The 72,089-nt window shown below is 38.2% G+C and overlaps 1 pseudogene; it reads left to right on the top strand.

Annotated features, from left to right (window-relative positions):
* Window positions 1-24,021: 24,021 nt before the first annotated feature.
* On the top strand, window positions 24,022-24,154 carry LOC138985057 (U4 spliceosomal RNA; annotated as a pseudogene).
* The last annotated feature ends 47,935 nt before the right edge of the window (window positions 24,155-72,089 follow it).

Genomic DNA, 72,089 nt, shown 5'->3' on the forward strand with positions numbered 1-72,089 from the left:
GTAAGTAAAGTTTATTTTCTGTATCTTATCATAGCCTTCAAAAACCACTGCTAGATTCATATCAGATTTGGAGACTAATCTCATGTACACGATAAGCCAGGTGTCACATTCAAAACTCATGCTGACTTCAGTGTCTGAAAGAAGAGAGTAGAAATACTTTTCCCTATTCCTCCCACTAGGTGCAACTGAAAATCCTAGACATTATATATTAAACCGACATAGGAAGATTTTCAAAGATAAAGAAGGCAGGCAATCCAGGGAACTAGAGCCCCAGGATCTACATGGTGGTGAATTCCCTTCATTTTCTTCTCACCTCATACGTCCCAGGCTGGGTACTGAAGAAGCCAGCAACCCAAAAATGCTAATGACAAAGACAAAAAAAAGAACCTCCCAGAAAAGCTTGCCCTCCTTTCCAATAGCCCCAGCAAAGGGACAGCTTAGCAAGACAGCCAACATTGAGACAATAACCACAGAAAAGCCTGCTGCCCCGCAAACAAAGGCCCAGTGGAGAGTCTAGGCTTCCCCACGCCACACCCCCTCACTCCAACCCCCATCCTCACCCGGTGCCAGGATGCAAGGAGGCGCCACCCTCCCCTCGAGGATGGCATCAGAGGAGGCCTAGTGCAGTCAGGACTTTTACCACAGCTCAGTAATAACCAGGCCACCCCAACAGTGCTGGTGGAAGCCTTGTAGGAAGCAGTTAGGAACTGTCCCTCCTCCCAGCCAAGGTGGTATCCACAGAGGCCAAGAGAGGAGATGATTTTTTATCAAAGTACAAAAGGAATGGAGGTAGAGGATAGGCTTTTTAACATATAGCACTGAAGCAACTGGACATATTTAAGCAAAAAAAATATAAACCTCAACCTAAGCCTGAAACCACTTCCAAAAAAAAAAAAGTCAAATCATATATTTAAAAATAAAATATATAAAATGATATATTTAAAAATAAATCATATATTTAGAAAATAACAGGAGAAAACCAGGGGGGACATAAACTTGGTGAAGAGTTCGTAAATATGACACCAAGAGTATAATTCATAAAAGTGAAAAGTCAGTAAATTCAACCACATCAAAATGAAAACTTCTGCTCTGTGAAAGATCTTGTTAAGAGGATGAAAGGACAAGCTACAGGGTATGAGAAACTATCTGATAAAGCACTCATCTAGAACTCTTAAAACCAAACAGTAAAAACAAACAGTCCAATTAGAAAATGGGCAAAAACATAGGGAAACCTTTCACTGAAGATGATATACAAATGGCAAGTATGCTTGGGAAAAAAGTTCAGTGTCATGAGCTAAAAGGTAAATGCAAATTAAAGCCATGATGAGATACCATTATATATGTCTCAGTGTGATTTAAAAAAAAATGGTGACACCACCAAATACCAGCCAGAATGCTGATACTTGATATACTGTACATTGCTGGTAGGGATATAACACGGCACAGCTACTTGGGAAAACAGTTTGGCATTTTCTTAATTAAACATATATTTACCAAACAACCCAGCAATTGTACTCCTGAGCATTTATCTGGGAGATATGCAACATTACTGTAGCAGCATCATTGTAAGAGACAAAAAATGGAAACAACCAAATGTGATACTGCTGAGCAGTAAAAAGAAATGAACTGTTGATAACACACAACTTGGATCTCAAGGACATTATGCTAAGAGAAAACAAACAAAAAATCTCAAAAGGGTACATACAGTCCATTTCTATAACATTCTGGAAATGATAAAATTTTAGAGACAAGAAATAGATTAATAGTTGCCAGAGGTTAGCCAGGATGGAGGAAGGGAGGGAATTCGATGTAGCTGTAAAAGGCACTGGGGGGAGTGGGAGATCTTTGTGGTGATGGAATAGTTCTGTGTCTTGATTGCACTGATGGTTACACGAGTCTACACATGAGATAAAGTAACATAGAATTCTATACACACATCATGTCAATGTCTAATTCCTGTCTTTGATATTATGCTATGATTATGTAAGATGGGCCATTGGGAGAAATTGAATGAAAGGTACACAGATCTTCCATGTACTACCTTTACGACTTCCTATGCATCTATAATTATTTCAAAATGAAAAGCTTTTGCTTTTGTTTCATTTGAGGGGCATTCCTAGAAAACAATAGAGACTTAAATGACTTCCAGTCAGAAGAACCATGCTCTGTCAAGGGCAGTTGAAAGCAAACGGCAATGAACAGGAGGATTAGCTACCAACCACAGGGAAATGCCTTATATAGAGACCAAGAAAACAGTCATTCCTTTCCCATATGAGTTCCCAGTAGGTTTAATGGTTTTTAACCCCTGACGGCAGATTAAAAACTAAGCCAGGAATTTTAGAATGTTCAATTTTCAGCCCTATCCCCAGTGATTCTGACTTTTTTGAGTTAGGATGATCACAATTATCCTAGAAGATTCTAGAGTGCAGCATGCACTGAGAATACTGTATTACAATAAAGAATGTAAAAGCAGTTCAGCGTCTGAAATGTGACACTCTTTTGAGCCCCATGAAGCCAAAATAAACACGAAGATTTATGTTATTCTAATGGTAAGGTTATTTTAAGGCCAGTTTCTGAGCCCCCAGAACCTCCTAAATCTTAATTAATGGAGCAATATTCGGAACCCAAGCAGTTTAAAAATATCATAGGTAGTTTTCAACATGCTATGTTTAAAAAGAAATTAGTATTTTATCTTTGGATATCACTGATTCTCTCAAAATGACCCCTTTATTTTTTCATAGCTATTAATAAGATGCAGGGAAAATAAGTGCTCTAAATTTCAGGTATTAATCTGTGATGAAATGCTTGTAGAAGGGGAATTCTCTGTGGTGTAAACCATGGAAAAGAGCAGCAGGGACCCTTTCATATTGCCCAGGATAGTAGAATGACAAATGTGTTCTATAAAGAGGACTTGACACAAATTTAAAAATTAAAAATCATTAAGCTTTATATTAATTACTATAATTATAAAAGGTTCTCAAAATTCCACATTAATATTTATGGCTTCAATTAAACTGTATTTAACAACAGTTAATGATGTTCCTGAGCAAAGTTGAATATTATAGTTAATATCTAACTGTGGTATAGGGCAAAATCCTGGAAACAGTGTGAGAGCTGTAATAGAGGGCTTCTGTTCATGTCTCTATTATTCTATTTCAAGTTATTCCAAGAACCCCAGATGAGTTCTTCATCAGTTTCCTCATGTATAAATTTGAGATAATAATAGTCTGAGGAAGAAGAAAAAAAAATACTAATATGAGAAAGCACTATGCCCTACAGTGCTAAACTGTCATTGTCATCATTATTACCATTTTAAAAATTCAATTCTTATATTTTAGCTGCCCACTTATAGGTCTATGAAATTAACTTGAAAAAAACTCTTATTTATATAACTAGAAGAAGCGTCCCATGATCAAATTTACTGTATGGAGAATCAGTTAATTGAAGGGTGATGGTTTCCAAATTGTAAGTGACTTGGGCATATTTGCTGACACTGATGAATCTTGTTAATTATAACTTATGAAAGTAGCCAGCTCCCTTGGCATATAGTGCCATGTGGCACACAAATATTGGATGTCATTTACAGTTTTCCTTTTATAAATTTAAAAGTTGTATTTTGTTTCTATGTCTAACCTTTCCATTAAAGGGAACTTCAGTTGAGCTAGCATTAAAATTTTAAGTTCTAGATTTAAGAGCAGATTTCTAGTAATATACATCAAGCTGTCAATATTGCAAACCCTAAAGCACTGTGGAAGGCTGTAAGATATCTGGAAGAATTTCAAATGTCCATAGCTTGCAGTACTAATTGGAAAGTATGAACATGATATTGAATCATGTGAGAATGAATGACATGTAAATTTTTTAAACTTCACAAATATAAAATTATACAATCCTAAATAGCTTATAAATAAACATCAATGAATGATTTGTTAGAACAATTGAAAATAATAATAACTTAAGAACTAGCTGTAACTTGAATATCAAAAACACAAATAATATTTTAATTAGGCCAATTCCTTACAAATAGCTGTGAAAAGAAGAGAAGCGAAAAGCAAAGGAGCAAAGGAAAGATATAAACATCTGAATGCAGAGTTCCAAAGAATAGCAAGAAGAGATAAGAAAGCCTTCTTCAGCAATCAATGCAAAGAAATAGAGGAAAATAACAGAACGGGAAAGACTAGAGATCTCTTCAAGAAAATCAGAGATACCAAAGGAACATTTCATGCAAAGATGGACTCAATAAAGGACAGAAATGGTATGGACCTAACAGAAGCAGAAGATATTAAGAAGAGATGGCAAGAATACACAGAAGAACTGTACAAAAAAGAGCTTCACGACCCAGATAATCACGATGGTGTGATCACTGACCTAGAGCCAGACATCCTGGAATGTGAAGTCAAGTGGGCCTTAGAAAGCATCACTACGAACAAAGCTAGTGGAGGTGATGGAATTCCAGTTGAGCTATTCCAAATCCTGAAAGATGATGCTGTGAAAGTGCTGCACTCAATGTGCCAGCAAATTTGGAAAACTCAGCAGTGGCCACAGGACTGGAAAAGATCAGTTTTCATTCCAATCCCAAAGAAAGGCAATGCCAAAGAATGCTCAAACTACCGCACAATTGCACTCATCTCACACGCTAGTAAAGCAATGCTTAAAATTCTCCAAGCCAGGCTTCAGCAATATGTGAACTGTGAACTTCCTGATGGTCAAGCTGGTTTTAGAAAAGGCAGAGGAATCAGAGATCAAATTGCCAACATCTGCTGGATCATGGAAAAAACAAGAGAGTTCCAGAAAAACATCTATTTCTGCTTTATTGACTATCCCAAAGCCTTTGACTGTGTGGATCACAATAAACTGTGGAAAATTCTGAAAGAGATGGGAATACCAGACCACCTGACCTGCCTCTTGAGAAATTTGTATGCAGGTCAGGAAGCAACAGTTAGAACTGGACATGGAACAACAGACTGGTTCCAAATAGGAAAAGCAGTACGTCAAGGCTGTATATTGTGACCCTGTTTATTTAACTTATATGCAGAGTACATCATGAAAAATGCTGGACTGGAAGAAACACAAGCTGGAATCAAGATTGCCAGGAGAAATATCAATAACCTCAGATATGCAGATGACACCATCCTTATGGCAGAAAGTGAAGAGGAACTCAAAAGCCTCTTGATGAAAGTGAAAGTGGAGAGTGAAAATGTTGGCTTATAGCTCAACGTTCAGAAAACGAAGATCATGGCATCCGGTCCCATCACTTCATGGGAAATAGATGGGGAAACAATGTCAGACTTTATTTTTCTGGGCTCCAGAATCACTGTAGATGGTGACTGCAGCCATGAAATTAAAAGATGCCTCCTTGGAAGGAAAGTTATGACCAACCTAGATAGCATATTCAAAAGCAGAGACATTACTTTGCCAACAAAGGTTCATCTAGTCAAGGCTATGGTTTTTCCAGTGGTCGTGTATGGATGTGAGAGTTGGACTGTGAAGAAGGCTGAGCGCTGAAGAATTAATGCTTTTGAACTGTGGTGTTGGAGAAGACTCTTGAGAGTCCCTTGGACTGCAAGGAGATCCAACCAGTCCATTCTGAAGGAGATCAGCCCCGGGATTTCTTTGGAAGGAATGATGCTAAAGCTGAAACTCCAGTACTTTGGCCACCTCATGTGAAGAGTTGACTCATTGGAAAAGACTCTGATGCTGGGAGGGATTGAGGGCAGGAGGAGGAGGGGACGACAGAGGATGAGATGGCTGGATGGCATCACTGACTCGATGGACGTGAGTCTCAGTGAACTCCGGGAGTTGGTGATGGACAGGGAGGCCTGGCGTGCTGCGATTCATGGGGTCACAAAAAGTCGGACACGACTGAGCGACTAATCTGATCTGATCTGATAAATTATGACTTTTTAATTAACAAAAATATTTTTATTATACAAGTATGAGAACTTACCTTTTATCTATGTAGATATGTAACTAATATCATGTTTATATTTCAAACATACTAATTCTACATCTTTAAGAAAATTATTGTTAAAAATTAAAATTTAAAGTATGAAAGTAAACTTGGTGCTTCCTTAATAGCCATCATTTTCTGTACTACAGCTTTTTCTTCTTCTCCACGAAGAGATATCTACTTCAAAGTATACAAACATAAAAGCGAAAGTGTTAGTCGCTCAGTCTTTGTGACCCCATGGGCTATAAACTGCCAGGCTCCTCTGTCCATAGAATTCTCCAGGCAGGAATACTGGAATGGGTCACCATTCCCTTCTCCAGGGGATCTTCCCAACCCAGGGATTGAACCCAGGTCTCCTACATTGCAGGCGGATTCCTTAACGTCTGAGCCACTAGGGCAGCATACGTGTGTAGTTGTCCTTACATAAGAAAGCAATAATGATGTGACTGTATTGGCTCATCTGTTTGCCTTCTACCTCTCTTCCTCCCAAACAGAATTACAAAATCTTATTATAAATACATATTATAAATAACAGATTATAAATACACATTATAAATAACATAAAATAATTAGCCAAGGAAACTGAGATAGAATAATGAGTGTTTGAAAAATAAGTTGAAGCTGTAAGTAGTTTAGAATGCACATGGCTTGGAATACTTGCTGGAGAAGGGCTACAAATTTAGCTTTAAGGGAAAAATATGATGGGTTAATGATCCATCAGGTCCAGATGCTCAGGAGGTGTGATTATTTCCAGGGCTGACATATGTGAGACATCTCTCCCATGCATCCTTATACAGTAAGGCTCTCTTTGCTGGCATCATCAACACCACCTCTACACTAGTGGTAAGTGTCACAGGCATTTTCTTATAGCAGCTCTCTAAGCTGACTGATGCTATAGCATCAAAGTTTAGGAAAGTTTATTTTACAGAAGTCAAAACTGTGCAGAACAGGGACCCAGTGCCCTAATGGGCAAGAAATATGGACTTGAACCATAGCGAAAGTACAGTGGCAAAATGGCTCTATCTTAAGCCACAGACAATTTTAAAGTTAACAAGAGGAAAAACTTTTATTGAAACTTTTATTTCATATTTAACAAGACAGAATTTGGAGACCAGGGATGTTGTTAAAACATTGTTTTAGATCACAGGAGGAATACTCTGGAGCTCTTATGATAACTCCAACTGATGACTGGTTTTATTTAATCATATTTCTATGATCTAAAAATCTCAAAAGAATTTGTCAAAATAATTATCTTGACTTTGGATCAGAGAAGGAACTATTGTCCTTAAATTACAGAATTTCTTATAAAAGGAAGAACGTTAATATTTGATTCAACTTTTTTTTACTACCATACTATCAAAGTAACAGTAATTGCATATTTAGCACTCACAGTGTGAAAGGTGCTGAATTAACATTCTTTTAATAATAGCAAAATGACACTGTCCTCAGATGCAGAAATCTAGGAAAATGTTATGTAAATATTTGAGGTCACAATTTTATCTGAAGTGTTTAGAAAAAGGAGCGAGATATTGAAATGAGACAAATGGCTTAGATGCTTAATGGAAACAGATGGACAGCAATTAGAGGGGATGCTAAGCCAGAAGCACCACTGCGAATAGTTTTCGGCTGGAGAAGAGTGAATGATGACAGCCCAGGAAGGAGAGGACCGAGAGAGGATAAGTAGAAATCGCTTACTCCAGCTCCGGTTTTACCTCAACTTCTCAGTTAGTAAATAAAGAAAGAATTTTAAGGTTGAAAAATAATTTAAGCAATGCTGTACTCTTGCCTGGAAAATGGACAGAGGAGCCTGGTAGGCTGCAGTCCATGGGGTCCCTAAGAGTCCGACACGACTGAGCGACTTCACTTTCACTTTTCACTTTCATGCATTGGAGATGGAAATGGCAACCCACTCCAGTGTTCTTGCCTGGAGAATCCCAGGGACGGGGGAGCCTGGTGGGCTGCCGTCTATGGGGTCGCACAGAGTCGACTGAAGTGACTTAGCAGTAGCAGCAGAAAATGAAAGGGCTTCCCTGGTGGCTCAGACGGTAAAGAATCCTCCTGCAGTATGGGAGACCTGGGCTCGATCCTGGAGTTGGGAAGATCCCCTGGAGGAGGGTACAGCAACCCACTCCAGTGTTCTTGCCTGGAGAATCCCATGCACAGAGCAGCCTGGCGGGCTACAGTCCATAGGGTTGCAAAGAGTCAGACATGACTGAGGGACTAAGCCCAGCACAGAAGATGAAAGTTCACTTTAAATCATAGGATATCATTTATTCTTTCTCCCCACCCTCCTCTCTCTCCTCTTCTTCCTTTTCTCTTTTCACTTACCACAGCCAGGATTTGTTTTATAGCTTTGTCATTTTCTTCATTTTGTAGGAAAAGGGCACAGACACTCTCACAACTGCAATCTTGCGTTATTATTGTAAAGGAGAGGAAAAAAAAAAAACAACTGTATTTTAAAGGATGGGAGGATGAGGTGGAAAGGAACTGGCTACTAACATTCATTTTCTTCATGTTCAGTAAGTCTAGCAAATCTGAATAATGAGGAAAGAGAAGGGGGCTAAAATGGCTTAGAGATTCTTCAGGTTCACTTTCATAAAACACTAGTTGTAAATTTCTGGTTTGGCAAATCATTTCTAACTAGGATGAGACAGGCAAGTTGGGATAAGTGTATAACTGCGCTTATTACTTGGTTTGTTCTGATTATATTTAATAATGTTGCACAATGACTTTCAAAATACACCCTGCTAATGATTTTAATTTCAGTTTTCTTTTTTGAGGTTACCACTTAAATAGCCTGAGGCATTAGTGTTTTGACAGAAAATGCTGGGAGTTACTTGTAAACCACTCACCTTCAAAATCTTGAAACATGTATCATTAAAAACCTAATTGAAATCATGTTATGTCAAATAAGACAAATAGTACAAGAAACAGTGTACACGAAGAGTGGAAATATTTGGGAGAAAAATAAATCTTTCTAATTACTCACTAGTGTTTGGGGAAAGCAGGTGCTTGCTCATAAGGATAGTAACTTAGGAGATTCCTTGCTTTTTCAGTAATGGAAAAGCCATTGAAGTTTTTAAAACATGCATCAAGCTATAATAATAAATATGTATGTGTCTCGAGTAGAACAAAAAAATTCAATTTTAAATATTAAAACAACTGTAGCTTATTGAATATCAGAAAAAAATAAATATTTGAAATTACCTAGATTGGTGATTAGCACCAAATTTCTTCACAGAAGATTTAGCCATACACTTTTTTTTAAAGATTTATTTATTTATTGGCTGGACTGGGTCTTTATTGCTGCGTGCAGGCTTTCTCTAGCTGAGGTAGCAGGAGCTACTCTGTAGTTGCAGTGTGTGGGCTCCTCATTGTGATGGCTTCTCTTGCTGGAGAGACCAGCTCTAGGCACCAGGCTTCAGTAGTTGCTGTACATGGGCTCAGTAGTTGTGGCACACAACTCCATGGCACGTAGGATCTTCCCAAACCAGGGATCCAACTGGTGGATCTTCCCGGACCAGGGATCCAACCAGTCTCCCTTACATTGCAAGGTGGACTCTTAACTACCAGACCACTGGGAAGCCCTAGCCAAACACTTTTAAATTTATATCAGAGTCACAAGTATTCAAAGGAATACTGAAAAATAGGTGACCAAAATTCTTGAAGAAGCATGAATTTTCAATTTCAAAAAGCTTGGATTAAGATACTGTGTGAAAGTGAAAGTGAAGTAGCTCAGTTGTGTCTGACTCTTTGTGACCCCACGAACTATTTCTTACCACGCTCCTCCGTCCATGGGATTTTCCAGGCAAGAGTACTGGAGTGGGGTGCCATTGCCTTCTCCAGAGGATCTTCCCGACCCAGGGATCAAACCCAGGTCTCCCGCATTGTAGGCAGACACTTTACCATCTGAACCATCAGGGAAGCCTAAGATACTGTGTAGGAGTCATATTATATGGCAGAAAAAAGTCTGGCTAAAATCCAGAGGCCTGGATTTTGCAACACCCATTTTGGCCTCTTCACCACTGTAAGTTTTCCTTTGTATCTAATATGAAAGCTTTGGACTAAATACACTGAGTTCCATTCTAATTCTCATACTTTATGAATTTGCAAGATCTTATTGGAAAAAGAGAATGTATTCTCAATCCAAGATTAGTGTTCAGAATTCAATTATGTTCCAGGATTCAAATGTGCACGTTATGATCTCAGTTTTCAAAAATATTTACATGTAAAAGAATTCTAAGAGGGCATACACCAAAATGTCAGCATTTATTTTATTTAACAGCATTTATTTTATTTAACAGCATTATTTTATTTAGCGATATTATTACCACTGCCACATGCCAGGCACAGGGATCTTCACCAAGTACCGTGGTGAACAAGAAGGATCCAGGCCTGTCGCTCATGAAGCATGTCAACCAGTGGCTCTATCTTGGGAAGGCAGAATTGCAGTGTGATTTTCTTTTTTTTTTAATCTCATTTCTGAAGTTGCTACATTTAACACTTTTGTAATAAGAAAATGTTACTACTTAAAAATTTCTACTGTTTTCAAGACTCACATAGTTCTACTATATCTATGCGGTGATGGGCTAAAGAACACTCAGAACTTGAATGATGCTACAATGTTTAACAAAAGCAAGGCACCTGATTAAATCTATTTTCACAAGTGATGGGTTTTATGAGTTTTATTATTGACTTATTGGTGTATCAGACCCTTGTGGTCAGGTGATCAGATAGAAATGTGAGACTGCTTACAATTCTTAATCCTATCTAGGAACCTAGAAAACTCTTGTAAAAACTTTGGTGATAAAATATCCAGAAGAAACTATTTTTTTAAACTTTTTTTTTAAATTTATTTTTTTATTTAAGGATAATTGCTTTACAGAAATTTGTTGTTTTCTGTCAAATGAAATTTTATTTTTTAAGTAAAATCATTATGGACAAACCTCAGTAGTCATACACCAGATAGTAAAACTATACAGGGCTACCTATAAAAATAGATTTGATCCCAAACTAAAGTAGCCTCTCTGATGAGGTCTGTAATACTGTCATAATCCTTGCCATTTGGATTGCCAATGGCAATATAATCCTTGCCAATCTTGATCCATTTTTTCTAGTCATTGTTTATTGATTTCTGTTTAGTCTTGTATGATTCACATTTTCTTTTTTTTAATATGATTCACTTTTATTGTCTCATAGTACTCCTTGATTAAGGACCTGTTTGGGAGAAATGAGAAATTCCTTCTAACATTTGCAATACTTAAGCTTTTCAGCCAGATATGGCTTTCTTTCTTATAACATTTTTGCACTTTTCCTTTCTAAGTTTTCTTTTCATAATTATCGTCTTCTAAATCACCCATAAGTCTTCATTCCACATGAATTTAACCTGATAGCATTTTAGAAATTACTGTTCTTCTGCTATTGCAATTATTTTTCCCAATCTGATAATACATAGCTTTCCAGATATTTTCATTCTTCTTATTACTATCATTGACATAATTTTTAGTAGTCTATTATTGGGCTTCCCTCGTGGCTCAGTGGTAAAGAATCTGTCTGCCAATGCAGGAGCTGTGGATTCAATCCCTGGGTCAGGAAGATCCCCTGGAGAAGGAAATGGCAACTCACTCCAGTATTCTTGCCTGGGAAATCCCAGGGATAGAGGAGCCTGGCAGGCTGCAGTCCACGAGATCACAAAAAGAATTGGACACAGCTTACCAACTAAACCAACAACAACAACAAAATCTATTACTAACATTTAAAAGCAGACATATCTACATGTAATATGCTAATTATAGCCCAAAGGAATACATATTAATAAACAGGATGTTGAGAATGATCTAGATAATAATATAAGAAAAATGCTGGCATTTTTCAGTACCTAGGTAGGAGTGTTTTGTTTCTATAGACAGCCTAATCTGATATTCAATAATTTTAGAAAATTCAGGATAATATAACAGAAATAGTTATTTGTTAATTTGTGGAAATGGATTTGAACCACTCTTCCTCCAGTTTTCTATAGTCTTCTATAGTGGTATTTTATTAATTTGCTATATTCATCATGCTGTAGTTTAGGCCTGTGTCATGATATTCTCTAACCAGGAGCATTAACCTCTATTTTTACATACAGTTTAGGCTATATTAGCTTGAAACTATTCTTCCTATGTCTTATCACTAACTTTTTAATTTACATTAACAAAATTTTTTCAGATCTTATTAATACAAGGCACATTTGGAGACACAAAATCTAAACGTTATTTCTGTCCTCTGGGAAATTTCAACCTAGCTAGGGAAATTAAACAAATTATAATAATTCAAACTTAATTTCTAGTTAAATTTAATCCAAGTTCTTTTGGGTTGTACAGCATAAACTACGACATGTACAGTGTAAATTCCATAGTTATTTGAATATGAAGATAATGTGACTGCAACAGTCCAGACCTCATTAATCACCAGTATTGGTTCAGTTGATCTACAACTGATCATTGACAGCTGATCTACAGCTGGCTTGACAAATGTACGTTTCCCTTCACCTCTTAGCCCAGCATAGAGCACGTGTCATAAAATATCCAAAGTGCTTTCCTCTGAAACACTGATAAATGTTACTATATACATTTTACACATAAAGAAATTAGAACTCAGAGAAGTTAAGTTCTTTGCCCCAGTGCCACATCTAGGGACCCCTTTTAAGTCTTATCCTTTCAATAAAACATGGTTGCTATGGAACCACTAATGTCAAAATCATTGTTCCTTTAGTAAATCCCCCAACAACTGCTTAGATCTATCCCAGGAATAGTAGAATCGGATCTATGCAAAATTTATGGAAACTATTGCCTTTTCTACATTCACAAAGTATTTCTGGGAGAAATGAGAATTGAGAAGATCTGAGATCAATTAATAGTCACATCTTATAATATCATGCTGTAAAGGATCTGAAGACTTGTTTGAGATTAATTTTAAAAAGTGCCATCATTAATTATTGATGTTACCATGGGCATAGAAAGAGGAAGTTCTTGTATACCACTAAGGCATTTTTTACCCCTAATCACAGTTTATCCATTTTACCTACAATATAATTTTACTGGTTTGTGGTCACTTTATTTTTCACTACAGTGCATGCTGTAATCTACCATGACCCTCTGCTTTGACTCCCTTATCACACAACACACTAATTTTTCTATTCTAGCTCCTAGTAACTATCTACTTCAAATAGTTCTTTTTATAATCATGAGGGGGAAAGATCTTTAACCCATTTAGCTTATCTTATGGAGAGATTATAGTTTGTCACTTTGAATAGCTAGGTATCACATGGATATAAAGAATCAAAGTCAACATATAGAAATAGAAAATAATTTATAGTCACAAAGAATTGAGTTATAGTTACCATAGTAACCTTAACTATGAACATTAACCATTTCTAAGGTAGAAAACTCAACCGTAATAGTACAGAAACATGGCTTTTTCATTCTTAATAAGCCGGAGATATTATATATCATAATTGTATGCAATAAATTACTTCTGTGGAGTAAAGAAACCTCTAAGATGGTAAATCAGCAGTTTTTAAGGGCTGACTAGCTTCTGCAAGATGCCCTGTGGGCAGAAAAATAATATACCTTCTATTGCAAACTGTCTATGGATATCTATGTAATAAGAGAAGTAAAAATAAACATTTGGACATACTATAGTCTTGGAAATAAAGACAAATTTCTAATAAAATCATAGAATCTCTGAGTTGGTAACAACTTTAAGGACCAGCCCAACGCAAAAGTGTATTGTATAGATTCCCTAACAGATTACAGCCAGGCTCAGCTGAAAACTTCAGCAATAGAGATCTCCCTTTCTCACCAAATGACCCTTCTTAGTATTGTACAGATTGAGGTGTTATTATAAAGTAGTTTCTGTGAACCAACAGTCTGCCTCCTTTTTTGCTTTTTTTTTTATACCCACTGATTTCTGCTCTGCTCTGCTCTCTGCAATGGCACAGAGTGAAAATAAACCCTATAACAACACTTGACAATCCTTTAGATAACTGAAGACAGCTAGTAAGATTTTTTTGACACCCCACTCCAGTACTCTTGCCTGGAAAATCCCATGGACAGAGAAGCCTGGTAGGCTGCAGTCCATGGGGTCGCTAAGAGTCGGGCATGACTGAGCAACTTTACTTTCATTTTTCGCTTTCATGCATTGGAGAAGGAAATGGCAACCCACTCCAGTGTTCTTGCCTGGAGAATCCCAGGGATGGGGGAGCCTGATGGCCTGCCGTCTGTGGGGTCGCACAGAGTCGGACACGACTGAAGTGACTTAGCAGCAGCAGCAGTTAGATGTTTCACCCGTCTGATTCCTAAAATTAACCTTAGTTCCTTCCACTCTTCCTGTAGATCACAGTTTCCTAACACTGCCAGCCTCTACTGGTCATGTGACAGACCTTAGATATGTCTCTTGAATTAAGGGGTGTGTGTGTGTTTAGTTGCTCAGGTATGTCCAACTCCTTGCAACTCCATGGACTGTAGCCCACCAGGCTCCTCTGTCCATGGAATTTCCCAGGCAAGAATACTGGAATGAGTTTCCATTTCCTTTTCCAGAGGATCTTCCCAACTCAAGGATTGAACCCACATCTCCTGTGTCTTCTGCATTGCAGATGGATTCTTTACCTGCTGAGTCATGGGGGAAGCTTGAATTAAGGGGGAAGGGCTGCTAAATTGAGCAAAGTAACTCTCTAATGTATCTCTTAAACATCCCAGGAATTTGACCAGGGTAGTCTCTCTCAGTGGAGAAGGCAATGGCACCCCACTCCAGTACTCTTGCCTGGAAAATCCCATGGATGGAGGAGCCTGTGGGCTACAGTCCATGGGGTCACGAAGAGTCGGACACGACTAAGTGACTTCACTTTCACTTTTCACTTTCATGCACTGCAGAAGGAAATGGCAATCCACTCCAGTGTTCTTGCCTGGAGAATCCTAGGGACGGGAGAGCCTGGTGGGCTGCCATCTATGGGGTTGCACAGAGTCGGACACGATTTAGCAGCAGCAGTCTATCTCAGACTGAAGGAAACTAAACTTTTCACAGTATTCTTATTAACCATGTAGTCAATTAATCACTGCAGATTGTTTCACATGAACTGCTTTGCTTTTTCCTACAGTTTTGTGCTTGTATATTAGCATTTCTAAGTCTAAGCAACAGCCCCTTTTTCCTGCTGATTCCATCTTGTTTTGGTCTGATATTTTTTGTCAAATATAATTTGACAGAGTTGAGGAATAAAGTTCTGAGGCTACCATTGCCACATTTTGTATTTCTAATGTCTTCTGTTTCCATGGTGATTTTCCATATTTGCCTTCATTCCAGATGGAAACAGAGGTGGAGGTGATACTCTTGTCTTGTATTTTGATGCCTTGGTATTTGTATAGCTTTTTAAACCTCACAGCCACTTGTAAGATTGACTTACACCAATTGGTATACCTTTATTTTAGAGATGAGGGTACTTGCAAGGCCACACAGCTCCTAAGAGACACAATTAGGACTAGAACACAGCCTAATTTCTCCCTATATGGCCTATTGTAGCCTTCAACGGGATCCATGCTTACCCTGAGGTGGGCAACAGACTCCATTACTACCAACATAGCTGCGACTGAAATCCAGGCACTATTAGGAAGAAAGGAGCATCTTCAATTTTTGTATGCATTCTATTCATGATAAACAAGATAGCCAGTATTTAAAGTAATATAGCCGTCAATGTTGTTAGCTACAGATGTTAAATAAGCTGTGAGTATATCTGAACTATCATTGACCTACATAGCCAGCTTATCCATAAGGATATCATGAGAGGTAATACTTTTTTCTAAAATTATCATATACCAGTCTTACATTCCCTCCCTACTAGTCTAGTAACTTTGATAAAATACTTTGGAATCTTTTATCCTAAAGAAGTCAAGTAAAATCTTGTATTCTTTTATAAATATTAATTATTTATATAATATTTTGTTCTACCATCTCTCAATGAATAGATTTTTACTCTCTGAAATGGGGAAATTATTATCTTTCAAGTCTCCAGAAATCTTTGCAGGACTCTATGATTTTTTGGTATTTTGCTAATATTAATAGAAAATCTTAGATAACTGATGAAGGTTTCTTTGCCATCCTGAAATGACACTTCATCTGCTTCTGGAGACTAAAGCTGCTTTGCATTTATCAGAAGTTTCATATTACCTTCTTAAATATCTTGGTCTATGAGTCCTTCAATAATTTGATGATTTCCTATTTTTATTTGAAAAATATTGAAGCAAAACAGGCTCAGATATTGTTTGTGGCATATAGAAACCTGAAATCATTTTCCTCTAACATTGAGCCTAAATCTTTTTTATTCTTATTCCTTCTCCTCCTGCTCTTTAAGCTTTTAAAATAGTTTAAAAAGTCACATGGGTTGTTCCCTGTAACTTTTTTTAAAACAAATTTATTCCAGATCTTAGTCTTTCCTATATTATTTCTAGATATTTGTGCTACCCTTTTAAATTAGCTGTTATTTTTAAGTCTCTTTATTTTTTGCACATCTTTTTAAACAGAAGATGTTAATCAGAAAACTCCTTATACAATCATACTTATTTTTTACTAGTGTTTCCTTATATTCTTTTTCTTTGGGGTATTTAGTTTTCAATGACATTTTTACAAATCTGAAACTCTCAAAAATGTTTTCCAAAAAAATAAATAAATCTCTTACCCACTGTATGCCATGGATCATTTTATAACCCCTAATTTAGAAACGTACTTGTGTTTTCACTGAAATTTTTGAAATCTGTTTTTCTACTTTATTACTTTTTATTGTCTTTGAGTTACTGGCAAGTACAAATTAGCCAAGAATATGGCCAAGGAAACCTTCATACTGCAGACAAACAGTTGTGATAAATGAGTTTGACCAGATGTTTTCCTCTTTGGTTTAAGGAGAAAAAAAATCTGGGGAAATACTCTTCCCAGTTCATACAGATTTCCTATGGATAAAGCCTTGCCAGCACCAAATGGGATGAGAAAGATCTTTTGTAAAAGTAAACTGTTATACAGTGAAGTTTGATTACTATTATTGCTGACTTGCTAATACCTTAGAATTATTATTCCATATGGTGGAAAATTTTAAGAGGTACATGAAAATTATTAAATTCCCAATGTATACAGACTTGATATCTTTAGGACTTGGTATTTTATATGTATTAAAGCATAGCAGATTAGTCTTATCAGAAATCCAGACATGTAGAAATAAGCCCTATCACTATACGTATAAGCTACCTCAGGAGCTGATCAGTTAACAGCTATGCCAAGCAGAGACAAGGGGCTTCCTAGGCGGCGCTAAGAAGAACCCACCTGCCAATGCAGGAGACTGTAAGAAACATGGGTTTGATCCCTGGGTCAGAAAGATGCCCTGGAGGAGAGCATGGCAACCCACACCGGTATTTTTGCCTGGAGAATTCCATGGACAGAGGAGCCTGGCGGGCTACGGTCCATAGGGTCGCAAAGAGTCAAACATGACTGAGTGACTAATATGCATGTACAAGCAGAGACAAGATTGCTAGCATAAAGGCTGCTTCCACCAAGTCACTTGGGAATCTTGACTATTGGCAGACAAAAAGAATTGGAATCTTGACAAGTAGACATTCATTTTGTTATAATCCACTCTTTTGTGTCCACAGTACAGTGATGCCAGACCTGTAGGTTAGAAGATTTTTCCCATTTATTTCATCATCCTGTCTCTTTCCAAAATAGGATATTTCAGTCCCAGAAAATGTGAAGGAAAACAACACATTAGGATTGCATAAAATCTCTTTGTTATTTCCCTCATTCTGGAATTAATAGCATGCCAGAATCACAGATTCCTAACTCATCTGGGACAATAGCAACCACAACATCAACCAACATTTTCCTTCTTTAGAGTTCTTAAACCACCTTCCATATACTAATTTGAACCTCCAACTGTTCAGATAAGAAAACTGAGGTTCTTAAAGTATCAGTCACTTGCCTTAAGTGAAAAAGCTAGCCAGTGACATCACAAAAACATCAATGGACACAGATATTCATCAATTTCAAATGGCATATATATATATATATACATATAAGGCCACACACACACACACACATATATATATATATTTTTTTTTTTTACTATATCATAAGTATAAAGAAGTTTGTGGTTTCTTTTAAAATTTCATCAGAAGGATTCAAAGAAGAGAGAAAGGCAGAGGTTAGGTAGTACAGATCTGGACTAAATGATGTTAGATAAGACTAGACCTAAGTGCAAGAGCCTGAACTATTATACAGAAGGATTAGATGAGAACTATCCCATGAACAGAATGTCAATAGCCCAGGTCCTAGAATTTGCTCTTACTCTCAATAAGATGAATCCTAAGATAAATTTGAAAGGCTGATTAGGGTCTTTGGTTGCTGAGAAATATTCCATTGGATATTGTGAGTTAATGGAGAAAAGTACCAGATAACGAATCAAAAAAGAAAAGATATATTACTAGTAGTTTATAGTTATTATATTGGAGAACTGGAAAGACAGAGAATTTTCCAACTTCAACTCTTTATCCTTTATCGTAAACTATACTTCAGTTTGCCAAATATTGATTCCTCTCCCCTCAGTGTTCCTCATTTCAGGGTCCTCCCTGTGAGAGGATTATACATTTCTTTCCTGTCTCACTTAGAAGTGTTCATGAAACTTAGAGCAGAAGTGGATGTCTTTTGTGTGGAAGCTATTAAGAGCCAGCTTATGCTTTGCTGTGTCACTTTTCTCTGCCTCAAGAAGAGCAACATAAAGGTAGCTCCTTCAGCCTTTTCCTGAAGATAAGGAAATATGGAGAGCCACAGCCTGCTTGCAATGGGCATATACCATGAGTGAGAAACTTTTGTGGTTATGACCATTACAGTGCTGTGATTATTTGTTGCTGCAGTATAATGTATGCTTTGCTGACAGTTATATTCCTCCTTCTTTATACTAAAAGAACTGGATAAATAGTGAAATATACACTTTTCAGGCTCGTAGTAATGATTGTCTTGTTCATTGATTACCTTTTTAAATTAAAATGCTGCTGCTGCTGCTAAGTCACTTCAGTCGTGTCCGACTCTGTGTGACCCCATAGACGGCAGCCCACCAGGCTCCCCCATCCCTGGGATTCTCCAGGCAAGAACACTGGAGTGGGTTGCCATTTCCTTCTCCAATGCATGAAAGTGAAAAGTGAAAGGGAAGTCGCTCACTCCAACTCCTAGCGACCCCATGGACTGCAGCCTACCAGGCTCCTCCGTCCATGGGATTTTCCAGGCAAGAGTACTGGAGTGGGGTGCCATCGCCTTCTCTGAAATTAAAATGACAGGGTATTAAATATTCCTGGTAATTGAAACTGTACATGATTAAATGCATAAGAAGTATCTAGATACATATAGTATAAGTATGGATAAGATAAAAGTTATGAAATTTTACACAAAATTGGTGCCTAACAATTATAGAGCCAGCAGTGACAAAGTTCTTCAAAAGCAAAATGTCTCATTGAGTAAAGCAAAAAATACATACTTTTTTAAAAAATAGAGCTAAAAATTTTCCCACAAATTCCACTAGTTCTAAGAATCTTTTCCAATTATTCCTATCACACTTGAGTTCCCCAATAATTCCAAAAGAATTTTGAAAACCAAAAGAGCCTATTCCGCTTAAATCTGGTACGTCAAAATTGAATGTCATAAGGAGTTGGTTACTTCTAATTTTAATCTTCAGCTATATTTTTATAAGAAAAGAAATATTTATATGTTTAAACTGATAGCTTGGCCAGTGGTCATTACCTTCATTTTCATTTGTGTATTCTCTATTTAAAGCATAACCTCTGGTACTTTTAATCTCATTACTAAAATTTTAAACTTTGATTTCTTTACTTAAGATGATGGGATTATTTTACTCCAGGTGTATTTCTTTTAGAGTTAACTTCAAGCTAGAGATTGCTTTACCTTTATGTTATTTGTATGTATTCAGTCTCAAAATATTTCTTTCCACTGGACTTTCAGAGCACACCCTATAATCCTAACCTTTTGCATCCTAGACACCTAAAGTTTTGGTTAAAATACTAACAGTTTAGTTGGGAGTTGATGCTATGAATATTAGGATGATTTCATTTACATCAGCAAGGTGTGGGTACATTTTGATAAAGATAGAGAAAGAGCAAAATATATTAACATATCCAACTGCTAGCTTATCTCACATACACACACACACATACGCACATCAGATCAGATCAGATCAGTCGCTCAGTAGTGTCCTACTCTTTGTGACCCCATGAATCACAGCACGCCAGGCCTCCCTGTCCATCACCAACTCCCGAAGTTCACTGAGACTCACGTCATCGAGTCAGTGATGCCATCCAGCCATCTCATCCTCTGTCGTCCCCTTCTCCTCCTGCCCCCAATCCCTCCCAGCATCAGAGTCTTTTCCAAGGAGTCAACTCTTCACATGAGGTGGCCAAAGTACTGGAGTTTCAGCTTTAGCATCATTCCTTCCAAAGAAATCCCAGGGCTGATCTCCTTCAGAATGGACTGGTTGGATCTCCTTGCAGTCCATGGGACTCTCAAGAGTCTTCTCCAACACCACAGTTCAAAAGCATCAATTCTTCGGCGCTCAGCTTCTTCACAGTCCAACTCTCACATCCATACATGACCACAGGAAAAACCATAGCCTTGACTAGATGAACCTTTGTTGGCAAAGTAATGTCTCTGCTTTTGAATATGCTATCTAGGTTGGTCATAACTTTCCTTCCAAGGAGTAAGTGTCTTTTAATTTCATGGCTGCAGTCACCATCTGTAGTGATTTTGGAGCCCAGAAAAATAAAGTCTGACACTGTTTCCACTGTTTCCCCATCTATTTCCCATGAAGTGATGGGACCAGATGCCATGATCTTCGTTTTCTGAGTGTTGAGCTTTAAGCCAACTTTTTCACTTCTTATCTCTCCTTGCTGTTCTTTGGAACTCTGCATTCAAATGGGTATATCTTTCCTTTTCTCCTTTGCTTTTTGCTTCTCTTCTTTCCAGCTATTTGTAAGGCCTCCTCAGACAGCCATTTTACTTTTTTTTATTTCTTTTTCTTTGGGATGGTCTTGATTACTGTCTCCTGTACAATGTCACGTACCTCCATCCATAGTTCTTCAGGCACTCTATCTATCAGATCTAGTCCCTTAAATCTATTTCTCAAATCAGAACTAGATAGTCATAAGGGATTTGATTTAGGTCATACCTGAATGGTCTAATGGTTTTCTCCACTTTCTTCAGTTTCAGTAAATTCAAACCTTCTCACTGTTCAGGCAAAACCTCAAGATTATCCATGTTTTCTCCACTTTTCTCATAAGCCTTAATCAGTTGGCATGTGGGTGCTCAGTCATTCAGCCATGTCCAACACTTTGTGACCCCACAGACTGTAGCCTGCCAGGCTCCTCTGTCTATGGGATTTCTCAGGTAAGAATGCTGGGATGGGTTGCCATTTCCTTGTCCAGGATATCTTCCCAACCCAGGGATCAAACCCTTGTCTCCTGCATTGCAGATGAATTCTTTGCCCTGCGCCACCAGGGCAGCTCTAATTCAGTTGGCAAATCTTGGCAAATCTACCTTCAGATTATCCTCAGAACTTAACTACTGTACCTTCACTTTATCCTTCCCTTGGGCTTCCCTTGTGGCTCAGCTGGTACAGAATCCACCTGCAATGCAAGAGACCTGGGTTTGATCCCTGGGTTGGGAGGATCCCCTGGAGGCAGGAAAGGCTACCCACTCCAGTATTCTGGCCTAGAGAATTCCATGGACTGTATAATCCATGGGGTTGCAAAGAGTCGGACATAACTTAGTGACTTTCACTTTCATTTTTCAATGTATCCTATACCCTAAACCATCATCTCTCTTATCATATTGTTCTAATAGCTTTGTATTGAAATCCACCCCCCACCCCACCCACCGCCCACCTGGCCTCTCACCAGTGTATTCTCCACATACAGGAGCTGATGGGATCATTTTAAAATAAAATGTCTCAACTCATCTGCTTTCTCAAAGTAAAATCAATGTTTATTATCTCCTCCTCTTTCTCCTTCCTGTTGCCCCCACATTTTCTCCCTTCTCAGGTCTCAACTCTTACTCTCTTGCCCTCACTCACTAGCATCTGCTTCAAAAAGTTCATCCCTTGGCTGCTTATACACTTTAATTCAAGTTCCTGCTTAAAGAACACCCTGTCAAAAAGCCTTCCCTGAGCATACAAAATGTCATCTAACCCTCCAGCCCACTTTCCCACCTTTATTGTTACCTCATAGCCCTGATCACCCCTGACTAATCGCATATTTGTTTATCTCATTCTCCTGCTGCTTAAACACTAGTTCCTACAGAGCAGGGACTTTGTTTTGTTCACTCCTGTGCCGCCAGCACCAAGAACAGTGCCTGGAATATAGCACCTATTTTTGAATGAATGAATTTCTGATGCCATGAGGAGTTTGGGAGAATCATAAAGCAGCATGAGGGATCCTGGTATGAGAGAGGAAATAAGCAGGACCTAATTGGGAATAACTCCGGGAGTTGGTGATGGACAGGGAGGCCTGGCGTGCTGCGATTCATGGGGTCGCAAAGAGTTGGACATGACTGAGCAACTGGACTGAACTGAACTGAATTGGGAATATACAGGTACTAAAGATAAATTTTGTCTAGTATGCGTTTTCCCTAAAGTTAGCTCTGTATCATTTATTTTTCAGTGTGAAATGTCAGGGAGCCTCTAAGTCCTACACTCTTCATGGGAGATCATTTACGTAGTTCTGATAATAAAAAATAGAGTAAGATGCTACCTCCCTTCCTATTCATTATACGCTTTAGCTATGTCCTCTTTTGGAGAAGGAAATGGCAATTCAGTCCAGTATTCTTGCCTGGAGAATCCCATGGACAGAGGAGCCTGGTGGGCTACAGTCCATGGGGTCGAAAAAGAGTTGGACATGACTGAGCGTGCATGCATGTCCTCTTTGGAGGGTGAGTTATTGTCTATAGCATAACCTCCAAATTTATTTCAGTCTTTATATGAATCCATAGTCGTCAGGCAGATGCTATCTTTTCCACTTAATCACAGTTCATTCACAAAACAATTTAACTTGGAAACTTGATGTGAGATTCTTAGTTGTATGTGGTTGACTTTAGAAGCTACCACAGGAAGCAGATTCTTTACCATCTGAGCCACCAGCGAATCCCCAAAGACAGTAATAACTCAGTTGTGTCCGACTCTTTGCAACCCCATGGATTGTAGCTTGCCAATCTCCTCTATCCATGGGGACTCTCCAGGCAAGAATACTGGAGTGTGTTGCCATGCCCTCCTCCGGGAGATTTTCCCAACCCAGGGATCGAACCTAGGTCTCCCACACTGCAGGCAGACCCTGATGCTGGGAAAGATTGAAGGCAGGAGGAGAAGGGAAGGACAGAGGACAAGACTATTGGATGGTATCACTGACTCAATTGACATGAGTTTGAGCAGGCTCTGGGAGATGTTGAAGGACAAGGAAGCCTGGTGTGCTGCAGCCCATGGGGTCACAAAGAATCTGACACTACTGAGCAGCTGAACAATGACAACAATAGGAAGCATGTAGAAAAAGAAAAGGAGAAAAAGCCAATGTAAAGGGATATTATCCACATCTCTGCTGTGGGCAACTGTTCCAATACCCCTGGGACTCCTCAGAAGCCTATGTAAGGTGCCTCCCAGGATTGTCCACCTGAAGACAGGCATTTAGAGCAGGGGTAGATCAGCTATGGTCTATGGCCAACTCTGGCCAGTGCCTTTTTTAAATAAAGCCACACTTGTAAATTTTTTGTAAATAAAATCACACGACTGAGCAACTGAACAATCAATATTAATTTCTTAACTTTGATAAATGTTATGAAACTATTCTGAATTATTAGGAAATACACAATGGAATATTAAGTAGTAAAGCAGTACTTTATCTACAGTTTACTCTCATTGCAGAAAAAAATGTTGTGTGTGAGTGTCTGTGGAGAGAGAGTGGGAGAAAAAGAACGAGCAGGAGAAGAACTGTGATAAAATGTTAATATTTGAGTTTGCTCAGTGTCAGTACCATAGCCAATGAGGTTTATCCAAGGCATGATTACTGTTAATTGAAAATGTTAATATTTGAGAATTCTGAGTAAAAGCTATACTCTTTGGTTATTCGAAATTTTTTTTATAAATCTCAGAATGTGGGAACCATAAATTTAATAAACAGTACTCTAGTGAACACCAAAATATATAAATATTTTTGTTATTCTAGAAGTGTTATTGTAAGATAAATCCCAAGTGGAATTGATAAATCAAGAATATACACATCTTAGATTTTCAAAGAAACTAACAAAATTCTGTTTTACCCCTGTTTTCAATTTGACAGTCCACGAAAGATACAGAAGATAACACATTTTCTGACACTCAACATGAATGAATACAATCCTACTTTTGAATGGAGTCTGATAACTAAGAAATGAAATCTCCTTGCTGTTGGGTTTTCATTCCTTTGATTGGTAGAGAAGTTGAACGCCTTTTCGTATTTTCAATAACCATTTGAATTTCATTCTCCTTAAAGTGCCTGTTCATATACTTTGCCATTTCAGGTGTCATTTTTCTTAATTATTTGTAAGACTTATTAATATAGTAAGAATATTAACCAATGTAATATTGACTTAGTTTCACTAGTTTATCCAATCTTTAACTTTTTAATAATGCTTTATAATTTCATATAATCAAATCAGGCAAATACAAATTTGACTTCAAATTTGATTTCAAATACAAATCCATAGGGATTCTGTATTCCATATAATGGTTAGAAAAATCTTCTCTATTCCCAAAAATATAAAAACATTCTTCCATGACTTCTTTTTCTGAAACTTTTATTATTTTACTATTTAATGTTCAAACCATCAAAGATATTTTGCTTTCTAGATCATTACTAAAACCCACTTTGGTGGATGATAAACTGAGCCTATGTAAAACTTTTTAAAAACTTTTATATCGATAGGAGGGAAATCACTAACAATCTGTAAACTGAAGGCTCTGCACACGCTGTCTTTAAAATGGTTGTGTCACAGTTCAATTTCCCTAGCTTGCTAAAGATTTATGACTGATTTGGATCCCAAGGACAGGTTTGGCGGATTCTCCCCCCATCCAGTCCTGCTCTAACAGATGACAGGCTGTGTAGAAAAAAATGCCGTCATCCATCGCAAATAAGCTATCTTTTCCCAGAAATAATATCTTAGAGTAAATATCCGCCTGGAGAGAATCTAGTTGTTTTCTGCTTAGATGGGGCTGGCAGGCGGTGTCAGTCCCTTTGATCCTTTGGAAGCACATGGGCTTGTGGGCTGCCATCCCTTTGAAGGGTCCTGTCATTCCCTGTCAATCCACATTAGACAAGGATGGTGTTTTGTAACAATTTATCTCTTTCAAGGTGATTTAGTTATTTGCTGCCGAGATTATGCTAGAGGATGTCATTACTTTTGTCCCGCCTGTCTCATTATTTTTATTGCCAGAGTATGTTCTCGTTTACTTTCACTGATAATCCATCTCTCTGGGAAAAGATTGTATTAATATTTTCATGCTGGGTAAAAGCTCCAGTTTTACATGAAAGAACATAGAAATAAGATTTCTGTCCTTGTTCTTTGAGGATGCTGTCACAAATAAACAGTAAACAACCCAAAGAAAAAAGGACTTTAAAACCAGCAACATGTTATGACTAAAATACTTTAAAAAGAAAAGAACATCTATATAAGCATTCAATTACATGGAAATTGGCATCTTTGAATCTACTTTGGTTAAGAGGAAAGCTTTGGATTTAGTCATTGCTAGCTAAGTAACATTGAATATGTGTTATACACACTTGTTGTTTCACTTGCCTTCTCTGTAAAATAGAAATAATAAAAATAATGTGTCCTAGTGCTGTTGTGAGATTTACTTAGATAAATCCATGAACAATATTTGGATACTACTTGGTACGTATTAAAAATCCAAAGAGCATTAGTTATGGTCATCATCACCACCATTGTTATAAATAATCCTTATACATTGCAACAATAACTACATAAAATAATTAGATTCTAAAATAACATGACATATTTAATCCTTAATAGTATTATATATAATACACAAATGCTCTTCTACTGCAAATTGACAGATATTGATGAGACTAAAAGCTTCTCATTAATTCATGAACTATCAAAATAAAGAAATTTGTACAGCGGTTACATACTAGAATATTTCTAATAATGTAGCTTTAGTCAAGTTGAGCCTCTACAAAATACATTGTTCGTTTTTGGATAATAACATTTTTCCATAATTGCTTCTCTAACTGAAGACGCTTGTGAGGGACTTGCTGCTGATAAAGTAAGGCTTCTTTCACTCTGTGTCTTCTACTAATTTTGGACCCTTCTGGAAAAGGTGGCTGCCTGACCTCTTTGATTTACACCTTGGACAGCTCCTGGCACAAACCCTAAATTCTCATCCTATGACTCCCTAACTCCTTTCATTCTCCCTCTTATTCAATCCCTCATGAGACTATTCCTCTTCCCAGCCACTCCACCACCACCTTTCAATTTAGAAGGATTTTGTGTTCCTCCTATTCTGTCATTCTGCCTTTTTTCTGTACTGTGTATTTCACATTTTGGAACAGAAACCAAGTTGCTAGGAAATAGATGCTCTATGATATATTAAAGGAGCTAAATATCACAGTAAGTTAAATAAGTACAGAACAAGATATAATAAGCAAAGAGAAAATAAATGCAAAAATAAATAATTATGAAACCTTAAAATTGACATCTGTGTCTAATCCCATCAGTGGTTAGAATTACTGGACCTAATTATGTATTAAGGAGTATTACAAATATAACTTTAACATGATCAAGCTACTCGTGTTATCCTTAGAGACAATGGACAAATACTGACTGCATAAGATTTGTATAGATTGATTCAATGACAATTGAATGGCCCTGCCCAATGTGTGCTGATTAAAGGATTGAGGGAAGGGAGGATCTAATGGATAATAACAATTAAAATGTTACTGATATATGCTTTTTAAGAGTTATTGATAAATGATTAAGACACATACAAATGCACAGATTTCAAGGTATCTTTCACTTTCAACAAATACAACCACTGATGTAACCCACCCATCTCTCAAGGTATAGGGCACTTATCTCTTCAGGAAGTTCCCTGTGCCCCTTTTCCCAGACACTCCCTCGCACCTAGAAAATAACTCTGTTCTGATTCCTATCACCAAAAAAGTTAATTTGGGATAGTTGAGAACTTTATATAAGTGAAATCATGCAATATGTACTTTCTGGATTCTGGTCTCTTTCACTTAGCATAATATTTTTGAGATACATTCATACAGCAGGGTGTGCCACTATTTTGACCCTTTTGTTTGTTGAATAGTAATCCATTGTACAAACATACCAGTTTATCTGTTCTCCAACTGATGGACAAGCACCTTGGTGGTTTCCAGTTCTTAATATTATGAATAGAGCTGCTATAAACATTTTTCTACTAGGCTTTCTGTTAATAAATATTTTCATTTCTCTTGGATAAACATTAGGAAATACAATGCTATGTAAATATATAGATTTTAACTTTAACTCTGCAAGAAACTACAACACTATTTCCCAAAGTGATTTACCAAATTTATTCCAAGAGCAGTATGAGAATTGTGAAAGCTCCATATTCTTGATAACATTTAGTGTTACACATTGCTCTTTGTTTTAAATTTTAAACCTCTAATAAGAGGTATCTAGTGGTTTTAAATCTGCTTTCTCCTGTGCTTGATGATACTGAGCAATACGTTCTTCGTCAGATACATGTTGTGAATATTTTCTCCCAGTTTGTGAAATGACTATTCATTTCCTGGTGGTATATTTGGAAAAATAAGTTTTGATTTTGATGAACTTCAATTAACATTTTCTTTCTTTTATGCTTAACGCTGTCTGTGTCATTGCTAAGAAATTTTCATTTTGCTCTAGGTAGTTGTTCAGTCACTCAATTGTGTTTAACTCTTTGCAACCCCATGGACTGCAGCATGCCAGGCTTCCCTGTCCTTCACTCTCTCCCAGAGTTTACTCTAACTCATGTCCATTGACTAGGTGATGCCATCCAACCATCTCATCCTCTGCTGTCCTCTTCTCCTCCTGCCTTCAATCTTTCCCAGAATCAGGGTCTTTTCAAATGAATCATTTATTCACATCAGGTGGCCAAAGCACTGGAGCTTCAGCTTCAGCATCAGTCCTTCCAGTGAACACCCAGGACTGATCTCCTTTAGGAGGGACTGGTTGGATCTCCTTGCAGTCCAAGGGACTCTCAAGAGTCTTCCCCAACACCACAGCTCAAAAGCATCAATTCTTCAGTGCTCAGCTTTCTTTATGGTCCAACTCTCACATCTTTAAATGACTACTAGAAAAACCATAGCTTAAACTATAAAGACTTTTGACAGCAACTGATATCTCTGTTTTTTAATACCTTGTCTAGGTTTGTCATAGCTTTTCTTCCAAGGAGTAAGCATCTTTTAATTTCATGGCTGCAGTCACCGTCTACAGTGATTTTGAAGCTCAAGAAAATAAAGTCTCTCACTGTTTCCATGGTTTCTCCCATCTATTGGCCATGAAGTGATGGGACCAGATGCCATGATCTTAGTTTTCTGAATATTGAGTTTTAAGCCAGCTTTTCATTCTCTTCTTTCACCTTCATCAAGAGGCTTTTTAGTTCTTTGCTTTCTTCCATTAGGGTGGTGTCATCTGCATATCTGAGGTTATTGATATTTCTCCCAGCAATCTTGATTCCAGCTTGTGCTTCAACTAGCCTGGCATTCCTCATGATGCACTCTGAGTATTAGTTAAATAAGCAGGGTGACAATATACAGCTTTGATATACTGCTTTCCCTATGTTGAACCAGTCTGTTGTTTCATGTGCTGTTCTAACTGCTGCTTCTTGACGTGCTTACAGGTTTCTCAGGGGTCAGGTAAGGTGGTCTAGTATTCCTATCACTTTAAGAATTTCCCTAGATTGTTGTGATCTATACAAAGACTTTAGCATAGTCAAGGAAGCAGAAATAGATGTTTTCCTGGAATTCTCTTGCTTTTTCTATGAAAGTGAGAGCCACTCAGTTGTGTATGACTCTTTGTAACCCCATGGACTGTCCATGGAATTCTCCAGGCCAGAATTCTGGAGTGGGTAACCTGTCCCTTCTCCAGGAGATCTTCCCAACCCATGGATTGAACCCAGATCTCCTGCATTGCTGGCAGATTCTTTACCAGCTGAGCCTCAAGGGAAGGCCAAGAATGCTGGAGTGGGTAGCCTATCACATCTCCAGGGGATCTTCTCGACCCAGGAATCAAATGGGGGGGTCACATTTTCAGGCAGATTCTTTATCAACTGAGCTTTCAGGGAAGCCATTCTTTTTCTACAATCCAATGTGTATTGGCTATTTGATTTCTTCTTCCTCTGCCTTTAAAATCCAGCTTGTATATCTGGAAGTTCTCGGTTCACACTGTTGAAAACCTTCCTTTGCCGTAAAACTACTTTAGTAACTTTGTATTAAGTCATTTGGCCATTGGATAGATATATACATAGGTCTATTGGAGCACTTTTTATTCTATGCCATTGATCTATTTCTATCTATATTTGACCAATATCACGCTATTTTGATTACTAAGCCTTTATACAAGCTTTGAAATTAAGTAATGTAAGCCCTCCAACTTTTAAGATTATTTTGGTTATTAGAGATTTGACCAAACCTTCCATGTAAGTTCTAGAATCAGCTTGTCAATTTTTCAAAAACCTTGCAGTTGTTTTTAAGATTTCATTGAATATGCAGCTCAATTTGGAAAGAACTTATATCTTAAAAATATTGGGTCTTCCCATCCAAGAATGTGGTATATCTTTTTATTTATTTAAGTTTAGTTTGGTTGCTCTCAGCAGTGTTTTGTAGTTTGCAGAGTAGAAGTTCTATATATTGTTAAATGTATTTCTAAGTATAATGGGTTTTTGATTGTTGCTGGAAATGCTGATTTTTTTATTTTTTTCAATTGCTCATTGCTACTGTAAAGAAAAATAATTGAGTTTTGTATACTGACTGGATTCTCAATATACTAAATTCATTTACTATCAGTAGGTATTTGGAGATGTTTTAGGCTTTTCTGTACACAACCATATTATCTACAAATATAATAGTTTTGCATTTCTCTTAAAATCTCATCTCTTTTCTTACTGTATTGGCTAGAATGTCTATCTAGTGCAATATTTGTACAGAAGTAGGGGAAAACACATTGGTTCCAAATAGGAAAAGGAGTACACCAAGGCTGTATATTGTCACCCTGCTTATTTAACTTCTATGCAGAGTACATCTTGAGAAATGCTGGGCTGGAGGAAGCACAAGCTGGAATCAAGATTTCTGGGATAAATATCAATAACCTCAGATATGCAGATGACACCACCCTTATGGCAGAAAGTGAAGAGAAACTAAAAAGCATCTTGGTGAAAGTGAAAGAGGAGAGTGAAAGAGTTAGGCTTAAAGCTCAACATTCAGAAAACTAAGACCATGGCATCTGGTCCCATCACTTCATGCCCAATAGATGGGGGAAACAATGGAAACAGTAAGCGACTTTATTTTCTTGGGCTCCAAAATCACTGCAGATGGTGACTGCAGCCATGAAATTAAAAGATACTTACTCCTTGGAAGGAAAGTTATGACCAACCTAGATAGCATCTTAAAAAGCAGAGACATTACTTTGCCAACAAAGGTCTGTCTATTCAAGGCTATGGTTTTTCCAATGGTCATGCATGGATGTGAGAGTTGGACTGTGAGGAAAGCTGAGCACCGAAGAATTGATGCTTTTGAGCTGTGGTGTTGTAGAAGACTCTTGAGAGTCCCTTGGACTGCAAGGAGATCCAACCAGTCCATTCTGAAGGAGATCAGTCCTGTGTGTTCATTGGAAAGACTGATGCTAAAGCTGAAACTCCAGTACTTTGGCCACCTCATGAGAAGAGTTGACTCATTGGAAAAGACTCTGATGCTGGGAGGGATTGGGGGCAGGAAGAGAAGGGGACGACAGAGGATGAGATGGCTGGATAGCATCACCGACTCAATGGACGTGAGTCTGAGTGAACTCCGGGAGTTGGTGATGGACAGGGAGGCCTGGCGTGCTGTGATTCATGGCGTCGCAAAGAGTCGGACATGACTGACTGACTGAACTGAACTGAACTGAGGGGAAAACAAAATTTCAACATCGAGTAGTAGGCTGTCCTTAAGGGCATTCTATCAGATGGGTGAAGTTTCCATCTATCTCTGAGCTGGTGTGAATTTTTGTCATGAATAGGTGCCAGATTTTGCCAAATACTATTTCTGCATTTCATGCAATGATTGTGAGAGTTTTCCTATTCTAATAAACTACTGCGATGTAATCTGAATTGTGTTGATTTTTGAGTTTTTGATAGCTCAGTTGGTATAGAATCCCCCTGCAATGCAGGAGACCCCGGTTCAATTCCTGGGTCAGGAAGATCCCCTGGAGAAGGGAAAGGCTACCCACTCCAGTATTCTGGCCTGGAGAATTCCATGGACTGTATAGTCCATGGGGTCACAAAGAGTCAGACACAACTAAGTGACTTTAAATGTAAAATGTTGAAAGTTAAAAGAATCTTGCATTTATGTCTAAACCCTATGTAGTCATGATATGTTATGGTTTTAATATATATTACTCAATTTGGTGTGCTAAGATTTTATTAAGATTTCCTACCACTATGGTTATGAGAAATATTAGCTGTTTTCTCTTGTAGTATTTTTATACGGTTTTGGTAAAACATTATGCTTGCCTTACAAAATGAGAATTGTCTTTTTCTCCTCTATTTTCTGAAAGACTTTGTGTAAGTTTAATATTCTTATTTCTTAATTAAATATTTGACAGAACTCACCACTGAAGATATCTGGGCTTGGAGTTTTCTTTGTGAAAAGGCTTTTATTAGAAGGTCAATCTCATTAACAGTATTAGGTATCTTGGCTTTTATTCCTGTGTAACAAATTATCCCTAAAACTTTACAGCTTGAAAGAACAAACATTTATTGTCTCATAGCTTCTATGGGTCACAGTCAGGGAGAAGCTTAATTGGGAGCTTCCAGCTTAGAATCTCTCAAGAAATTTCAGTCAAACTCTCAACCTAAGCTGCCATCATCTGGAGACTCAGCTGGAGAAGAGTCCCCCTCAGGCTCACTGCCGTGGGTTTTGGTGGGCTCAGTGCCTTGCTGGTCACTGGCTGTAACCACAGCTTCTCCCCTTATTGTTGTTGTTTAGTCACTCTGTTGTGTCTGACTCTCTGCCACCCCATGGGCTGCAGCACACCAGGCTTCCCTGTCCTTCTATCTATCTGCCAACTATCTCCTGGAGTTGTCTTAAACTCATGTCCATTGAGTTGGTGATGCCACCCGAACATCTCATCCTCTGTTGCCCCCTTCTCCTCCTGCCCTCCATCTTTCCCAAGAATCTTCCCCTTGTGGGCTTCTTCATAGGCCACCTCACTGTACTCACAATATGGCAGCTGGTTTACCTCAGAGTGATTGATACAAGTAACAAGCGTGTGTGTGTGTGTGTGTGTGTGTAGAAAGAGAGAGAAAGAGAGAATATCCCATCATGTCTTTTATAACCAAATCTCAGAAGTAACATGCCATAATGTCTGTTGTGGTCTATTGATTCTACCGGTGTGAATACCAGGATTGCTAAATGCACAAGTTAATAGAATCATAAGCAGTGAAAAATATATAATTTTTAAAAGGAATTATTTGTCCCAATAATATCTGTACACATACTGGGAGCTGTTTGTTACTTGCTGGCACTTATATAAAAGGGCATTGACAAAGTACAGTAGGTAGGCAAGATAATAGTCAACAAATATTGTTGAGTGTTTTTCAAATACCAAATGAAGAATGGTACTTATGCATGGTTGAAAAATCTTAAAATTAGCATATTCTTTGACTTGATTTTCATATCTTTAAGGATTTATCCTGAGAAAACACCTGGATAAGTGCACATAGAAATGTGTACAAAGAGTCTTCACACTGTTGTTTAGCAGAGAAAAACATGCAGAGAACGTAACTTGTTCAAAAGTAAAGGATTTTGGGGAATTCCCTGGCGCTCCAGTAGTTAGAGCTCTGTGCTTTTACTACTGAGGTCCCAGACTTGATCCCTGGTCAGGAAACTAAGATCCCACAAGCCTACCAGCACAACCAAAAATAGAAAAGTAACAGAATGTTAAATAAAATTGATATTTTGTAGTTGTCAAAGTGATTTTCTAAAGAATATTCATTAACATGGAAAGATTTTTATTATTGGTTTTAAGTAAAATGAAAACAAGTCATGAAATAGAGTTTCCATAGAATGATCCCACTGTAAGAAATATATGTTTATATGAAAAGTGTAGATATTATTACTCAAACTGTGAATAGCTATGCTAGTGTGGACATCTGTTGTTTTAGCATATACAGGATCCATCTCTCACTATCCCAGTAAGACCTAGGCTTTCCAATAATCCCTTTCTTATCTCCTACCCAGGGACTGGGTAGAATTAATTCAAACCCAAGCTCAGCAAAAGGGGTAGGCATGTGACCTAATCTAAGCCAATCATTGCATTCCCAGCCCATAATAGATACTGATTCAGGAATGAGATTGAGTCATGCCCCAGATTTTTGTTTGAAAATGTCTGGAGCTAAGATGGCCATGTTCCCACTGCTTGGGAGACAAGAGATGGGGGTACACCTGATGAAACCATTTGACCTTGTTGCTGCTGTTGTTGTTCAGTCACTCAGTTCAGTTCAGTTCAGTCACTCAGTTGTGTCCAACTCCTTGCGACCCCATGAATCGCAGCACACCAGGCCTCCCTGTCCATCACCAACTCCTGGAGTTCACTCAGACTTCACGCCCATCGAGTCAGTGATGCCATCCAGCCATCTCATCCTCTGTCGTCCCCTTTTCCTCCTGCCCCCAATCCCTCCCAGCATCAGAGTCTTTTCCAATGAGTCAACTCTTCACATGAGGTGGCCAAAGTACTGGAGTTTTAGCTTTAGCATCAGTCCTTCCGATGAACACACAGGACTGATCTCCTTCAGAATGGACTGGTTGGATCTCCTTGCAGTCCAAGGGACTCTCAAGAGTCTTCTCCAACACCACAGTTCAAAAGCATCAATTCTTCGATGCTCAGCCTTCTTCACAGTCCAACTCTCACATCCATACATGACCACAGGAAAAACCATAGCCTTGACTAGACGGACCTTTGTTGGCAAAGTAATGTCTCTGCTTTTGAATATGCTGTCCAGGTTGGTCATAACTTTCCTTCCAAGGAGTAAGCATCTTTTAATTTCATGGCTGCAGGCACCACTTGCAGTGATTTTGGAGCCCAAAAAAATAAAGTCTGACACTGTTTCCACTGTTTCCCCATCTATTTCCCATGAAGTGATGGGACCAGATGCCATGATCTTAGTTTTCTGAATGTTGAGCTTTAAGCCAACATTTTCACTCTCCACTTTCACTTTCATCAAGAGGCTTTTAGTTCACTCAGTCACTTCCAACTCTTTGAGATCCCATGGACTGCAGCGTGTCAGACTTCCCTGTTCTTCACCATCTCCCAGAGCTGTCTCAAATTCATGCCCATTGAGGTGGTGATGCCATCCAGCCATCTCATCCTCTGTCATCCCCTTCTCTTCCTGCCTTCAATCTTTCCCAGCATCAGGGTCTTTTCAAATGCGTCAGTTCTTCACATCAGGTGTCCAAATCCCTGGAGCTTTAGCTTGAGCATCAGTCCTTCCAATGAATATTCAGGACTGATTTCCTTTATGATTGACTGATTTAATCTCCTTCCAGTCCAAGAGACACTCAAGAGTCTTCTCCAACACCACAATTCAAAAGTATCAATTCTTCAGCGCTCAGCTTTCTTTATGGCCAAACTCTCACATCCATACATGACTACTGGAAAAACCATAGCTTTGACTAGCTAGACAGACCTTTGTCAGCAAAGGCAACGTGATGTCTCTGCTTTTTAATATGCTGTCTAAGTTTGTCATAGCTTTTCTCCCAAGGAGAAAGTGTCTTTTAATTTCATGGCTGCACTTTGCCAACAAAGGTCTGTCTAGTCAAGGCTATGGTTTTTCCAGTAATCATGTAGGGATGTGAGAGTTGGACTGTAAAGAAAGCTGAGCACCAAAGAATTGATGCTTTTGAACTGTGGTGTTGGAGAAGAGTCTTGAGAGTCCCTTGGACTGCAAGGAGATCCAACCAGTCCATCCTAAAGGAGATCAGTCCTGGGTGTTCACTGGAAGGACTGATGTTGAAGCTGAAACTCCAATACTTTGGCCACCTGATGGGGAAGAACTGACTCATTTGAAAAGACTCTGATGCTGGGAAAGATTGAGGGCAGGAGGAGAAGGGGACAACAGAGGATGAGATTTTTGGATGGCATCACTGACTGGACATGAGTTTTGGTAAACTCCAGAAGTTGGTGATGGACAGGGAGGCCTGGTGTGCTGCAGTCCATGGAGTCGCAAAGAGTTGGACAAGACTGAGCGACTGAACTGAACTGAACTGACTCACCATCTGCAATGATTTTGGAGCCCAAGAAAATAAAATCTGTCACTGTTTCCGTTGTTTCCTCATCTATTTTCCAGGAAGTGATGGAACCAGATGCCTTGATCTTAGTTTTTTGAATGTTGAGTTTTAAGCCAGCTTTTTCACTCTCCTCTTTCACCTTCATCAAGAGGCTCTTTAGTTCTTTGCTTTCTGCCATTATGGTGGTGCCATCTGTTTATCTGAGGCTTTTGATGTTTCTTCCCGCAATCTTGATCCCAACTTGTTTTTCATCCAGCCAGGTATTTTGCATGATATACTCTGCTTCCCTTGTAGCTCAGTCGGTAAAGAATCTGCCTGCAGTGCAGAAGACCCGGGTTCGATCCCTGAGTTGGGAAGATGCCCTGGAGAAGGAAATGGTGACCCACTCCAGTATCTTTGCCTGGAAAATCTCATGGACAGAGGAGCCTGGTGGGCTGCAGTCCACGGGGTCGCAGAGTCGGGCACGACTGAGTGACTAACACTTAGTTACTTAACACCCTGCATATTAGTTAAATAAGCAGGGTGACAATATACAGCCTTGATGTACTCCTTTCCCAATTTTGAACCAGACTGTTGTTCCATGTTCGATTTTAACCGTTGCTTCTTGACCTTCATAATGGTTTCATAGGAGGCAGGTGAGGTGGTCTGGTATTCCCATATCTTTAAGAATTTTCCACAGTTTGTTGTGATCCATACAGTCAAAGGCTTTTGCATAGTCAATGAAGCAGAAGTAGATGTTATTCTGGAATTCTCTAGCTTTTTCTATGATCCAATGTATGTTCACAATTTGATCACTGGTTCCTCTGCCTGTTTTAAATCCAGTATGAACACCTCAAAGTTCTTGATTCACTTACTATTAAAGCCTAGCTTGGAGAATTTTCAGTATTACTTTGCTAGCATGTGAAATGAATACAATTGTGTGGTAGTTTGAACACTCTTTGGCATTGCCTTTCTTTGGGATTGGAATGGAAGCTGACCTTTTCCAGTTCTGTGACTACTGCTGAGTTTTCCAAATTTGCTGATATAGTGAGTGCAGCACTTTAACAGCATCTTCTTTTAGGATTTGAAATAGCTCAGCTAGAATTCCACGAATCTCCAGTAAGCCCGCTGTCCTTACCTCACTTGGGCTCCAATACCTCATACTGTGACATCACTCCTGTCCCCACCACTTACACCCCTACTTCATTTAGCTCCATTTCATGGCCCTTGTTCTGAATTAAGAAAAAAGAAAGGAAGAAAGAATGGAAGGGGGGTAGGGATGAACAGAGGGAGGCAGTAAGGAAGAAAGCTTTGTTTTCATTTATTTTTTCCAAGAGGGGTATATAAGAATTTGGGCTTCCCTTGTAGATTAGGTGGTAAAGAGTCTGCCTTCAATGCAGGAGACCTGGGTTCAATTCTTGGGTCGGGAAGACTCCCTGGAGAAGGAAATGGCAACCCACTCCAGTATGCTTGCCTGGAGAATCCCATGGACAGAGGAGACTGGCAGACTAGAGTCCATGGGGTTGCAAGAATTGGACATGACTTAGCAACTAAAGCACCATAAGAAATTAGTGAAATTTATTTTAAACAAATAAAAACAGAAGGGGAACCATGACCTTTGTCTTCAAAAGATTAAAGACCCTTATATAGAAACACTAAAAGAACTTATTTTGAATTCAATGATATAAGGTACAGAGAGACTTTTTTCTTCAATATAAGCAATAATAGTGTTTTTAAAAATGTGAACTGTCTAAAGGCAAAATGGGATGCCTTATAAAATTATGAACTCCTTGTAACTGCAAGCATTCAAGCAGGGACTAGAAAGACAAAATAGTCATTCCTATTTTGAAAGAAAGGTAGTACCAAATGACAACTAAATTAGTTCATCTGGTAGGTAACTAACTTGGGAACCCTGGGCTTTTATCTTTTGATTTCTTAATATGATAAATTAGTCTTCACACACCACACTTTTAAACATAACTCAAAACACGTCTGAAAGAGGATATTTGGAAAAAGCAGTATTCACCACCTTTTAGTTTATTTTAATTAAATAATTATTGAATTATTTTAGGCAAACATAATTAGGCCCTGATCTTTTTGTTACTCAGGACAATCAGTAGTCAAAATACTAAATATAAACAACCTAACAGGACACACAGTTCCCTTTTGAAAAAATAGAACTATGCAGAATTGCACAAAGAGAAGTTTCCCTTGGGTAAAATTTAAAACATTGCATACCATCTCAAGGAAAGAAAAATGTTGTATTTTTATCTTCATGGTACGATAGAATGCTTTCTATGAAAACAAGCATGACAAAGTGCAAAAAACAAAAATGTTGCTACATTTACAAACCATCAGAGTTTAACTAATGGAGTAAAATCTCAAGTCCTTTAGAATAAATTTTACACGTGAGTAAAATTCCTTTAAAAAAAAGTTTTATTTATTCCTTTAAAAAAAAAGTTTTCGCCACAGGTGTACATGTGTTCCCCTTCCTGAACCCCCCTCCCACTATGTTGATGTATGGCAAAACCAATACAATATTGTAAAGTAAAATAATAATAATAATAAAGAAATGATAAATGGTTAAAAAAAATAAAAGTATTATAAAAAGTATTAAAAAAAAAAAAGTTTTGTTTTGATAGAAATCTTTTTACAAATGCATTAGCACATTTGCCACTTCCCTGCCTTGTTAAATAGAGACTACAAAATATATATATATATTTTTAAATGCCTTCCTGACCCACATAAATATCACTCTGTACTTAACTTACATCCATGCCCTTAGAGTCTGCTGAAGCACATATATATAGCCCTCCATTAGCAGCCCACTGATGTGTGTTCTGACTAGTAGCGTCTCCTTTGTAAAGTTTTCCAGTTTTCTTCCTTACTGTCAAAATTGTCTGTCATTCTCCCATGCTGTTAATAAGTCTATCTCTAGCAGCCTTTTTCCTGACGTTAAATTCACTGCTTATCTGCCGCTGTTTTGAAAAAATGGATAATTTAAGCAGAATAAGAACACGTACAAGAGATTAGATCAGAACAGTGGAGTAAGTACATGTGTGTGCCTCGTCCTTATTTCCCAAATCCTTAGAAATGTGAGAAAAATATGCTGTAAGTGTGCAATACGAGAATGTATGGCACGTTTATAATGAATTTATCTGAAGTGGAAAATTCCTAGGAGAGAACACACTGTTTGGAATATCTTGGTTCATTTGCCCTCCCTGTAATACCAGTGCTAGGCTTGAGGACTTGCGATGTAAAGACAATCAAAACCATGTGGCTTGTGAGAGGGTTAATTCCTAAAAGAAAAGGGGGCTTGACAGACAAATGCAAAGCATGTTTAGTATGCTGACACTCGCTGAAAGGCAGTCTTCCCCACCACCATCCTAGCCACTAGTGAAACTTAGAAACTTGTATTTCAAAATGAGAAACTAATCCTTTTCCACTTAACTTGAGCAGAATTCACATTGTATGCCAGTCAAAATGCAAATATAAGAATGATAAACATTTATTTATATGTAAATTATATTATTAAACCCATTAAATATACCTTAATAGTTGTGGACATAGAGATTCATGATTTTCTTCAGTTCTGGAAAATTCCAAGGTTTCTTTGATTCAAATGTTACCTTTCTGCCTGTCCCTCCATTATCTTCCTCTCAAATTCTTGTCAGAAGGATATTAAAATTTGACGTGTATCCTCTGTATCTCTTAATTGGCTTTTTATACTTTAACCTCCTTTGCCTCTCCATGCTACGTTTTAGGTGAGTTTCTCAGACTATCTTTTCATTCCCTAATTCTTCCTTGTACTATTCCAGGGTATCAGTTATCTATTGCAACCTAACAAATCACTTCAAAAGGTAGTAGTTTGAAATAAAAACAATCTCTTATTTCTCATTTCTCTTTATTTTGTGGGCTGGCTAGATGGTTTTCCTGCCAGCCACTCACCTGGCAGGTCACTCAGATCTGGACTTCCCTGGGCTGTCAAATGGCTGAGTTGACTGAACCCCTTACACTGCATGATCTCTCACTACCCAGGAGGTAGCAAGCCAGGCTTTATTCATGGTGGCATTAGTGTTCCCAGAAGCAAGAGTATGTAGCCCCAACACTCAAGTACTTGAGTCACTTTTGCCAGTGATCCATTGGCTAAACATTGGCCAGTCATGCTGCCTAGTCCAGATGCAACGAGTGGAGAAATGGATTCCACTTTTGATTGTAGGAGTTACAAAGAGCATTTGGCCAGTCTTTGCAGCTTACCATACCTGGTTAGAGTTTATCCATCTTCTATATGCTGTATTGCAAGTATAATTTTTCTTTTTTAGTGTTTCACTATTTTTTTTTCATATCTACATTTTTTTGCCTATTTTATTTCAATAAATCCTTTTTTTTTTTTAGTTTTTTTCCTAATAAGGATCATCTCCTTTTTTAATACTTATTTATTTATATTTTTGGTTGTGCTGGATCTTTGTTGCTCTGCACAGACTACTCTGTAGTCGCTGTGCACAGGCTTCTCATTGCAGAGCGCATGAGCTCCAGTGGTTGCAGCACATGGGCTCAGTAGTTGCGGTTCAGGGGCCCTGGAGTATGGGCTCCGTACTTGTGGCACAGTGGCTTAGTTGCTCCACAGTGTATGGAGTCTTCCCAGACCAGGGATCAAACCCCGTCCCCTGCATTGGCAGGTGGATTCCTATCCACGGTACCACTAGAAAAGTCTGAAGCCTTATTTTTTGTAATGAATTTCTTTCTTTCTTTGAAAGAACAAGCTTATGTTAAGGTCTTTGTCATATTGTGCAATGCAAATAATTTCCTATGGGATGGATTTATTTTCTGGTTGTTGATTTTGTTGTGTTTTTTCCATTACTCTTTACATGAGTTTTATTTTGAAGGGCAGATTTTGTTTTGATTCATTGTTTTGGTTTGTTCTCAGGATCTCTCCTGTACCCATCTTACTTTTATCTTCTCTCCCAGTTATTCAGATCTCAAGTCCAAAATTGAGTCTTATAATGTGTTTTGGGATTTCTACACTATTATGAATATGGGTTCATAATGGGTTTAGAGCTTGCCACCAGAAATACCTTGACTCAGTTCCTAGTCACAAAATCTCTTCCTTTCTTAGACGACAGCTTCTTATAAGCCCTGAATAGCCAGTCAGCAGCAAGGAGAAAAGCAGGGAAATACAGCCTTTCTTTTCATAACTTCCTTTCAAAGAGGTGAGCAGGAGAGGCCCCACTCCAGCCACTGGCTTCAACCTATGAAGCAGGGCAGAGCCCCCATCTCCTGGGGAGAAGGAACCTTTTATTTTTAGTTCATTACCGGCAGGAGCCATCCATTCCTCACTTCTGTTTCTAAGCTCATCATCTGGCAGGCCTGTAGCTTCAGCCTCACTTGTTCATTCACATTTCTGTCTGTTTATGAACCTTGAAGATATTCCTGTGTTTTGGACACTGTCTACAGCTTCTACATTTTATCTATTATAGCTACAGTTTTCATCTAGATGAAATATACTACCCAACTGACCAAAGCCCACATAGTTTTAGCAAAACACCTTATATTAATTCAAAAGTTCATGACAGTAAGCATATGAAAAGATGCTCCATATCATTAATCATTAGGGAAATATAAACCACAATGAAATGCTACCCCACAATTATTAGAATAGCTAAAATTAAAGACTGATCATACCAAGTATTAGCAATGATGTGGAACAACAGGAGTGTCCATACGTCACCGGTGAGAATGAAAAATTATGCAACCAATTTGGAAAATAGCTTGGCAGTTTTTTAAGCTAAACACATACCTATGGGTATGATTTAGCCAGTTCACTCTTTGTTATTTATCCAGTTAAAGTGTTCCTCCATATAAACACTTGTACATGAATGTTTATGACAGCTTTATTTGTAACAGCTAGAAATGGGAAACAATCCAAATTCCATCAACAGCTGGGTGGGTAAATAAACTGTGGTATATACATACAAGGCAATGTTACTTGGCGATTAAAAAGAATGAACTATTAATATAAACATCAGCATGACTAAATCTCAAAATAAAGCTCAGTGAAAGAAGCCAGACAAAAAAGAATATATACTACATATCCTTTGTAAACATTCTAGAAAATATAAACTAATTTATAGTGTCAAAAAGTAGCAGTAGTTGTCTGGGGGGCAGGGAAGACGAGAGGGAGAAATTACAGAGTTAGGGAGCTGGTGGAGGTGATGGCTGTATTCATTACAGTGATGGTTACACCCAGTAGTTCCCCTCTATATGCAGTTCTGCTTTTTGCAGTTTCAGTTACCTGAGGTCACTGGGGTCTGAAACTATTAAAGGGAAAATTCCAGAAATAAACAATTCATAAATTTTAAATTGAGTGCTGATCTGAGTTTCATGATGAAATTTCATGCTGTCCCACTCCAGTCTGCCCAGAATGTGAATTGTCCCTTTGTCCTGCATAACCTGTTAGTCACTTAGTAACCACCTCAGGTATCAGATCAACTGTTGTCTATCACAGTGATTCTGTTCAAATAACTCTTACTTTATTTAATAAAGGCTCCAACGCCCAGAGTAAAGATGCTGGCAATTCTGGTATGCCTAAAAGTAGCCATGCTGCTAAGTCGCTTCAGTCGTGTCTGACTCTGTGCAACCCCATAGACGGCAGCCTATCAGGCTCCCCTGTCCCTGGGATTCTCCAGGCAAGAACACTGGAGTGGGCTGCCATTTCCTTCCCCAATGCATGAAAGTGAAAAGTGAAAGTGAAGTCACTCAGTCGTGTCCAACTCTTAGGGACCCCATGGACTGCAGCCTACCAGGCTCCTCCGTCCATGGGATTTTCCAGGCAAGAGTACTGGAGTGGGGTGCCATTGCCTTCTCTGAAAGAAGCCATAGTGCATTCTTTAAGTAAAAAGGTGAAAATTCTGTATTTAATAAGAAGATAATCAAGCCTGAAGTTGCTAAGATGTACCAATATTCTATCCATTAACTTGTGAAGAAAGAAAAAGAAATTCATGCTAGTTTTGCTGTTGCACTTCAAACTGCAAAGGTTAAAGCCACAGTGTGTGACAAGTGCTTAGTTAAGATGGCCAAGGCATTAAGTTTGCACAGTAAAGGTATTTTGAGAGAGATCACGTTTACATAAGTTTTATTACAGTTTATTGCTGTAATTGTCCTATTTTATTATTATTAAATTATTGTTAATCTTCTAGTGCACCTAATTTATAAAGTAAACTTTATCATAGGTATGTATGTATAGGAAAAAACATTACATATAGGGTTCAGTACTATCCAAAGTTTCAGGCATCCTCTAGGTATCTTGGACCACATCATCCCACAGACAAGGGAAGAGTTGGAGGTGTTGGAGTTGACGCTGCTAGTACAGTGGATAGGAATCCGCCTGCTAATGCAGGGGGCACAGGTTCAATCCCTGATCTGGGAAGATTCCACATGCCGTGGAACAACTAAACTGTGCCACAACTACTGAGCCCACGCTCAGGGGCCCTCAAACATGGATGCTAAACATCAATTGTACACTTGACCTATATCCAGTTTATTATATACCAATTATTTATTTTAAAAGCTGTTTTTAAAGTTAATGTAATGTTATTATATCTGAGCTTATTTAGCTTGGTCATATTAGTTTCATTATAAGTATAATATTGAAAAAAATATTAATGATAGCTAACATTTATCTGACACTTTGCCAAGCAAGTTATGTAAGCATTTTACTTAGGTCATCTCACTTGATCCCCATCAACAAGTTTACCCATAGGTACTTTAGATAACAACTCCATTATGTAGATAAAGAAACTGGAGCTTCAAAGGATTAAGTAAATTGCCCAATAGGTGACTTGTGTACTGCTAAGTGACAAAAACGGAATTTGAACCATATGCTGTGGTTCTAGAGCCTGAACTGAGTTAAAAAGGACAGTTTGCCTCACTGTTACTCAGTTTCCTAGTCCTGACCTTTGAAACTATCCTCTCTCCCCACTCTCCCTCAGCTTCATTTTCATCTCCTGGTAAAGCTCCAAAATCACTGCAGATGGTGACTGCAGCCATGAAATTAAAAGACACTTACTCCGTGGAAGGAAAGTTATGACTAACCTAGAAAGCATATTGAAAAGCAGAGACATTACTTTGCCAACAAAGGTGCGTCTAGTCAAGGCTATGGTTTTTCCTGTGGTCATGTATGGATGTGAGAGTTGGACTGTGAAGAAGGCTGAGCACCAAAGAATTGATGCTTTTGAACTGTGGTGTTGGAGAAGACTCTTGAGAGTCCCTTGGACTGCAAGGAGATCCAACCAGTCCATCCTAAAGGAGATCAGTCCTGAGTATTCACTGGAAGGACTGATGCTGAGGCTGAAACTCCAATACTTTGGCCACCTGATGCAAAGAGTTGACTCATTGGAAAAGACCCTGATGCTGGGAGGGATTGGGGGCAGGGGGAAAAGAGGACAACAGAGGATGAGATGGCTGGATGGCATCATTGACTCGATGCACATGAGTTTGGGTGAACTCCAAGAGGACAGGGAGGCCTGGAGTGCTGTGATTCACAGGGTCACAAAGAGTCAGACACGACTGAGCGACTGAACTGAACTGAACTGAAAGACTAATACACGAATTCCCAGAATGGGAATCAGGAAAGAAAACCGCTTTTTGGTTGCACTGCACCGGCTTCCATGTATAAGGAAACAGTGTGACAAACTTGGAAATTATGGGATGTCCTTGCTAGTCTACACAGCTAGTGACCACCTTTGCTTGTTTTTTATCTACTTTAAAACTTTATAGAGATAGAAATTAACTCATAGAAATTTGATAGTAATGAAAATAATTCCCACCCATAGAAACACAAATTGTGTTTAGTGGGAATACTTGATACTGCCCTGTGGAAAATAGCTTCTTTTGACCAGTGTTTTATCCACTTATATATTTAATTCATCTGGAGAAGGGAGTGGAAAACCACTTCAGTATTCTTGCCATGAGAACTCCATGAACAGTATGAAAAGGCAAAAAGATAGGACACTGAAAGATGAACTCTCCAGGTGGTAGGTGCCCAATAACTACTGGAGACCAGTGGAGAAATAACTCCAGAAAGAATGAAGAGACGGAGCCAAAGAAAAAACAACACCCAGTTGTGGATGTGACTGGGGATGGAAGTAAAGTCCAATGTTGTAAAGACCAATATTGCATAGGAACCTGGAATGTTAGGTCCATGAATCAAGGCAAATTGGAAGTGGTCAAACAGGAGATGGCAAGAGTGAGTATCAACATTTTAAGAATCAGCGAACTAAAATGGACTGGAATGGGTGAATTTAACTCAAATGACCATTATATCTTCCACTGTGGGCAAAAATCCCTTAGAAGAAATGCAGTTGCCATCATAGTCAACAGAAGAGTCCAAAATTCAGTACTTGGATGCAATCTCAAAAACAACAAAATGATCTCTGTTTGTTTCCAAGGCAAACCATTCAATATTGAAATAATAGACAGCTCCAAGTCTATACCCCAACCAGTAATGCTGAAGAAGCTGAAGTTGAATGGTTCTATGAAGACCTACAAGACCTTTTAGAACTAACACCCAAAAAAGATGTCCTTTTCATTACAGGGGACCAGAATGCAAAAGTAGGAAGTCAAGAGATACCTGGAATGACAAGCAAATTTGGCCTTGGAGTTCTGAATGAAACAAGGCAAAGGCTATAGAGTTGTGCCAAGAGAACAATCTGGTCGTAGCAAACACTCTCCTCCAACAACACAAGGGAAGACTCTACACATGGACATAACCAGATGGTCAACACCAAAATCAGATTGATTATATTCTTTGCAGCCAAAGATGGAGAAGCTCTAATAGTCAGCAAAAACAAGACCAGGAGCTGACTGTGGCTCAGATCGTGAACTTCTTATTGCCAAATTCAGACTTAAATTGAAGAACGTAGGGAAAAACCATAGACCTTTCAGGTATGACCTAAACCAAGCCCCTTGTGATTATACAGTGGAAGTGAGAAACAGATTGAAGGGATTAGATCTGATAGACGGAGTACCTGAAGAACTATGAATGGAGGTTTGAGACACTGTACAGGAGGCAGGGATCAAGACCATCCCAAGAAAAAGAAATGCAAAAAGGCAAAATGGTTGTCTGAGGAGGCCTTATAAATAACTGTGAAAAGAGAAGCAAAAGGCAAAGGAGAAAAGGAAAGATATAAGCATCTGAATGCAGAGCTCCAAAGAATAGCAAAGAGAGATATAAGAAAGCCTTCCTCAGTGATCAATGCAAAGAAATAGAGGAACATAATAGAATGGGAAAGACTAGAGATCTCTTTAAGAAAATTAGAGATACCAAGGGAACATTTCATGCAAAGATGGGCTCAATAAAGGACAGAAATGGTATGGACCTAACAGAAGCAGAAGGTATTAAGAAGAGGTGGCAAGAATATACAGAAGAACTATACAAAAAGATCTTCATGACCCAGATAATCATGATGGTGTGATCACTCACCTAGAGCCGACATCCTGGAATGCAAAGTCAAGTAGGCCTTAGAAAGCATCACTACAAACAAAGCTAGAGAAGGTGATGGAATTCCAGTTGAGCTATTTCAAATCCTAAAAGATGATGCTGTGAAAGTGCTGCACTGAATATGCCAGCAAATTTGGAAAACTCAGCAGTGGCCACAGGACTTGAAAAGGTCAGCATTCATTCCAATCCCAAAGAAAGGCAATGCCAAAGATTGCTCAAACTACTGCACAATTGCTCTCATCTCACACGCTAGCAAAGTAATGCTCAAAATTCTCCAAGCCAGGCTTCAACAGTACATGAACCGTGAACTTCCAGATATTCAAGCTGGATTTAGCAAAGGCAGAGAAACCAGTGATCAACTTGCCAACATCCACTGGATCATCAAAAAAGCAAGAGAGTTCCAGAAAAACATCTACTTCTGCTTTATGGACTATGCCAAAGCCTTTGACTGTGTGGATCACAACAAACTGGAAAATTCTTTGAGAGATGGGAACACCAGATCAGCTGACCTGCCTCCTGAGAAATCTGTATGCAGGTCAGGCAGCAACAGTTAGAACTGGACATGGAACAACAGACTGGTTCAAAATCGGGAAAGGAGTACATCAAGGCTGTATATTTTCACCCTGCTTATTTAACTTATATGCAGAGTACATCGTGAGAAACACTGGGCTGGATGAAGCACAAGCTGGAATCAAGATCGCTGGGAGAAATATCAATAACCTCAGATATGCAGATGATACCACCCTTATGGCAGATATTAAAGAAGAACTAATGAAAGTGAAAGAGGAGAGTGAAAAAGTTGGCTTAAAACTCAACATTCAGAAAACTAAGATCATGGCATCCAGTCCCATCACTTCATAGCAAATAGATGGAAATGCAGTGGAAACAGTGGCTGACTTTATTTGGGGGGCCCCAAAATCACTGCAGATGGTATCTGCAGCCATGAAATTAGGAGACGCTTGTTCCCTGAAAGAAAAGTTATGACTAACCTAGACAGCATATTAAAGGCAGAGACATTACTTTGCCAACAAAGGTCCGTCTAATCAAAGATATGGTTTTTGCAGTAGTCATGTATGGGTGTGAGAGTTGGACTGTAAAGAAAGCTGAGCATCAAAAAGTTTATACTTTTGAACTGTGATGTTGGAGAAGACTGTTGCGAGTTCCTTGGACTGCAAGGAGATCCAACTAGTCCATCCTAAAGGAAATCAGTCCTGAATATTCATTGGAAGGACTGATGCTGAAGCTGAAACTCCAATACTTTGGCCCTCTGATTCGAAGAACTGACTCATACGACAAGACCTAATGCTGGGAAAGATTCAAGGTGGGAGGAGAAGGGGACGACAGAGGATAAGATGGTTAAATAACATCACCGACTCAATGGACATGAGTTTGAGTAAACTCTGGGAGTAGGTAATGGACAGGGAGACCTGGCGTACTGCAGTCCATGAGGTCTCAAAGAGTTGGACATGACTGAGCGATTGAACGAACTGGCTGAACTGATTCATTTCAGCATCCCTGGTCTGACTGTAATTTTTCTTTGAACTACTTGTAAAATCTACTGGTTCCCTCATTAATAGTGAGTTAAATAAAAGCTTTAGCATATGTTCATTTTATATTTGTATGAGTTACAATTTTACCTTAAAAAAATCTATCCTTTATCCCATATATATATAGAATAATTTAAAATTATTTTGAAAAAAAAATAAAATAAAATTATTTTGAAAAATGTTACTGAACAGTAGCTAACCAAATTCAGTAATCTCTTCCTTACCCTGTCCAACCATGAAATTCCCTTCTGTATATATTTTCAAAGACTATGAGAATTTCAGCTCTAATATAAGACAATGGTGAGCCCCTCCCATTGCCTCTAATTAGGAAAAGTAATATTTGGGAGAGTAAAACAGAAAGTAGAAATGAAATAGAGGTAAATTTAAAATAGGACTTTTTTCCTCTATAGAGGAATATAAAATTTTAAAAGAATAAGAGGGAGAAAAATAAATGTAGACCTTAGGAATGCCTTCTTGTGACATCTGTAAAGAGAAAGGAAGGCAGCCAAATACATGTTCTTTGGCTTGAGTGTTCATAGAAATAACCGAGACTTTAAAATTGAGTATTTGGAAAGAGTAAGAAATACCTGCTTTATGATGGTTAGTATATTAAATACAGATGACTCATGGTTTTTTCCAGTCCAAATATCCAAGTTCTTTTTTGTCCTTTAGCTGAAGCAGTAAGGGAGTAAGACAGGAGATCAAGAGGCCTGACCAAGGTACAAGTCTCTGGAGCATAACATTAAATAACCTTGGATACAGAAAATCAGAAAAACATTGATAAAATCAGAACTGAACAAAAGACTCTTATTATCCAGATTATCTGCCATAAAGAAGCTTTCATGGATATCTAGTTAAAACTGAAAGAGAGGGGGGACATCTTAAAGTTTTCTATAAGAAAAATGAGTAAATGGGAATTATGTAGTATATACTATTATCATTTAAGGTATATAAAATATTGATGCTGTCCTTATGAATAAGTAAAGGTTTATCTGAGATGACATTCAAAATATTTAACAACCTTAAAGCATGAGAAAGGCCTATTTGGAAGGATGCAGGACCTCTAGAGAGCAAGGTTCTAGATGCTTCTTACTATGCCTGACATTGACCTAGGGTTCATGCTGGGTTTTGGGAAGTCCAGTAAGTCTCAGGGGAATAACCAAGACCACTGGGGCAAGGGTTTGGCACTTGGAAGGCTTGGGACAGTGGCTATTTACAAACTGTATGGAAGTATTTCACTAAAATACTCATCTCTCTCTCTCTGTTTTCTTGCCTCCCTCCCTGCATTCCTCCCTTCCCACTTTCTAAGTACTTGGCACTACTCACCTCTGCAGAAAAGAGCAAAGGATTTGTAAAAGAAATGGTCACTACTTGAGGTTTAAAATGTGCATAGCTGCAAATAATAGACAACTCTACTACAGTGGCTTAAATGGAAGAGTTTTTTCATATCATGATAAAACAGGCTAGCTATGAGCAGTTTAGGGCTTGGACACGGTGATACACAGTGACATTGTCAAGGACCGGGCTCCTCCCATTTTTGTCTTCTACCATCTAGCCATCGTCATCACACTTGTTGCCTCACGGTTGTAAGATGGTTCTTGCACCTCTGTACTTCACTTCTGAGTTTCAGGAAAGAATAAGATGAGAGGATGAAGGAGTGGTATCTGGCTTAGGAGAGCACTGTCTCCGCAGACTTCTGCTTGCCTTTGGCCAGAAGTGTGTCACGTCACCTACTTTGGATACCAGGCAACATCAGGAGGCCAGTGTTTTTAGTGATGCACTTTGTTGCTTTGAGAAAAATGAGAATTTGTTAGTAAGGGTGAAGGGGGAAAATAAATATTGTTTAGGCAAAAGGTAGCACTTACCCCACTCATTTAAAGGCTGTATCAAAAACTGGACAGAGGGAATTTCCCTGGCAGTCCAGTGGTTAAGACTCCATGCTTCCACTTCAGGGACATGGGTTCGATCCCTGGTTGGGGGACTAAGAGCCCGCATGCCACACAGCACAGCCAAAAGGAAAAAAATAAAAAGGAAAGAGTTGGCTCTGCTGATGAAATCTTAATATTTATGAAAAAGTCTTAAAATAGCAAAGTACAGTTCACTCTGCTAAGAGTTTTTAAATAATGTATTATGCCACTTGGTAAATGTTAAATTTAAATTTCACATCTGCAAAAATGTATATAATCACAACCTCATGTTTAAGTGGAAACCATTGTATTACATATAAGCTGCTTCCAAACATGTATGACTAATCAAATTTCTAAGCCAAATTTCTTCATCCATGCAGAAAAAAAGCACTCCTCATTGATGTTCACATAAAAGCTTTTTGTCAATGTAGGATTAATTTTTGTAGTGTCTGAGGAGAAAGAAAAGACATAATTTAAAAATTATGAAACTATCTTAGTTGAAGCAATCAAATATAAAGGAATTTTCAACTCAAATATTTGAATTTCAGAGTTACCTGCCACTTTGAGGTCATTACATTTTGCTTTTCCTGGTTCTGCTTCTGTTCTAGGGTGATCTTCAGTTTCCATTCTGTTTTTGTCTATTTTTGTTTGACTTTATTGTTTTTTTCTCCATTTCGAACAGAGTTTTTATAAGAGCGATAGAGAGCTTTTCTCCAAATTGCCCAACATTACTTATCTCTACTCTAGAAGATACGATCCTCATCTGTCTCTGCAAAGAGGCTTTTCGTAGTTTCTAGTGCGGCAAATGCAATGCAATAAGTTATACTCCCAGTTTAAAAACATCTATGATGTAAAATCTAAGAGTTCATTGGAGAACAGCCCTTACATAATATGTTTGAGCATGGCTTATTTAGTCTGAATCCCTGTTTAGGAAGAAAAATGTTCTCAGAATAGTTTCCTTTTCATAACTGTTAATACTGGTGAATCCACCTCTAAATACACCAGAGAGAAGAGGGAAATCAAGGAGAGACCAACATATACAGTCAGCCCTCTGAATGCCCAGGCTTCACATCCGAGAATTCAACCAACCATGGATTAAAAATATTTAGGGAAAAAAATCTGAAAAATTCCAAAAAGCAAAACTCAAATTTGCCCTATGCCAACAACTATTTACATAGTATCTACATTGTATTTACAACTATTTACATATAATTTACATTGTATTAGCTATTATAAGTAATCTAGAAATGATTAAGTATACAGGAGGATGTGTGTGGGTTATATACAAATACTGCACCATTTTATATAAGGGACTTGAGTATCCTCAGACTTTGGTATCCTTGTGATGACTGAGTCCTGGAACTTATCTCCCACAGATATCAAGGGATGACTATGTGGTTAAGACGCTGATATTCACATATCACACATATAGCACTTAAGTTCTCAATCAACAGCTAAACGATGGGCTTCACTGGTGGCTCAGTGGTGAAGAGTCTGCCTGCCAATGCAGGAGACACAAGTTCGATCCCTGATCTGGGAAGATCCCACATGTTGCTGAGCAGCTAAGCCTGTGGACCATAACTACTGAGCCTGTGCTCTAGAGCCTGGGAGCTGCAATTACTGAGCCTGTGGATCGCAACAAAAGAAGCCACCACAGTGAGAAGCCCACACACCACAGTTAAGGAGTAGCCCCAGCTCCCTGCAATCTGAGAAAAGCACGCACTGCAACAAAGACCCAGAACATCTGACAATGAATAATATGAATAATATGTTAATATGTTAACATATTATTGAATATGAATAATATGTTAAAACAAAAACTTAATGATTCCCTAAAAAATAAAAGTGGAGGGTAACAAGACATTTCCAAGATAGATGTTAGTTCTACATTTATATATGCAATTTATATGCAATTCAAATTGTTGTTCAGTTGCCCAGTTTATCCAGTTCTTTGCAACCCGATGGACTTCAGCACGCCAGGCCTCTCTGTCCCTCACCATCTCCAAAGTTTGCCCAAGTTCATGTCCATTACATCAGTGATGCCATCCGGGCATCTCATCCTCTGACGCCCTCTTCTCCTTCTGCCCTCAATCTTTCCCAGCTTCAGGGAAATTCAATTCAAATCAATAATTTAATTAATTAGAGTTAATTTGAATAGCAATATAAATTAACTCGCTGTAAATAGACTGAAATACTTATTACATTAGTTTAAATCAATTTATCCTAAAATTTGTGTCACTAAAGACCGATAAGTAATGAAGACCTCCATTCCTTGTCTCCTTTATGAAGCCTAGACAAATGCCTGCTTGGCATTAAATGGACCCAGTGAGTCACCTAGATCTAATCAGAGGTAGCTTTAAACTTCATTTGGTGTCACTGTAAAATGTTATATCCTGGTAGTGAGAATGTAAGTTGGTTCAACTACTTGGAAGAATATTTGATAATGTAGCAAGAATTTTTTTAATTTTTTAATTGAAAGATAATTGCTTTACAGAATTTGGTGGTGTTCTGTCATACATCAACTAGAATCAGCCATAGGTACACCCAAGTCCCCTCCCTCCCGGACCTCCCTCCATCTCCCTCCCCACCCCACCATTCAGCCTGTCACAGAGCCCCTATTTGAGTTCCCTTAGTCATACAGCAAATTCCCATTGCCTATCTGTTTTACACATGGTATTGTAAATTTCTGTTACTCTCTCCATACATCTCCCCTTCTTCCTCCTCTCCTCCTACCTTGTCCATAGGTCTGTTCTCTATGTCTGTTTCTCCACTGCTGCCCTGAAAATAAATTCATCAGTGCCATCTCTTCAGATTCCATATATATGTATCAGTATACAATATTTATATTTCTCTTTCTGACTTACTTCACTCTGTATAATGGGCTCTAGTTTCATCCACCTCATTAGAACAGATTCAAGTGTGTTCCTTTTTATGGCTGAGTAGTATTCCATTGTATATATGTACCACAGCTTCTTTATCCACTCTTCTGTCGATAGACATCTAAGTTTCTTCCATGTTCTAGATAGTGTAAATAGTGCTGGAGTGAATATTGGGGTACATGTGTCTTTTTCAGTTTTGATTTCTTCAGGGTATATGCCTAGGAGTGGGATTCCTGGGTCAAATGGTGGTTCTATTCCTAGCTTGTTAAGCAGTCTCCACACCATCTTCCATAGTGGCTGTATCAGTTTACATTCCCACCAGAAATGCAAGAGTATTTCCCTTTTATCCACACCCTCTCCAGCATAACTCAGATGCCCATTATATCTACTATTGTGGGCAAAAACCCCTTAGAAGAAATGCAGTAGCCATCATAGTCAACAGAAGACTCTGAAATGCAGTACTTGGATGCAATCTCAAAAACAACAGAGTGGTCTCTGTTCATTTCCAAAGCAAACCATTCAATATCACAGTAATCCATGTCTATGCCCCAAACACTAATGCTAAAGAAGCTGAAGTTGAATGGTTCTATGAATGCGTACAAGACCTTCTAGAACTAATACCCAAAAAAGATGTCCTTTTATTATAGGGGACCGGAATGCAAAAGTAGCAAGTCAAGAGATACCTAGAATAACAGGCAAATTTGGCCTTGGAGTACAGAATAAAGCAGGGCAAAGGCTAATAGACTTTTTCCAAGAGAACTCTCTGGTCATAGCAAACACCTTCTTCCAACAACACAAGAGAAGACTCTACACATGGACATCACCAGATGGTCAATACCGAAATCAGATTGATTATATTCTTTGCAGCCAAAGATGGAGAAGCTCTATACAGTCAGCAAAAACAAGACCGGGGGCTGACTGTGACTCAGATCATGAACTCCTTATTGCCAAATTCAGACTTAAATTGAAGAAAGTAGGGAAAAAAACCACTAGACCATTCAGGTATGACCTAAATCAAAACCCTTGTGATTACACAGTGGAAGTGAGAAATAGATTGAAGGGATTAGATCTGATAGAGTGCCTGAAGAACTATGGATGGAGGTTTGTGACACTGTACAGGAGGCAGGGATCAAGACTATCACCAAGAAAAAGAAATGCAAAAAGGCAAAATGGTTGTCTGAGGAGGCCTTACAAATTGCTGTGAAAAGAAGAGAAGTGAAAGGCAAAGGAGAAAAGGAAAGATATACCCATTTGAATGCAGAGTTCCAAAGAAGAGCAAGGAGAGATAAGAAAGCTTTCCTCCAGTGATCAGTGCAAAGAAATAGAGGAAAATAATAGAATGGGAAAGACTAGAGATCTCTTCAAGAAAATTCAAGATATCAAGGGAACTTTTCATGCAAAGATGGACACAATAAAGGACAGAAATGGTATGGACCTAACAGAAGCAGAAGATGTTAAGAAGAGATGGCAAGAATACACAGAAAAACTATACAAAAAGATCTTCCTGACCCAGATAATCACAATGGTGTGATCACTCACAGAGAGCCAGACATCTTGGAATGCAAAATCAAAGAGGCCTTAGGAAGTATCACTACAAACAAAGCTAGCGGAGGTGATGAAATTCCAGTTGAGCTATTTCAAATCCTAAAAGATGATGCTATGTAAGTGCTACACTCAGTATGCCAGCAAATTTGGAAAATTCAGCAGTGGCCACAGGACTGGAAAGGTCAGCATTCATTCCAATCCCAAAGAAAGGCAATGCCAAAGATTGCCCAAACTACTGCACAATTGCTCTCATCTCACATACTAGCAAAGTAATGCTCAAAATTCTCCAAGCCAGGCTTCAATGGTACATGAACCGTGAACTTCCAGATATTCAAGCTGGATTTAGCAAAGGCAGAGAAACCAGTGATCAAATTGCAAACATCCACTGGATCATAGAAAAAGTGAGAGAATTCCAGAAAAATACCTGCTTCTGCTTTATGGACTATGCCAAAGCCTTTGACTGTGTGGATCACAACAAACTGTGGAAAATTCTTCAAGAGATGGGAACCAGACCAGCTGACCTGCCTCCTGAGAAATCTGTATGCAGGTCAGGAAGCAACAGTTAGAACAGGACATGGAACAACAGACTGGTTCAAAATCAGGAAAGGAGTACATCAAGGCTATATATTTTCACCCTGCTTATTTAACTTATATGCAGAGTACATCGTGAGAAACACTGGGCTGGATGAAGCACAAGCTGGAATCAAGATTCCTGGGAGAAATATCAATAACCTCAGATATGCGGATGACACCACCCTTATGGCAGAAAGTAAAGAAGAACTAAAAAGCCTCTTAATGAAAGTGAAAGAGGAGAGTGAAAAAGTTGGCTTAAAACTCAACATTCAGAAAACAAAGATCATGGCATCTAGTCCCATCACTTCATGGCAAATAGATGGAGAAGCAATGGAAACAGTGACAGACTTTATTTTGGGGGGCTCCAAAAATGCTGCAGATGGTGATTGCAGCCATGAAATTAGAAGACACTTGTTCCTTGAAAGAAAATCTATGATCAACCTAGACAACATATTAAAAAGCAGAGACATTACTTTGTCAATAAATGTCCATCTAATCAAAGCTATGGTTTTTCCAGTAGTCATATATGGATGTGAGAGTTGATCTTTAAAGAAAGCTGAGCACCAAAGAATTGATGCTTTTGAACTGTGGTGTTGGAGAAGACTCTTGAGAGTCCCTTGGACTGCAAGGAGAAAGAATCAATCCATCCTAAAGGAAATTAGTCCCAAATATTCATTGGAAGGACTGACGATTAAGTAGAAACTCTAATACTTTGGCCACCTGATGCGAAGTACTGACTCATTTGAAAAGACCTTGATGCTGGGAAAGATTGAAGACAGGAGGAGAAGGGGATGACAGAGGATGAGGTGGTTGGATGGCATCACAGACTCAATGGACATGAGTTTGAGTAAATTCTGGTAGTTGGTGATAGACGGGGAGGCCTGGCGTGCTGCAGTCCATGGGGTCACAAGGCATCAGACATAACTGAGCAACTGAACTGAACTAAACTGAGTCTCCAGCCTTTATTGTTTTAGACTTTTTGATCATGGCCATTCTGACTGCCGTGAGGTGATATCTCATTGTCTTTTTGACTTGCATTTCTCTAATAATGAGCGATGTTGAGCATCTTTTCATGTGCTCATTAGCCATCTGCATGTTTTCTTTGGAGAAATGTCTCTTCAGGTCTGTTTCCCACTTTTTGATTGGGTTGTTTGCTTTTCTGGTATGGAGTTGTATGAGCTGCTTGTGTATTTTGGAAATTAATTCTTAATCAGTTGTTTCCCTTGCTATTTTCTCCCATTCCGAAGGTTGTCTTTTCACCTGGTTTATAGTTTCTTTTGCTGTGCAAAAGGTTTTAAGTTTAATTAGGTCCCACTTATTTATTTTTGCTTTTATTTCCATTACTCTAGGAGGTGGGTCATAGAAGATCTTGCTTCGATTTTTGTCATCAAGTGTTCTGCCTATGTTCTCCTCTAAGAGTTTGATAGTTTCTGTTCTTACATTTAGGTCTTGAATTCATTTTGAGTTTATATTCATGTATGGCATAAGGTAGTGATCTAATTTCACTCTTTTTCACATAGCTGTCCAGTTTTCCCAGCACCACTTATTGAATATCTGTCTTTACCCCATTGTATATTGTTGCCTCCTTTGTCAAAAATAAGGTACCCATAGGTGCGTGGGTTTATCTCTGGATTCTCTATCTTGTTCCATTGGTCTATATTTCTCTTTTTGTGCCAGTACCATACTGTCTTGATGACTGTAGCTTTCTTGTATAGTCTGAAGTCAGGAAGGTTTATATCTCCAGCTCCGTTCTTCCTTCTCAAGACTGCTTTGGCTATTTGGGGTCTTTTGGGTTTCCATCTGAATTGTGAAATTTTTTGTTCTAGTTCTGTGAAAAAAGCCATTGGTAATTTGATAAGGATTGCATTGAATCTGTAGATTGCATTTGGTAGTATAGTCACTTTTACAATATTGATTCATCCTACCCAGGAACATGGAATATCTCTCCATCTGTTTATGTCATCTTTGATTTCTTTCATCAGTGTCTTATAGTTTTCCATATACAGGTCTTTTGTTTCCTTAGGTTTTTCTTTCTTTTTGTTACAATAGTGAATAGTATTGATTCCTTAATTTCTCTTTCTAATTTTTCATTGTTAGTATATAGGAGTGCAAGTGATTTCTGTGTATTGATCTTATATCCTTTGACTTTGCTGAATTTATTGATTAGCTCTAGTAATTTTCTGATAGTTTCTTTTGGGTTTTCTGTGTGTAGTATCATGTCATCTGCAAATAGTGAGAGTTTTACTTCTTCTTTTACAATCTGGATTTCTTTTATTTCTTTCTCTTCTCTAATTGCCATAGCTAGGACTTCCAAAACTACGCTGAACAATAGTGGTGAGACTAGATACCCTTGTCTTTTTCCTGATCTTAGAAGGAAAGCTTTTAGTTTTTCACCATTGAAAATAATGTTTGCTGTGGGCTTTTCATATATGGCCTTTACTATGTTGAAGTAGGTTCCTCCTATACCCATTTTTTGAAACATTTTTATCATAAATGAATGTTGGATTTTGTCAAAGGTGTTTTCTGCATCTATTGAGAGGATCACATAGTTTTTATCTTTCAATTTGTTGATGTGGTATATCACATAGATTGATTTGTATATATTGAAGAATCCTTGCATTGTGTATATTGAATATACTTTATCATGGTATACGAGTTTTTTAGTGTAGTGTTGGATTCTGTTTGCTAGAATTTTGTTGAGGATTTTTGCATCTGTGTTCATCAGGGATATTGGCCTGTAATTTTCTTTTTTCATGTTGTCTTTTCCTGGTTTTGGTATCAGGGTGATTGTGGCCTTGTAGAATCAGTTTGGAAGTGTTCCTTCCTCTGAAATTTTTTGTAAGAGTTTCAAAAAAAATAGGCACTATCTCTTCTCTAAATGTTTGATAGAATTCCTCTGTGAAGCCATCTTTTGTTTGGGGGGAGATTTTTGATCACTGTTTCAATTCCAGTGTTTGTAATTGGGTTGTTCATTTCTATTTCTTCCTGGTTCAGTCTTGAGAGGCTGATTTTTCCTAAGTATCTATCCATTTCCTCTAGGTTGTCCATTTTATTAGCATACAGTTGCTCATAATATTCTCTTCTGATACTTTGTATTTCTGTGTTGTCTGTTGTAATCTCTCATTTTTTCATTTCTAATTTTATTGATTTGATTTTTCTCCCTTTTTTTCTTGATGAGTCTGGCTAGTGGTTTGTCAATTTTGTTTATCTTCTCAAAGAATCAGCTTTTAGTTTCATTAATCTTTGCTATTGTTGCCTTCATTTCTTTTTCACTTATTTCTGCTCTGATTTTTATGATCTCCTTCTTTCTGCTGACTTTGGGGGGGTTTTGTTCTTCTTTTTCCAGCTTCTATAGATGTACAGTTAGGCTGTCTATTCAATGCTTTTCTTGCTTCTATAGGTATGATTGTATCACTGTAAACCTCCCTGTTAGAACTGCTTTTGCTGAGTCCCATAAGTTTTCATTGTCATTTGTTCCTAGGAATCTTTTGATCTCTTTTCTTATTTTTTCAGTAACCTCTTTGTTATTTAGTAATGTGTTGTTTAATCTCCATGAGTTTGTGTTTTTTGCCATTTTTTTCCTTTAGTTGATATCTAGTCTCATAGCGTTGTGGTCAGAGAAGATACTGAATCAAGAATTTTTAAAGGTACAAATTCTACTTTGTGGTCACATCTGATCATCTCCTTTAGATAAAGTGCTGCTGCTGCTGCTAAGTCACTTCAGTTGTGTCTGACTCTGTGCGGCCCCATAGGTGGCTTCCCACCAGGCTCCTCTGTCCCTGGGATTCTCCAGGCAAGAACACTGGAGTGGGTTGCCGTTTCCTTCTCCAATGCATGAAAGTGAAAAGCTGAAAGTGAAGTCGCTCAGTCGTGTCCGACTCTTAGCGACCCCATGGACTGCAACCTACCAGGCTCCTCCGTCCATGGGATTTTCCAGGCAAGAGTACTGGAGTGGGATGCCATTGCCTTCTCTGTTAGATAAAGTAGATTTATATAAAGTGATGTTTGTTATAGCATCTTCATAAAAGAAAAAATGTAAATATCCTAATTATTAAATTGTTAGGACATAACCTAATACATGGTCATAATCAAAGATAGGGTGCAAAATGTAGAGTTTGAGGCAATATATGTATATATGATCTGAATTTTTAAATTATTCATACAATTAGACTCAATATTAAAAAATTACTGAAAGGAAATTCAACCATTTTGCAGTTGTATCTATGTAAAGAGATTGCATCCTTTTATACAAATGTTATACATATATTTGATTATTTTGAGTAAATGCCTAGACATGGAAATATGAGCTATATTGTTATTTTTAAGTTTTTTTATGTAGCATTTTCAAACAGCCATCAGAGATATTACACCAATTTTTGTATTTTCATGGTAAGCAAATCAGTTTTGACATGTGCTCATAGTTTATCAGGTCTTCTTTATATTTTTCTTTATTGTCCAAATTATCTGAACTAAACAAGAATATTTTAATAATAAGAAATACTCATACACATTAGAAAAGTAGTTATGAAGATATAGTATTAGAAATGAGGATCAAATAGGAGATTAATATGACCTCACATCCCACAGCAGTGTTTGTTAGTTTCTTGGAACCAGCATGAGACCCATAGCATCAACCTCAAATACCTATCTACCTTCCTTGCTCTATGGTAGATTTTTGTACTTGAGTGTATCACCATCCATCTGAAATTGAAAGTACCAAAACTGAGACTCCAAATGTAGCTGCCACTAGCTTTGTTTCTACCAATAGTACTATCGTTCTCTCACACTTAAAACCATTTGAACTAGCTTTGACTTTTCTCCTTCTTTGCTTAGATTGCTGCTGCTGCTCAATCGCTCATGTCCAGCTCTTTGCAACTCTATGAACTGTAGCCCACCAGGCTCCTCTGTCCATGGAATTTTTCAGGCAAGAATACTGGAGTGGGTTGCCATTTCCTCCTCCAGGGGATCTTCCTAACCCAGAGATCAAGCCCATATCTCCTGCATCTCCTGCATTGCAGGTGGATTCTTTACCAATGAGCCACCTGTGAAGCCCCAATTACTCAAGGAACAGAGAAGCAATCTATGCAGAAAGAACAAGATGTTCAAAGAACCTGAGGTAAAAGGAACCTGGGGCATTTAGAATCCTGGAGGGCAAAACCATTTGGATAAAGAACAAAGAGAAGCAGTCTGCCCTGAGGCTTGGCAAGGTAGGGTAACCAGATCAAGCTGCCCCTTGTAGGTTATGTACTAGATTGTAACCCTTGAACAGCCTAAAATTAGTCTCTGCCTCTAGGTTATACTGCTTCTTCAACTGCTATTGCCCACTACAACTAGATACATCTTTCTAAAAGATCTGCTGGAACATATCAGTTTCCTGACACAAATAAAAACAGAAAGAAAGAAAAATATATCACTTAGCTTCTCACCACTGCCTTCAGACTCAGTAGACTCCTGAGGGCTTTGATTTGGGTTGAATTGTGTCCCCCTCAAAATTTGTATGTTGAAGTCTCTAGTCCTAGGATCTCAAAATGTGACTTTATTTGAAAACAGGGAGAATAGGGTAATTGCAAATGAAATAGTGAAGTTAAGGTCATTCTGGAGTAGGAAGGACAGCTAATCCATATAACTGGTATCCTTATAAAAAGGGAAAATTTGCACACAGATGTGTTAACAGAAGGAGAGTACTATATACAGATTGGAGTTAATGCTCCCACTGGCCAAGAAATAGCAGAAGCTAGAAGATAGCCCTGGAACAGATGCTTTGCTTGACCCTTCAGAGGGAGCATGGCTATGCCAACACCTTGGTCTCAGACTTCTGGACTCCATGTGAGGCAATACATTTCTTTTGTTTAGGCCACTCAGTTTGTGATACTTCCTTAGAGCAATCCTAGCAACTCATACAAGTTATTCATTTTAATTTTCATTTGCAATGAACTGTTGTTCCCAGACACACAAGAGCACGATCTCCTTTCTTGTTTTCCTATTTCCTCACTACAATGCTTTCCACTGCTCTCTGCCTATCTACATCAGTTCTTCCTTTTAAAACCCACCCTTTTAAAAGCCCCTTCTCTTTTGAAGCCTTATATAATTATTTTGTATAAATACATTAATATATAAATATTTTATAAATATAATAAATTATAAATATGGTATATTAAATATTAATATAATATAGTAAATTCTAGATATTATTTTAATTTTGTATATTCATAAATGTATTTATACATATAAATGTATTAATATATGGGCAAAGATCCATCTAGTCAAAGCTATGGTTTTTCCAGTAGTCATGTATGAATGTGAGAGTTGGACCATAAAGAAAGCTGAGTGCTGAAGAATTGATGCTTTTGAACTGTGGTGTTGGAGAAGACTCTTGAGAGTCCCTTGGACTTCAAGGAGATCCAACCAGTCCATTCTGAAGGTGATCAGCCCTGGGATTTCTTTGGAAGGAATGATGCTGAAGCTCCAATACTCTGGCCACCTGATGCAAAGAACTGACTCATTGGAAAAGACTCTGATGCTGGGAAAGATTGAAGGCAGCAGGAGAAGGGGACGACAGAGGATGAGATGGTTGGATGGCATCACTGACTTGATGGACATGAGTTTGAGCAAGCTCCAGGAGTTGGTGATGGATAGGGAGGCCTGGCATGCTGCAGTCCATGGGGTCGCCAAGAGTTGGATATGACTGAGTGACTGAACTGAAAAAGTGAAATTGAAAGTCGCTTAGTCATGTTTGACTTTTTGAGACCCCGTGGACTATACAGTCCATGAAATTCTCCAGGCCAGAATACTGGTGTGGGTAGCCTCTCCCTTCTCCAGAGGATCTACCTAACCCCAGAGATCAAACCCAGGTCTCCTGCATTGCAGGTGGATTCTTTACCAGCTGAGCCACCAGAGAAGCCCAAGAATACTGGAGTGGGTAACCTATCCCTTCTCCACCAGATCTTCCTGACCCAGGAATAAACTGGGGTCTCCTGCATTCAGACTGAACTGAATTGAACTGAACCAATAATTATTTTTAATGTCATAATCATGCAATTTTTGCTAACTACCTTAAATAAGTTGGGGGGCATGATTAGAGTAAAATAAATAGATATAAAGATAGTGCAGTGCCTAACTGCGATATTATTGATTATACATTATATGATACCTTGTATTGCCATCTTGTTATGGATTTGTCTTCTCTTTCCAATGAAATTTTGCACTTCATGATCTTTCTCTACTTATTTGAATCCCATCAAAGTAGTTCAACAAATCCTAGCTGATTGCCTGAAATAGGAGCCCATGATTGATCTCCTGTAAAACCCAATCTAGTTGATTTCTAGGTAGTAGCAAAGCGTGATGCTAAATTGCCTCTGGGTCAGGTGCCCAAATTCTCACTCACAGTATCCATCTTGAGCATTCCTCTCCTTTCTGACCATCACAGCCTCCCTTTCCAAAGGACCTCAGGGCTTTGGAGCACTAAAAATAGACCTCCATCAAAAAGGACTAGAAAATTTAGGACTGAGACTTACATATATTAAAGGGTATTCAATTTAGAATTTCATAATTTAAGAAAGGATACAACAAATAATGGTATCCTATTATAGGTCTAATTCTACTATTAAATATGAATGAATAAAATGAAGCCAATAACATAAAATTGCTTTTTAAACAGGATTGGACATTTCTACGATGATTTAGACATGGATGTTAGCTTGGCGGTTGCTGTTTTTTCAAGCAATATAAAATTCAAAATCTTTTGTCCCTAACTAAACTAATATTTGTTTGTCAAAACATATAAGAAAGAGAAAATGGTTAATATTTCATGGTTGTATTAGCTTTTGGTGTTGGTGTTCACATCGACTCTTTTCAACCCCATAGACTGCAGCATGCTAGGGCCCCCTTTTCCTTTACTATCTCCTGGAGTTTGTTCAGATTCATATCCGCTGAGTCAGTGATGCTATCTTATCATCTCATTCTATTCATCCCCTTCTCCTTTTGCCTTCAATCTGCAGCTAGTTTACTTGAAGGAATCATACTGAACCACCTAGAGACACATGCTAGTGTATAAGTAGAATGTGGTTAACCCAGTAATTAAAAGAACATTATTTCCCCTTCAGTTAAGAGGAAAAGTCAAATGATGCTGATGGTAATAGTTAAATAGAACACACAATATCTATAACAAATGATTGTTCTCATTTGCTTTAATTTGATGGTAAGGAACCTGAATTATATTTAGAACAAATGCACTAACCTGACTCTAATTCCAAAATAGGCATAAACCATAACAATTTTAATGACAATTGGATGGATTGTGCCCGCAATATATTATCACAGAAGCCACCTCTACATAACATGAATTCACTTTAAATATTGACTTTAGAAAGATAAGCTTTTATATGGAATCTAAAAATACCAAGCTCATAGAAACGGAGATCAGACCAGTGGTTGTCGAAGGTAGGGTTAGGAACATTAGGTGAAGATAATCAGAAAATATAAGCTTCTGCAACAATGTAAAGCAATTATCCTCCAATTAAAAAAAAATATATATATATATATATATATACTCTAGTTATAAGATAAATAAGTTCTTGGGATATAATGTACAATATGATGACTATAGTTAATAAATATTGTACTGTGCAAGTTGCTAAGAGAGTAGATCTTAAAAGTTCTTATCATAAGTTAGAAAATGTAATTATGTGAGGTGATTGTTGTTCACTAAACTTATTGTGGTAATCATTTTGCAATGTAGGCATATTTCAAATCATTTTGTTATAAACCTGAAACTAATTTAATGTTCTAAGTCAATTATCGGAGAAGGCAATGGCACCCCACTCCAGTACTCTTGCCTGGAAAATCCCACGGACAGAGGAGCCTGGTGGGCTGCAGTCCATGGGGTTGCGAAGATTCAGACACGACTGAGTGACTTCACTTTCACTTTTCACTTTCCTGCATTGGAGAAGGAACGGGCAACCCACTCCGGTGTTCTTGCCTGGAGAATCCCAGGGATAGAGGAGCCTGGTGGGCTGCCGTCTATGGGGTCGCACAGAGTCGGACACGACTGAAGCGACTTAGCAGCAGCAGCAGCAGCAAGTCAATTATAGCTCCATAAAATTGGGAAAATGAGTTTAAAAATTATTTTAAGGGCTTCCTGCTTTATTATTTGTTGGGCTTCCCTGGTGGCTCAGAGGTTAAAGTGTCTGCCTGCAATGCAGGAGACCTGGGTTCGATCCCTGGATTGGAAAGATCCCCTGGAGAAGGAAATGGCAACCTACTCCAGTATTCTTGCCTGGAGAATCCCACTACAATATGCTGCTATTTTGTTCTGTGAAAAATATATCTGAAATACAGAGAATATGTTTTTGATTGGCAGCCTGTGAGATGGCCCCCAATGATCTCTACCTCCTGGTATATTCAAATTGTGCATCATGTCCCTTTGAGTGTGGGCTAGACTTAGTGACTCACTTCTAACAAATACAATATGGCAGAAGCAATGTAATGTTATACCCCCTTTGGATATGAAGTTATAAAAAGAATGTGGCCTCTCTCTTAAGTATTCTTGCTCACTCTCTCATTCTATTTGGAATTTTGTTTTCTCTTGACTCAGCTTGGGGAAGGCCACTGTTATAAGTGAGCTAGTCCTATGAAGAGATGATCAGTCTTGGACGTGGATCTTCTGAGGCTGACCAAGGGAGAGGTGTAGACACTCTGAGGTGGATACCCCTTCAGATGAGACTACTGCCCTGGCTGACAGCTGGGCTGCAACCTCAGGGGTAACCTTGAGCCAGGACCATTTATAGAAAGCCACTCCAAGACTCCTAAGCCACAGAATCTATGTGAAGGAATAAATGTTTGTTGTTTCTACCCCCTGAGTTTTGGGGTTACTTGTTACATGGCAATAAGTACCTAATACAGCATAACATTGTGTGCTATATAGTAATCTGTTTTCTTTCTGTCCTGAAATTTGTCCAGTCATATTTTGGATATTTAGCATGGTGCTGCTCATTTGTATAATTTGGTCTTCTGTGGAGAATCACATCATTAAAAGGCTTAATTTTTCAGTGGATATTTTCATAATCAATCCTGGTAGATTACAATGCCCTGTCATGTTCTATGTGATGTGGGTACATTTTTTTCAAAGAAACTCCTTATAATGCAAACAAACAAAACTCCAGTACTTTAGAATTTATAGTACACTTACTGCTACATTTAGAGACATCTATCTTAAAATGTTAAGAACTTCTATACATTTGGAACATATTATATCATTTGTTTACTATTTCATTCATTCACTTTCTCATTAATTGGGTCAGAAAGCCTCTATTGCTGCTGCTGCTGCTGCTAAGTCGCCTCAGTTGTGTCCGATTCTGTGCGACCCCATAGACGGTAGCCCACCAGGCTCCCCCGTCCCTGGGATTCTCCATGCAAGAACACTGGAGTGGGTTGCCATTTCCTTCTCCAATGCATGAAAGTGAAAAATGAAAGTGAAGTCGCTCAGTCGTGTCCGACTCTTAGCGACCCCATGGACCCCATGGAGCCTATCAGGCTCCTCTGTAAACCCCCACTAAAACCAGGCGTGATCTAGGCAATGGGAATAGCAAGTAGAACACTGCTAATTTCGTGCTTCAGAAATTCGAGGTCTAATAAGATAGACAAACCAGTAACAATGATAATAGAAGGTGATAACTGACAGAAATAGCAGTTGGTTCTGGAAGCTGTTAGCACACAGGAGGGGCATTAGGAGGATGAGAGAAAGCTCCTTTTAGGAAGTCATGACTGATTTTATTTTAGAATAAATAGGATTTTGTCAATTAAAGGAAAACTTGAGGAAATCTTAGATGTTAAGTCAAAGTACAAGGCAGAAACAGAATTTACAACTTTAGAGGCATCAAGTTATTTATTATGGCTCTGAGGAAAAGGGTGTGTGGTGATGGTGAGACAGAAAAGAAGCTTGAGGGGTTGACAGGGGCAGATCTAAAATTAATTTGTGAATCGACTTAAGAATTGAGATATACTGATTTCTTTCCAGAAGACTCACTACCTTAAAATCACCTAGGATACTTAGTACAGTTATAGATTCCTATGTCTCACCAGAGACCCATTTAATCAGATTCTGTGGAGTGAGAATTGGACATTATAGTAAGCTCTCCTGGTCAGTGTTTCTAAAATTAGTGAACTTATGGATCATTTTTGTAGGAAAAAATAAACTTCCATTGACCACAACTATTTCTAAATAAAACACAAACAAAAAATTGTGAAACTAATGAAATTTATATCTAATAACATCAATTTTAATTATGTGATGATGTTGTTTGTTGAGATAAATTGTTGCTCTGTTAGTTACTATGATTCTGCCTGCTGTTGCAGTGCTAGATCTTCAGGGTCTAGCATGTAAATGAGATTGTGTATTGTGTGATGACTCAGTTCATCTAACACTTTTTCCTGTTTGAACTACTGTGAATTCTAATTTATGCAGCCTACTTGGATGTCATTTGACTTCCACAGAAGATATTTTTGAATATTGAGTCCATGTACTTACTAGGATTAAGTTCATGTACAAGTGGCCAAAACCCAAATGGTTAATTTAAACTGGATAGATGTTTATCACTGTCTTGTGTAAGTCAGGGAACATGATACAAGCTTTGTATGGTCTCCACAGTATCAAAAACTCAGGTTTGTTATACACTATCCTGTTACTCTACCCTCAAGGGCCCTAAGTGAGCACTAAGTATCTCATCGTCTAAGGAGGGATACTCTAGCTCCAGGCATGAGAATACCTTCCACAGAACAGAACAGAGAAAAGGGAAGGAAAAGGTCATGCTTTCTTTGTGTAAGGGCAGTCCCCACAGATTGCATGTTCCACACTTAATTATGTCCCATGGCCACACCCAGATGCAAGGGATGCTGGGAAATAAGAGCCATTATTAAAGGCAGTGTTTCTATTACTCAGGAAAAGAGAACAAATTGTCCACAGGTTATTGGTAAACAATTTACAGTCTCAGCCATATTCATTATTTTCTTTTATAATTCATCCACAATGAAAAAATTATACTGTTTTTCAGCATGCTCTTCTAAACATAAAAGTAGATGAAGACACTAAATAAGGTAGTCATCGAGATCTTCCAGAATATACTTGTCTATATCATCTTAGATCATCATTAAAGTGAAAATACAAATGCAAAATTTATTTTAATTTAGTCATGGGATCCATGAGAGAATGGGATCCCTGCTTGAACAAAACTACCACCATTATGAAAAATCAGATTTGAACATCCATGCTAGGTGATGTAGAACCATAAAAGAATTTTTAGCAAACTCATGCTCACAACAGTATTAGTTCTTATAGTGTGAGGGGGACTGTGGAGAGCCATGTCCAAATCTTGGAGGATTCACTTTTTCAAAGTATGTCACTGTATCTCATGTCTTTTTTTAAAACAGAAAGTAAAAGTTTGATAATATCTTCATGGAATTATTATGGAAGGTAAAGAGAAAAATATTTTAGAAGGTTACAAAATTTGACAAATAAATGCTTTGGAGAGACTACTCTGGAAGGAGTGTGAAAACTCATTTGATGATGAAACCAGCACTAAGGGACCCAGGAAAGAGCCTACTCCCGTCATACAAAGAGAAGATAAGGGACCTGGGCTGTCACTGGAGTGGAAATGAAGTCTGTACTGACTCGAAATTTTCTGGCTTGGACCATGTGAATGTGGGTGGTCTTGCTATTTATCAAGTCATTGAATCTGGGAGGAGATATAGGTATATCTTTCAGTCATTTATCACCAAATGCTTTTTTTTTTAGGTTTCAACTATAAACCACATGTTGTTCTAGCCACTGAGAATATTGTGTGAACTAAATAAGTACAGTCCTTGCCCTCTTGGAACTAGCACTTTAGTGATGGAGGAAAATGCACGAGTAGATAAATATTGAATTACAATTGTGGTAAAAAGAAAAAAAGGGGAAAACAGTGCTAAGAGACTATGAGGGGATTCATATATAACAGTGTTGTTGATGGAAATGATTTTTATACTAGACAGTTATTTTTTAGGTAATTATGGGGTATCCTCTTGGAAAAGTCCCAGTGCAGGATATAGAGAGGAGAAGCTGGCCTTAGGATTAAAGAACTGGGATTCATCAGTGTACTGGCATCAGTTAAAACCATGGACCTCAATTATGATCCCAAAAGAAAATGTGCAAGGTCTTAAAAATTTTAATTATTGAAAGAAGAGACAGATTTTTTTAAAACATCTGCACTGATCAGTTGTATTCTGAAAATATTACTTTTATGTATCAGTATAGGGTTTTAAAATAATTTCAAATAATTTTCACCAAATTATAATATTGGCAAACACAAAAATTATTACTAATGGGATACAGTGTGCTTTCAGAAGTTTCATTTGGTAAGTTTGTAAGACTGAAGAGGCTTAATACTTAAGAAGCATAGAACGCTGTGAGGGCTTCTGTTTCCAACTGTAGGCTTTGGCACTTACTGTACAACCACAGGCTAGTTACTTAATATCTTTTATCTCAATTTGTTTCTCTATGAATTAGTGATAAGCCTTATCTATGTAGAATGTGGAAGAAATGAGTCTGTGGCAACTATGAGTGTTCAACTAAAATACGGTAGCAACTTCAAATATTATTCTTATGCTTAATACTATGATCATCAGTAGTAATAGTAACAGTAGTAGTAAATAGTTGTTCTGTGAGAACTTTCTAAAACTGTGAGATAGATTGGGCTACAGAATTGTCAGTATTTTGATATCTTCTGGTTAGTGTTGCAATTTCTCATATGACCACAAAAGAGAGATGTGCTTCTGTCCTGTGTTTGAGGAGGGAGTACAGGAAAAAGAAAGAAGTTCATGAGAACATTAAGAAATAAGGTCAGACAACTGAAGACATGCCATCAGCATACCTCAGAATCTTAGGATTTTCCAAGATCTCCATTTGCTCCTGGGATCTCAGATACTTAATATTGCTAAGAAATGTAACCATTGCCCATTTTGAATAAATATGGAGACTATTTCTTTACTGTACTATTATGTTATTTTAAAATATAAAAATGTTATTAAATTTTCTTACTTATTGGGACTGATTGTGAAAGTGCTGAGGATGCGGCAGACAACATTTTTACCTTTACCCCTTTATACTATTTAGAAATTTTTGCCCTGAACATGTAGTACTTTTGTAATTTAAAATATAGTTATTTAAAAAATTTTAAGATACACAAGAAAAAACTATGAAACAGACAAAATAATTTAGGTTATACTACGACAACATATGATTCTTATAAAATTCTAGAAATTTAATCTGATAAAAATATAGGTAATATTCCCCCCCAACCCATACTTATGTGATCAGAGTAAAGTGCTTTAAGTCTAGTCTATTGCTAATATTTTCCCTGGTGGCTCAGTCAGTAAAGAATCTGCCTGTGGTGCAGGAGACCCGGATTCGATTCCTTGGTCAGGAAGATCCCCTGGAGAAGGAAATGGCTACCCACTCCAGTAATCTTGCCTGGAGAATTCCATGGACAGAGGAGCCCGGTGGAATACAGTCCATATTGTCACCAAGGACTGTAGAAACAGTACACATGCATTGCTAATATTATTTCCAGGTGTTAGATTTAGCTAGCTTTTTGTAAATGAGTTCATTTTACAATAAGGGTATTCCCAGGAACAGCAGTCAAGGGGAGAGGGCTGACCAGAACAGTCATTCAGTGTTTTCCTTTAAGAGTCTTTTTCTCTGAAACTTCCAAGCCATGAGTTCAGGAACTTCTGAATTTACTGATGGATATACTCCTTTAAGACTGCAACCAAGCAGGAATTTCACTTCTGCTGTGATGGAAATTGTAGTAAGTGATTTGTGTAGCACTTTAAAGGTCCTTCAGTGTTTCACATCTATTATCTCATTCTCTCTTCTGAATCATCCTGTGAAACAGTAAGTTAGAAAGGTTGTACCTATCAGACCACTTTCTAATAGTGTGTTAAATGTCTTTTTACACAAGATATTTTGTTATTTAAACAAGCATAAGCTTCAGAGTTCATAGTTCCATTTTTCCAGCTATATAACATTAGGCATGATTATTAGAGAGATGGCAGAAGTTTCACTTATTAGCCAGTTATGTTTCCTCCTTTGTTGAATTGCATGCTCATAACTTTTGCCCATTTTTTTCTCTATTGAATCATTTTGTTATTGATTGTAGTGAGTTCTAGAGAGAATAGATGTTAATCATTTTTTAATTATGGTGTTACAAACATCTTTTAAATGGTGGTGGGTTATTTGTTCAATTTTTATACTGTCTCTTGATTTAAAAAGTTTTTCATTTTAACTCTGAGTTTATAAATATTCTTCAAAACATTTTAATGTTTTGCTTTTCATATCAGGTCTTTAATTCTATCCCTTTACCAGCTTAATTTTGTGCATAAGATGAGAGGGAATCCAGTTTTTCTCCTATGAAGTACTGAACTTGGGAACTACAAGTATTCAATACAAGAGTCTGTTTGGCTGTTTTCCTTAAGGACTACGCCTATGTCATAAGTGACATTTGGATCTGTTTATTGAAGTTTGTCTTCTTCTCACTGCTGTGAATTACTGGCTTGCTTACGTTTTCCTCTGCTTATGTCTCTTGGCCTATGTCTGTCCCACGGCCGACACATTGTCCTAATGTAACTTTAAGTCTTTCTGTTTGGCAGAATACATCTTTTCAATAGGTTCATCTTCAAAACTGTCTTGGCTTCTTCCAGCCTTCTGCTTTTTCATACATATTTTTCAGCTTTCAGTTCAGTTCAGTTCAGTCACTCAGTCGTGTCCGACTCTTTGCGACCCCATGAATCGCAGCACGCCAGGCCTCCCTGTCCATCACCAACTCCCTGAGTTCACTGAGACTCACGTCCATCGAGTCAGTGATGCCATCTGGCCATCTCATCCTCTGTCATCCCGTTCTCCTCCTGCCCCCAACCCCCCCCCCAGCATCAGAGTCTTTTCCAATGAGTCAACTCTTCGCATGAGGGGGCCAAAGTACTGGAGTTTCAGCTTTAGCATCATTCCTTCCAAAGAAATCCCAGGGCTGATCTCCTTCAGAATGGACTGGTTGGATCTCCTTGCAGTCCAAGGGACTCTCAAGAGTCTTCTCCAACACCACAGTTCAAAAGCATCAGTTCTTCGGCACTCAGCCTTCTTCACAGTCCAACTCTCACATCCATACATGACCACAGGAAAAACCATAGCCTTCACTAGACGGACCTTTGTTGGCAAAGTAATGTCTCTGCTTTTCAATATGCTATCTAGGTTGGTCATAACTTTCTTTCCAAGGAGTAAACATCTTTTAATTTCATGGCTGCAATCACCATCTTCAGTGATTTTGGAGCCCCCCAAAAATAAAGTCTGACACTGTTTCCACTGTTTCCCCATCTATTTGCCATGAAGTGGTGGGACCGGATGCCATGATCTTCATTTTCTGAATGTTGAGCTTTAAGCCAACTTTTTCACTCTCCACTTTCACTTTCATCAAGAGGCTTTTGAGTTCCTCTTCACTTTCTGCCATAAGGGTGGTGTCATCTGCATATCTGAGGTTATTGATATTTCTCCTGGCAATTTTAATCAGCTTTATTAAGTTATAATTTGACAAGTAGAAATTGTATGTATTTAAAGTGTACAATTTGACATTTTTATATACTAGTAAATTTTATATACTAATAAATGAAATCATCACCTCAATCAACCTCAATTAACATATTCATCATATCATACACTTACTTCTTTCTTTCTTCCTCCCACATTCCCTCCCTTCTTTCATTCTTTCTTTTGTCATGAGGATGCTTTAAGATCTACCCTTCTAGGAGATTTCAAGTACACAATACAATAATGTTAACATAGTCACCTTACTGTATATTAGATCTTCAGAACTTATTCATGTTATATAACTGATACTTTGCATACTTTAAGCAAGATCTCACCATATCCCCCATCTTCCAGCCCATGGTAACCACCATTCTATTCTCTCCTTGTATTAGTCTATTTTGGCTTTCATATATAACTGATACCATTCAATATTTGTCTTTCTGTGATTGATTTATTTCACTTAGCACAATGTCCCTCAAGTTCATCCATGTTGTCACAAATGGCAAGATTTTCTTCTTTTTAAGGTTGGATAATATTTCTGAGAAATCTGTATGCAGGTCAGAAAGCAACAGTTAGAACTGGACATGGAACAACAGACTGGTTCCAAATCAGGAAAGGAGTACATCAAGGCTGTATATTGTCACCCTGCCTATTTAACTTATATGCAGAGTACATCATGAGAAACACTGGGCTGGATAAAGCACAAGCTGGAATCAAGGCTGCTGGGAGAAATATCAATAACCTCAGATATGCAGATGATATCACCTTTATGGCAGAAAGTGAAAAGAACTAAAAAGCCTCTTGATGAAAGTGAAAGAGGAGAGTGAAAAAGTTACTCAACATTCAGACAACAGAGATCATGGCATCCGGGATGGGGAGGCAATGGAAACAGTGAGAGACTTTATTTTGGGGGGCTCCAAAATCACTGTAGATGGTCACTGTAGCCATGAAATTAAAAGATGCTTGCTCCTTGAAGAAAAG

This window comes from Bos mutus, chromosome 2 (assembly GCF_027580195.1).
Source record: "Bos mutus isolate GX-2022 chromosome 2, NWIPB_WYAK_1.1, whole genome shotgun sequence".
NCBI lineage: Eukaryota > Metazoa > Chordata > Mammalia > Artiodactyla > Bovidae > Bos > Bos mutus.